Source organism: Citrus clementina, unplaced genomic scaffold (assembly GCF_000493195.1).
Source record: "Citrus clementina cultivar Clemenules unplaced genomic scaffold, Citrus_clementina_v1.0 scaffold_6, whole genome shotgun sequence".
Lineage (NCBI taxonomy): Eukaryota > Viridiplantae > Streptophyta > Magnoliopsida > Sapindales > Rutaceae > Citrus > Citrus x clementina.
The window spans coordinates 11,293,257-11,352,794 of NW_006262139.1; the positions used below are offsets into that span (position 1 = coordinate 11,293,257).

General features: G+C 33.5%; 2 protein-coding genes across 3 annotated transcripts in view; one reads left to right on the forward strand and one right to left on the reverse strand.

Annotated features, from left to right (window-relative positions):
- Nucleotides 1-2,669, reverse strand: part of LOC18037997 (dolichyl-diphosphooligosaccharide--protein glycosyltransferase subunit DAD1) — a 2,908-nt gene extending 239 nt beyond the window's left edge. Inside the window, exons 1-5 of one of the 2 annotated variants that reach the window (XM_024182780.1) lie at nucleotides 2,518-2,669; nucleotides 2,361-2,408; nucleotides 541-628; nucleotides 400-443; nucleotides 1-147 (exon numbers count right to left, since the gene is read on the reverse strand). The exon at nucleotides 1-147 is cut by the window's left edge and continues 239 nt beyond it. In XM_024182780.1, the coding sequence (XP_024038548.1) occupies nucleotides 16-147; nucleotides 400-443; nucleotides 541-628; nucleotides 2,361-2,408; nucleotides 2,518-2,601 (396 nt within the window). In that variant the 5' untranslated portion in view covers nucleotides 2,602-2,669 and the 3' untranslated portion in view covers nucleotides 1-15. The remainder of the gene's footprint in view (nucleotides 148-399; nucleotides 444-540; nucleotides 629-2,360; nucleotides 2,409-2,517) is intronic. The other variant, XM_006428789.2, reaches the window with a different exon arrangement.
- A 20,498-nt stretch (nucleotides 2,670-23,167) lies between these two features.
- Nucleotides 23,168-29,180, forward strand: LOC18037998 (protein ABHD17B). Its single transcript, XM_024182541.1, has 6 exons — nucleotides 23,168-23,176; nucleotides 23,694-23,758; nucleotides 23,882-23,918; nucleotides 24,663-24,899; nucleotides 25,109-25,156; nucleotides 28,429-29,180. Exons 1-6 carry the CDS (start codon nucleotides 23,168-23,170, stop codon nucleotides 28,966-28,968), a joined length of 936 nt encoding a protein of 311 aa, XP_024038309.1. The 3' UTR covers nucleotides 28,969-29,180.
- Nucleotides 29,181-59,538: the final 30,358 nt, after the last annotated feature.

The following is a 59,538-nucleotide window of genomic DNA, read 5'->3' on the forward strand; positions in this document are numbered from 1 at the left end:
CAAGAAAATTGTATTTTAAGTTGACCCAGGGTCAAGGTTTATCCAAGGAAATTCATGATCACCAAATGCAGCACCAAATTGCAGAGAACAAAGTCCGCAAAAGCTCGCTCTGGTGGTAGGTCCTGCAATTTGATGGATAAATATCATCTGGTGCTAAAAGAATGTCATCAAATCAAAGAAACCAATAAATGGAAGTAATTCACTTTATTAACAAAGCACACATTTTCAGCTTTTCCTTGAATTATGTAAGTGGGACAAAAAATGCAAGAATAGAGGTTCAATATTTTGAATTCATCAAACCATATTGGAGTTAGAACGCATGTTCCCCAATTTTAATTTTAATTTTTCAGCAGCAAATGCAAGCGGATTATAAGAAATAATGCACAGAAGAAAATTTACCTTAAATTCCTTGTTGTCCTTGTTCACTTGAATACGTAGACAAACTGCGATCAAGATTCCAAATCAGTCTCACAAATTGAATATCTCTATACAATAACATGAAATTTGTCCTCACAAACTGTTACATCATAGTCTACTTACCAGCAAGTATGGCCGTCCCAACACAAGAAAGTACTTCCGAAAGAAAAGAGTTGAATGGGAAGGATCCAACAATAGCCATGTAAACTACCTGTTAACCTCAGATTGGATATAAGCCCAAAAATGCATCAGAATAAGCACAAACACTAGCAGCCAAGACACAAAGAAGGTAAAATTTCAGCAATTTCATCACAATACACAAGAGGGATTCTATGCAGGAATTTCTTGAATCAATTCCCATGATAAACAGCTTAAAACCCAAATAAGCAACTCCAAAAAAAAAAAGAAACAAAAGAACAAATAACTGTATTTCAAATGCATTTCAACTATGGCAAAATACACAGCAGGAAGAAATTTATGATTATTAAAACCATAATAGTTTACTAAACCGGTGCTAACTGCTGCAGGAAAAGCAAGTTTGGGACAAAACAATCAAAGCAACAACCCACTTGTCCCTTCTCGAGGTTCCCTCTAGACAGAATTTTACATAAATGCCATAATCCATGAAGGAAACACTTGGTGAAAACCTTTTATCACGAAATTTACAGCATGACTAATGATATATTCGCTTGGGAATACTAGATTTAGGATCTTGCATTATCAAACAAACACTGCTGGTCTAAGAGAAGCTTTCCTCTGTAGTTATTATCATCGTTGTAATTATGTACTTTCATATGCCACTCAATTATTAGAGGCTAAGAATACGCTTGTGATTTCTTCTAATTATTATTCCTTGTTTATAACTCAAAGCACAAGTTACTCTAGTGTTCATTAGATACAACATACAATACACAAGAGAATTGTATTCTTATTCATTTAGTAATGAAATACAGATTGTGATACTTAGTTGATGAGGCAGAGAAAAAACAGACTACAGAGAAACTAAATGTCAAACACTTCCCACCCACATAGGTTGACACATGACCAACTACCCAATTATTTTCAAAAATGTGCGCTAAAAAGTTCCAGCATTATCTGCAAGGGGGTTGCATTCATTCATCCAGGAAAAAAAATTAAAAAGAAAATAAAAAGAATAGAACCTTGTCCCAGTTGCTAAAAAGAAAATATTAGACATTAGATTGTGCAAGGATGATTGGAACTAGGCAACTGGACAATCAAGCTATCAAATCATGAATAATGCACTACGATATATGCATCAAATGTTAACATCAACCAAAAAAAAAAAAATAATAATAATACTTTAAAATTTAACAGGAGAAAAATTATATTGGCTCAGATACATATAATGACCTATAAGGTGGTTAAACCCAGACCCTGCCAGCTAATATTCATCATTTTACCTAATACAACTTCTAATACCAGAGAGTTCAGATTTGGGAAGTAAATCAGGGAAATCACACAAAACTAGAAAAGCCTAAACAGCAATCCTACAGAGACAACATTGTACACAATCTTTCATAATTTTAGACCCTGTTCATTAAAATTTAGCAAAATGATTTTTGAAAAACCCTTTTCTAAGCTAAAGACGCGAAATTGAATTTCGTACTATCCAAGGATCGTATATCAAAAACAGGAAAAAGAACATTTTGGCCTGCCGTCCGAAAGAGTTTAAAGAACTACTGGGAAGTTTTTGCATTTCACAAATCACGCTTTTAGGAAGGCACAAAATTTACCCTAGCTTTTACCAGAATTTTAAAGCATAATTAAATTCCTACACACAAATAATAACAAAAAAAAGGATCAAAATGATCCAATGTAAACAAACTGACGATTTCTGAATCACCCCATTCACCAATCCACTGAAACAGCAGATCCCCAGTAACACACAAGTGAAAATGACATTTACAAAAGCAGCAGCTTACCTGAATTAAGGCAGTAAAAACCGCGAAACCCATATACAGATCGATGATCTACACACGCATTAAACAAAAAACAGAATTTTTTGAAAAAAAATCAGTTAATGTAATGAATTTAATTAGATGATAAAAAAGGCAGAGCGAAGGGTTTGTGAGGACCTACCTTAAGAGTTGTGGGAGTGGCAGCATAAGCAGAGCGAAGGGAATGGAAAAGGGCTTGAGCGTCTTTGCCGGTCGATCTCGCCATTTCCTCTCTGTAATCTCTCTCTCTCTCTCTCTCTCTGATACATGTGCCCTCGAAGGCATAAGTTTGGATAAAATACAAACTTTAGCTATTAGGGTTTGGGTTAATTATGGAGATAGTATCAATATTCTTAAAAATTACCATAAACTTTCATTTTTTTTTCTAGATTTAATAAATTTCTGTTTAATAAACTTGAAATTCGAGAAAGAATCAGACATTAACATAGATTAAAAAGAAAAATAGGGAAATTGAACAAATTTTAATGAAAACATCATTCTATGATGCCGTAATTAAAGTTACGGTATCAATACCATAATAAAATATAAATAATGTAAATGAAATATAAGACTTGTAAATTTAACATAAAACTTGTAAATAAACATTAACTGTAAAATAAAATATAAATTTTAGAAATTAAAAATAACAATTGTAAATGGAAGGTAAAACGAGTAAATTAATATAAAATTAGTAAATTGATGTATTATTAGTAAATAAAACATAAACTAGCAAATATAACATAAAACTTGTAAATCACTATGAAGTACAAAATAAAACATAAATTTTAGAATTCAACAGAGGATTTGTAAATAGAAGATAAAACAAGTAAATTAATATAAAGCTAGTAAATTGATGCATTACTAGTAAACAAAACAAAAACTTACAAATATAACTTAAAACTAGTAAATCAACATTAACTGTAAAATAAAACATAGGTTTTGGAAATAAAACAAAAGACTTGTAAAGTAAAGGTAAAACAAATAAATTATTATAAAACTGGTAAATTGATATATTATTGGTGAATAAAATAAAAACTTATAAATATAACATAAAACTAGTAAATCAACATAAAATGCAAAAATAAAACATAAATTTTGGAAATGATATATAAGACTTGTAAATGGAAGGTAAAACAAGTAAATTAATATAAAACTAGTAAATTAGTGTATTAATGATAAACAAAATAAAAACTTGCAAATATAACATAAAACTAGTAAATAAAAATGAAAACTTAAAAATATATCATAAAACAAGTAAATCAACATTATTTACAAAATAAAACATGAATTTTGTAGATTATGCCTAAAACTTGTGGATAAATAGGTAAATTAATATAAGAATTACTGTAAAAAAGCTCACAATTGTAAAATAAAAACTCATTATAATGTCTATCGCCATATATATGTATTTATTTTTTTAATTAAATTGAATAATGATAGTTTTACATTTATGTAATATATGTGATGTTTTATTAAGAATGAAATATATTTTTCAAAATCAAATTTTGAAAATAATATTATTTTAATATCTTTTATAGTTATTGTAAGATGAGGTTATTTTTCATCTTTCTACACTTCCTCAACAACAACTCTAAATGGTCTCTAAGTAAAAAGTTTAAATTACATGAAGTATGCATAAGACTCAAAATTAGATTTAATCTATTGATATATCATATATGTGTCTAGTAATATAAGATTTTTTTTTTAATTTTGTTTTTACTTGATCCATATCAAGATAAACATTACTTACATAATAAATAGACATTATTATAGAAAATAGAAAAAAAAGTGGACAAATGTCTTAAAATAAATATATAATTTATGGTTAAATCAATTCAATAAAATTTATTTCACTTTTTTTAGTATATTTTTTTGTTTAATTAATGAGTAATTTTTTTGTTTAATTAAAAAAAATATTTTTTGTAAACAAATAAAATATTTTTCAATAAAATCTATAGAAACAATGTTAATTTTTTAAATAATTAATAATCTTGTATAAATTTACTAGTTTTATTTTAAATTTACAAGATTTATGTGTAATTTATAATATTTATGTCTATCACAATATCGATGCCGTAATTTTTATTACGGCATTATAAAATTTTCCCGAAAACATATATAAGGACGTTTTGGATTATTTGTTAAAACTACATGAATTAACTAGATAATTAGCTCAATCGCTAAGAATTAGAAGAACATTTACCTTTGGATTTTAATATTATTTGGACTCTCTGTGTTACGCTTATAGTAAGTACATGAGAATGTGAGATGATTCGAAAACCTCGTGCATGCAAAGATTAATCATATTAAAAATAATCTTAACAGCTAGCATAAACAAATAAACCATATTGCAACGAAATTGTACTTTTGCATGAACAAATATATTATTTTAATAAACACAATGGTGTTTTTGTTTTGTTTTTAAAGCCAACCCTGGATGTAGTCCATATATATAAAAACAAACACAGGTACGTACAAGAGTTGTAGGTAAAAGTGGTTCTGGGATTTTGTACCATATAATAATGCATGATGAATAAACAAATTGAAAAAGAAGCAGTGGGGAAAGTGCTTGCAAATTCATCTCCTCGTGTAAGAAACAAACATAAAAAAGAAGAGACAGAAGCAATGTTGCAGGAAAATGAAAACTGGTTTAATAAAGAGAAAGGTATTTATTCATATATTTCTTTGAGTATATCACCAGATACTGTTTCTTGTCTTTTTCTTTATCTCTTTTTTTTTTTAATACAAATATGTTAAATTGTACTATTTAATAGGGTCATAAGTCGTATCGTTTAATAATGTGTTTACACTGACTTTATTAAACCGCATGTCTTAATAGCATGTGTGCATGAAAAAAATGAGGTTGTCTACACTAAAGAAAAACTAATAAATAATCATTCTCAGGAGCATGTGTCCTCATTTTTTTTTATTTTTAACGCTTACATGCTATTAAGCTATGCAGTTTAATAGTTATTTTTTAACTACAAAGCCATGTGGTTTAATAGTGTGTCTGCACCTGGTTGTGGAGATAACACAAACTCCCTTGCCATTTATTTCTGCTCTAATGCAAACTTCATCTTCATTGGTGCAATCTTTTGAACAACTAGAGCTAGCATTCTCCTTGGGAGTAGATGTTCTATCAGCTAGAAAATTCCAAACAAACCTGGAAACATCATTGACATATCCAAGATAAGGTTTGAACGAAGGTTCCCCAACGACAACACCAACATAATGACTTGGGCATACATTAGCAGGTGCTATATAGTTCTTCACCATCTCACAAGACAAACCCGGTTCACAGCTCAATAGGCAACTCATAAGCTCTTCAACTAGAGAGGTATTCACATTAATGGCACCCAGAACAGAGCTATGCATATCGTTGTTATCACTTGCAAGAATGTAAAGGGAACAGGCAATGAGAGAAGCAGCTGCCACTACAGCAGAAGAGTTTATATTTGCTACACCAAAGGATACAAACAGTAGAATTATGAGATTCAATGAAAAAGAAAAATCATAAATGAAAGAAGAAAGGGATATAAGACTTAAATTCCTTTATTAAGAAAAAGAAAAAGGCGAAACTTACCCAAAAAACTTTAATAATGTAGGGACAAAGTCATCACAAAATAACATAAAGAAAAATGTGGTATTTTACTTCTCTCTCTGATTGAGGAAAAAAGATTATAAAATTTTTGGAGGTTTCAATACGTTAGTTACCTGATAATGATATATTTTTAATTGGATTATTATAGTGTCACTACTTCAAGAATTGGGTTATTATCCTTTCACTATTTCAATAGTTGTAAAATATCAAATGACTATAAGAAGTATTATTCTCTATTATTTTACTACTATAACTTTTACATAATGTTTCATTTTATTACTTATTTCATTAAAACTGTTAGTTGATTAGTAAAATATCAATTTTATCTTTTATGATAAAATACACAATAAGAGGTATGAAATAGTAGACAAAAAATCATGTTATGCCCTTAAATTATTAAATAACAGTTTTTAACTATGAATTTATGAATAATCCTGAATTTATTATTAATATAATAGTAGCGAACAAAACACACAATCTATTTAAAAAAAAAAACTTAAAGGTTATCTATCAACACTTCCATGTTTAATTGGTTTTTTTAATAGATTGTGCCTTTTTTTAATAAAAATATTCAGGGGTATTATTTGTCAATTCACTACTTTTATAATTATAATAAATTTAGGGTTATTTTTAAATTCATGGTTAAAACTATTTTTTAATAATTCAAGGGCATAGCAATAATTTTATGTCTATTATTTAATATCTTTATTTGTGTATTTTACTATAAAAGATAAAATTGGTATTTTACTAGTCAACGAATTAGTCAACTAACGGTCCTAATGGAAAAATAGTAAAATGAAAGGTTTTACAAAGTTATAGTAGTAAAATAATAGGTAACAATATTCTGTAGTCATTTGATTTTTGACAATTTTTGAAATAGTAAAATGATAATACACTTTTTGATTTATAGTAGCAAATATGATGTAGGATGATATTTTGGAGTTTATTTATTTTAATAGTCTTTTTTATTAGTCATATTAAATATCAAATTTGAGTTTTTATTTTCTTATTTGGATAGAATTCTCTTTCTACATGTAAAATTATTTAAACAATAAGCTTTACTCTACATGAATAGAGTGTTTATGTAACATGTTTAATCATTCTTTTAAATAAAGTTATAATTTTTTAAGAATTCTTTGAAATCTTGGGTTTCATTTATTTTTACTCTATTTTTTTTGCCATGTTAAATCACTTATGAAAAAATAAATTACCAAAGTTAATTGTATTTTAAACCAAGAGGAAATTAATGTTGTAGTATTGACACTAAAAAGTATACATTTAATAAGATTAAAAATTATTAATTTTTCACTAAAAAGTGTTGATTAATGCACTCATAACTTATAAATTATCTTAATACTCCCCTAATAAATTTTTATGTTAAATTAATTCACAGTATATTAATTTTATGTTAATTTTTATATCTCAGGAATAAAAAAGAAATTGAAACTAGAAGTAGGAAACGAGAAGATAAATTGATTAATTTGTTTAGAATGTATTATTAAGAAGATGTAATTAAAAAAAATAAAAAAGAAGAAGCGAGCCATGATAGTTAGGTGGCCACCGACACTTCGCCACCTTACTATCACTCACTTTTATGTATAAATAAATAATAAAACATTATATAATAATAAGATAAAAGGATCTTGCCAAGTCTGATGCTTATAAAAGGTAAAGAGAGGAAGAATGAGGGGAGGGTAAAGAAGAGGAGAAAGGAGCTGAGACTGAAGCTTAGAAAAAATTCAAAAACAAAATATAGCAGGAAATCATTTTAAATACTTCCATTTTAGTTGTTAACAAGGCTAACAAATTTACTTATTTTCAAAACTTATAAACATTGAATTATGCCACTTGTGCTTGTAGTCCAGTGGTGAACCATTGCCCTTAAAGTACTATGAGGGCAATGGTTCGAGTTTTCACGAACTTAAACTCCCTCAATTAATTATAATTGTGTGGAGATTGTTTATAATATTTTTCTCCCTTGCGAAATGCGAATGGAGTAGAGACATCCCTCTCTGGGAGGGATATTTGGCTGGGCATGTATTTCATAAAATAAAAATGTAATAATGTAAGTCTCAGGTATATATATCTAATTGTAAATATTAGTGCAATAATATGTTGTCATTTATAAATATCTCTGTGTAATACAGTAACCTAATACTTAATCAGTTAAAAAAAATTGAATTATAAACCCATATTTAATTAAATTTTTAAAAAAGGAGATAAAAACACACAAGCCACAACTTTGTCAGAGCAAGTACCATGAATAGCATATGATGAAGAAATTGCTTGTACTTCGTTATAATTTGAAATATAAGTGTGCAACCCAAGAGGGGGGGTGAATTGGAATTTTAAAAATTATCCTAGCAAATCCACACAACAAGCAATCTAATGTCTTAATAAAAATTGAAAGCAATAAGTTCAATAAAAGCACAATAATTAAAGAGTAAGGGAGAAGAGAATCAAACACACAAATTTTTACGTGGTTCGGCAATCCCTGCCTACGTCCACGCCTCCAAGCGATCAAAGCTTGAAGATTTCACTATCCAAGCCTTTCCAAGGCTTCAACCGATTACAATTGACTTCAAGGTGTCAATAAACCTTTACAACAAAGAGATTATCTCTCAATCTCTTCACTCAAGTGTCTCACACACTCAAACTCTTACAATTGAAATGAAGAAATGAAAGTTACAATGAAACTCACTCAATGAGTAGATATTCAAAAAATAAAGAACAAGAAATGATTCAATGTTTGTATTTTGCAAGTTTGAAGGCTCAAGATATCTCGTGTGCTTTTTGTTTTTGCTTGTTGGAGAGCTTGAAAATGAGTTGGATTTGAGTTCTTATAGTTTGAGCTCAAAAACTAGCCGTTATGCACATTTTGATCATAACCGGATTACCGGTTATGGACATCCAGATAGCCGCTTAATGTTACCGTTACAACCACAATTTTGAATTTCTGAACATCCGATATGCCGCTTTGTCAAATTCGGATTGCCGCTTATGCTCAGAAACTTACTGTCCAACAACCGAATTTCCATTTGTCAGGATCCGATTAGCCGCTTGCTACAGTGAAATATTTTCTAATTTTATAGTTTGACCCCAAAACTTTATAAAATTGTGTTATGGCCCAAAACGTTATGAAACATTGCAAATAGGTCCAATTTCAGAATTTCTAAAAAATACTTTGTCAATCCCAAAACTTTTTGAAATTATGATTTCACCCAAACTATGTGAAATTATAGAATGACCTAAAATATTTAAATAGTTTCAAATAGGTCCAAATCCGAAATTTAAAACAATATCAAAGGTTCTAAAATACATTTATTTTAGTCCAAAACACTTTGATTCTATAACATCATTTTCTTATTATAAAAACACAATTCATAAATCATTGTTTAATCAATACATGTGGTTTGTTATCATCAAAATCAATATCTATAGCTATATAAGCTAACATAATTTTCTCTGAGGCAGAGACAGATCTATAATAATTGTAAGTGGTAAAAGAAAATTATCAAGCGCCGCCATAAAATGCCAAAATGGGCAGATAATAATCCAATTTTCATTGTAAGCAAACTGCAGCATAGGTTTTGGCTTGATCTAGCGTGTCAATACATCCCAGCTGTAGTACATTTTACCAATTACCATAAAGTAACTAGGATTCTTTTTTCATGTTTGTCACCTCTCATCGCAATAAGAAAAAGGAGTTACATACATTTTGGTATGATTTTGTCCATCCTCTAAAGCCTTAATGAGTATTGAGAGATTCATCATTCAACAAAACAATTGATAGCATCTTAGAAACCAAGGCAAAGCATATGGGAATATCAATAATAACTTTCTTGAAATTGGAAAATGTAACCAAGTGAGGCTTTTACATTATGCAACATCATCAATTCATGAATCAACTTGTGGGCTTTGATGTTTTGTTGTGTGATAAAATACTAATATTTTTACTCACTTTTATAAATGTAAGATTTTAAGAAATATGATATATCATGTTTAAAGTTTCATCAGGAGAGAAACAATCTGAATCTCTAATTAAGGCTTCTAACAATGATAAAGGAGACAAGGGTGCAGAAACAGTTAAGAGATTTACTTACAAGCAGCCACCCTCGAAAGATTGTGTAATACCTCATCAACTTTATTACAATGTAATTTAAAATTGAGTTTAAGACAATCAGATCACCTAATTAGTACATCATAATTAGATGGTTCTTATATTTTAACTAGGAGTGGGTGCTTGGCTCGAGTTGAATTGAATAAAATTGAATTTCATTTCAGTTTGAGCCTAAAAATAAATCTAATTGAAAATTGAAATCGATCTAGTTTGGATTCAATTCGAGCTAAAACGGAACCGAGCATCATATTCGATTGGGTTACATTTAAAAATATCTGAATCTAACCAAAAAAAAAAAGTCTTGATTCTCTCAAATCTCAACCCTATTTCCTCAATTGTAATCCAAATCGAATTTTGATTTAAAATTATAACTCGAGTTTGAACCAAATTGAACCAACTAATTTTTGAACTTAATTGTATTAAATTCTCATAACTGAATGGGTTACAACTCAAATCGGAACCCTTAAAAATTAAATTGGAACTCGAAACACCCATCGGTAATTTTAACCCTTGAGAATAATATAAAGGAAAATTATCTCTAAACCAACATATTTTATGAAAGTGCATTTAGCTAGACTGGTAATGTCTGATAATTACTTTCACCATATAGCATTTCAAATTTTATTATTTGACCTGTTTTCCTTTAACACAATTGCAAGAGCAAAATTGTATTGTCATAAAGATTCATTAACATATTTTAATTAAGCTAACAGAAAAGCGAGTGCATGACAAAATTTAAAAGATTAAAAGGTGCAAAGTAATTATTAGAATTTCTTGGTGAGTACTTGAACTTTCCAATGAGAAATAGGTGGTTCGGACATAGTTTTCCTAATATAAAAAAAAATCCGAAACTGTTTTTTTTCCACTAAAATAGGGCACAATAATAGTTAAAGGAAAAACAACAGTGAACCTCCTAATATTTGGAAAAAATGACATAAAATCTCTAAACATTTGAAAAAAAAAATACAACCCTTATTTTTGTTGGTAAATGTTGTTTGTTTTAATAGTAAATTTATTTTTAATTTACAATTACTATTATGCCCTTATGATAAATAAATCAATATATTGATTTAAGATATGTCTTGTGCATAATAAAATCAATAACTTCTTATTTAGAGCATAAAATTCAGATATAATTATCTTAATTAAGATGTAATTATCTTTTGCCCAAATTATTCACTCTAAATCACGAATATACCTTCCCAATGATAAATTCTAAAATTGGAAGCCAATTTTACTTCCCAATCACCCAATTTGCCTTTCATCCATATATAAGCCTATTTAATATTTCATTGTGCCCAAATTTCCAAAGAAAATATAATTTTATCTATTATTCATCATTTTTATCATTCTGTCATTGGGAAGGGTATGTTCCTAATTTAGAGTAAATAATTTGGGCAAATGGTAATTATATCTCAATTTTAAATTTTGAATAATAGTTTTGTCAATTTCATTATACACGTTATTGATGACATGTCTTAGGTTAATACATGAGTAACGATAGGCATCTGAAAATTTTTATCCTAGATTTCATCTTAAATGATATGTCATTTATTGATTGGTTGGTAATTCTTTATAAAATTCAAGTGAATTATTTATATTATCTCCACTAACTAATTGATGATTACCATATCATTTGAGATAGTTTTTTGGGATAAAAAATTTAGAATGTGTAGCACTACTATCAATGTATTGATTTATTTATTATAGAAACATAATAGAAATTAAAAATTAAAAATAAATTTACTACTAAAAAAATAGAATTGCTTACAAAAATGGGAGTTATATATATATTTGAAATATTACATAGTTTTATATGATTTTTCCCAAATATTAGGGGCTCATTATCCTTTTTTCCATGGTTAAAACTTAAAAGTAACTTTTTGTTTTTTTGATAAACTAGAGGGGTCTCAAAGTAATAATCCTACCTAACAAGTATCACAGGTTTCATAGACTCTGAAGCGAGTTTGGAGGTATTTTGTAGACGCAAGAGAGTAAGCATAAAACTCATAAAAGATGGCCAAATTAAATAATAGTGAGTTAGCAGATTTGGCAGATTGAGAGGAAATATATATGGAAAATGATGTTTGTCCCGGGTCAAACCCCAAAAATAAGTTAAACGGCATCGTTTTGATTATTTTTTTTAATCTTTTTTGCTACTCCAAAACGGCAACGTTTCTAATGACAATTTTAGAAGAATAAAATCTCTTCCTCTTCGTTTTCGTTTCTTCGTTTCACCTGGGAAAGCAACAGAGAGAAGAGCAAGTTTCTTCGTCTTCGTTTCACATGGTAACATCTTGAAAAAGCAAACTAAACTTCTTCTCAAATTTCCACTTAAATCACAATTTCATCTTGTAGTTTTCTGAAAATCAAAATATAGATAATTCTTCCTACAGTTTCATTCTAACAACTCAAATAAAAAGCCCAGAAACTAGAATCAAACTTTACATAAAGAAAAATGCACAAAAAGTCAAACAAAGCGAGTCTAGTTAAGCTTTACTTCAAAAAAACAAACTGGTAATTAACCCGATTAATACACATTATAAAAATCATGTAAGCAAATGCACCATCGGAGAGACTCAGGGGAGTGATTAATTAACAAAAATAAGAATAATAATACCAACATTTGTACTGTACCGAAGAAATAAATTCAAGCTTCGAAAATTCAAACTTTCAGGGACAATGTTCTTGTTCTGCCGCAACTTCGCAGCTGTTGTTGGTCTTGTTCAGTCCAAACTTAGCTTAGAGTTTCGGCTTTCAATGACAAATATCGCAGCTGCTGTTAATCACTTTCTTCACTAAATGGGTGCGTTCTGCTGTGGATGAAGCCTTCTACTGTGGATCTCGAAAGCTTACACCACGGTCGAGGAAGGAAAGTAACGATTTTTTCAGCTTTCGAAAAGAAGAAACGAATCGCATTCCCAACTGCTGGATTCTTTCAGGGACAATGTTTGCGTTTTGGATTCTTTTAGCGCGTTTTGCAAATGGTAAGTGAAACGAAAATGGTAATTCAAAACTGCAACGTTTTGGAGTAGCAAAAAAGAAAAAAAAAATCAAAACCTCACCGTTTAAGTTATTGTCGGGATTTGACCCGGGGCAAACATCGGCACTCAAAATATATCGACCCAGCCTGTGCAAACTGACACAATTGAAGTCATGCACACTCGCACACACAAACACTAAACCTATGAACTCAACTCACTCAAACTCAACTCTGTTTTCAAGTGAAGGAAGAAAACCAAAGCCATTAAAAGCCACTGCACTTTAGAGGAGATTTCTACTGTTCTTTTCTCTTTCCGCCATCAACACTTCACTGGACAGACAATATCTCTCTTTCTCTCTCTCACAGTCTTTCTCTCTCTCTCTCTCTCTTCTCTCTCCAGTCCCAAGAAACAACTTAAATGAAAGCAAGCTGCAAAACCTCGATGTGTTTCAACGGCTTCTTCTTGTTTGTTCAATGAGTTGTGGTTGTTTTTTTGATTTTTTATTTTGTTGGGGCTGTTGAATGGGGTGTATGTTTTCTGAGTTAGCTGCAAAGTTTGCATTTTTCCCACCATCACCACCAACATACCAGGTCAAGAAAAGTGACAATGGCAAGCTCACTGCGGTTTCAGCTTCTTCTTCTTCTTCAATGCCTATGCCTCTTGCTGCTGATGACAGTTCATTGGATGTTTATGTTGGGGAAAAATCAGGTTTTTAAATTTTTTATAAAACATTTTGAAGATCGCTCTCATATAATATATAAGAATTTGTAATCTAGAAATCGTACCTTGAAAATCCGAGTTGGATTTTCCGCTGAAGTGATTTAGGCTCCTAGATCACGATCCCCCACCACCACTCATGTTAGATTACGATCCGTCACCACCACGCTTGTTAGATCACGAACTGTCACCAATGATCTTCCAGGTTATGACTCAGGTTCGATTTGCACTTGACGTGTGGACGCCTTTATCACTATCAAAGCAACTAGCACGAGAAAATTTTTCTCTCAACAATAGAGAGAAAAATCTTTTTCTCTGATCTGTATAAAATGGCTTCTTTTTTTATCTTTTGAGAAAATAAGCCTTATATATCTCTCTTTAGTGAAAACTCTAGGCTCCAAATAATGCCCAAAATAAAACTCACGTTACTTTTCATTTAATAGGGGACCCACCATGTAAAATAACATAAGGCCCCTTACACATAAGCTAATTAAATGGAGCCTCCCACTAAATGATATATTTAGGCTTTTGACCAAAATAGCTAGTTATCTTGCTTATTAGTCCAGTAGTGGTGCAGTTAATTAAATGAACTAACCCGGGGATCATTTGGGAACATACAATAGTGGCTATAACAATTAGGCCTGTAATTAAACTAGCCTAATTATTTAATTCCAAATCTACTCCAATAAAAGATTGGAACTGACTTCCATAATTGTATGCTCGAATAATAATTCGTCCCAAGCCACATTGATTTCTTTACTGCACAATCCTTTGTACCACATCGTTAATTAAATTGATATCTCAACTATCCAATCAATTTAATAACATCTTATTCCTTGATCCTTACTGGTTTTCTCTAATGATCATTTTCAACATACTAAATATGTTGACATACCCTGGCCAGAGAATTCTATGATCAAGTGCCGAAAATCCATCAAGAGATGTGTTGTACAAATTCTTTATTGTTAATCCATAACTCCAATACTCATAATTGCTCCCACCAAGATAGTGGGTAATCTTGACCACAAGGATGTGTCGTGCCCATTGGTAACTCAAATGGAATAACAATTACAATCACGAAATCATAATTAACTCAAGATTAAGATTACAGTAAAATCAATGCCTATGAGATTTAATAAGTCTGACAGTGATTACAAAGTTAATTAAATCTCATATGTGATCCTGTTCAATGTAGTCGTACTACATCAATAAATTCATACATGATTAAGACAAATCATTCAATGAATTTATTACAGTCTATACCTAAATAAAGTGCCCAACTTTATTTATCAACTGCGAACTGAATTTATTTAATCATAAGATAACTTGTATTTATGTCTTCTGTGAATCCACATTGTGATCACATAAATACATATAATATGATTAAATGGACTTTAATACAAATATTAATGCAATTAAGATATTTAAATAAAATACCTCATTTATTTTATTAATCAGAAAAATTGTTTATTACAATTAAATAAACACATATGCTTTTAAAGAGTATATTTTCCCAACAATCTCCCACTAGCTCTTAAACAGTATTTGGCATCTCACGCATGCCCATGGATTCTAAGTGCAAGTTAAAAGGTTTCCCAGGTATGGCCTTAGTAAAAGGATCTGCCAAGTTTTGCTGTGACGCAATCTGAGTAATCTCCACATCACCTATCTGCACTATAGCCCTTATAAGATGATACTTCCTCTCAATATGTTTTTGTTTCTTGTGGTTCCTTTGTTCCTTAGATTGAGCTACCGCACCACTATTATCGCAAAATAGTTTCAGGGGTGCAGTTACAGCAGGTACCACCTCAAGATCTTGTAGGAACTTAATGAGCCATAAAGCTTCTTTTGCAGCTTCAGATGCAGCCACATATTCATCTTCAGTTGTGGAGTCTGCGATACAAGATTGTTTCACACTCCTCCAATTAATAGCTCCACTTCCCAATGTAAACACATAGCCGGAAGTTGATTTTCTGGAATCCTTATCTAACATAAAGTCAGAATTAGTATAACCCATGGAATGAGTTCATCACCAGAATACACAAGCATATAATTTTTAGTTCTTTTCAGATACTTCATTATATGCTTGACCGCAGTCCAATGTTCAGGTCCAGGATTAGATTGATATCTACTAACCATCCCTACCGCAAAACAGAAGTCTGGCCTAGTGCAAAGCATGGCATACTTAAGACTTCCCACAGCTTTTGCATAGGGAACTCGTCTCATTCTCTATATCTCTTCAGATGTTTTAGGTGATTGATCCTTAGAGAACGTAATTCCATGTCTGAATGGTAATAAACCAGTCTTGGAATTTTCCATGCTAAATCTAGCCAATATCTTATCGATATAGACCGTTTGAGACAAGGCTAAAGTTTTATTCTTCCGGTCTCGTAGTAACTTGATACCAAGAATATAACTTGCCTCCCCCAAGTCTTTCATATCAAATTATTTTGCTAACCAACTCTTTATTGTAGTCAATACTCCTATATCGTTTCCAATTAGGAGAATATCATCTACATAAAGAATTAGGAAGGCTACAGATTTTTCTTGAATTTTCTTGTACACACATGGTTCATCAATGTTCTGAATGAATCCAAACGATTTAATTGCTTGATCGAATCTGATGTTCCATGATCGGGATGCTTGCTTCAATCCATAAATGGATCTCTACAACTTACATACCATGTGTTTTTCGCCTTTTTGTATAAATCCATCTGGTTGCTGCATGTAGATGTTTCCTTCAAGATGCCCATTAAGAAAGGCAGTCTTGACATCCATTTGCCAAATTTCATAATCTAGCACTGCAGCAATAGAGATCAGAATCCTGATGGATTTAAGCATAGCAACCGGAGAAAAAGTTTCCTCATAATCGATTCCCTCTTTCTGAGTAACCCTTTGGCTACTAATTTTGCTTTAAATGTTTCCACCCTTCCATCTACTTCTCTTTTTCTCTTGTAGATCCACTTGCACCCTATAGGGTTTACCCCATTTGGTGCCTCTACAAGTTCCCAGACTTTATTGGAATACATAGATTCCATTTCTTGATTCATGGCCTTTTTCCAAAATTCAACATCTCTATCTATTAGAGCTTCGTTGTAACTAGTGGGATCTTGTACATGTTCATCTGAGATAGCCGTATAGGTTTCTCCTAAAAGCATGTATCTCGCAGGTAACCTAGTTACCCTCCCACTACGACGAGGTTCTAAAAGTGATGGTTGTTAAGGGTTAATCCTGTGTTGATCATCTGGTTGTTGTTGTTCTTCCTGTTCTGTAACAGGCGTTGAAAGCTGAGCATCAACCTGATCACCTGACAGTTCTTCAAGAATTACCTTACTCTTAGGTTTGAAGTTATTCATATAGTCTTCTTCGAGGGAAGTGAAATGTGTGCTCACGATCACTTTCTTATCTTGAGGACTATAAAATAAACCTCCCCTTGTTCCTTTAGGATACCCCACAAACATACAAACCTCAGAACATGAATCCATTTTGTCTGCCTTTGGTTTCAGCACATGTACTGCTGATCCCCAAATACGGACATGTCGTAAACTTGGTTTGCGACCTGACCATAATTCTATTAGGGTTTTAGGCACTGACTTGGATGGAACTAAGTTCAAGAGGTAAACTGCAGTTTGCAGTGCTAGTCCCCAAAAAGAGATTGGTAATGACGAATAACTAAGCATAGATCTCACCATATCCAAAAGAGTTCTATTTCTTCTTTCAGCTACCCCATTTTGTTGTGGTGTTCCCGGGGCAGTCAATTGAGATATAATCCCATTTTCAACCAGATACTCTTTAAAATCTCCTGAGATAAATTCACCACCTCGATCAGATCGAAGTTTCTTTATGTTCTTATCTAATTGCTTTTCTGTCTCAGCCCTATACTCTTTGAATTTCTCAAGAGCTTCAGACTTGTGACGCATCAGATAAACATAACCGTATCTTGAGTAATCATCTGTGAAAGTGATGAAATACTCATAACCTCCTCGAGCTTGTACATTGATTGGTCCACATACATCTGTATGTACCAATTCAAGTGGTACTGTTGCACGTACTCCTTTGGCCGAGAATGGCCTTTTGGTCATTTTTCCTTCTAAACAGGATTCACAGAGTGGCAATGATTCATTTTCTAATGGACTCAAGAGCCCATCTTTGATCATTCTCTGTATCCTATTTTGGTTTATATGACCCAAGTGTAAATGCCAGAGGTAACATTAGTTGGAAGAAATATTTCTTTTCTTAGATAAATGTGTATGCTCATCATTATTGATCACTGTGTCATGGATAGAATGGATCATTGGACTTAAATGATATAAATTATCTTCCAATGTACCAGAACAAATAAGTCTCTTATTATGAAAAATAGAAACAAAGGATCCAAAATTTATAGTGTACCCTTACTTTGACAAACAAGCTACTGAAATTAAATTCCTCTTAATGTCTGGAACATAAAGACAATTATTCAAAACTAAAGTCTCATTATTAAAAGATAATAAAACAGATCCAGTCTTCACTGTTGACACGAACTGTCCTGTCCCTAACTGCAGCTTGACGCTTCCTTCACTTATTTTTTTGGTTTCCTGAAACTAATAAAGTGAATTACAAATATGATTAGTTGCTCCTGAATCCAACACCCAAGTGTCAATAGGATTCTGAACTAAACAGGCCTCAATTACAAAAAGATTTCCCATGCCTAATTTCACAATCTTAGGGCAATCCTTTTTCCAGTGACCTTTCTGTCCACACTTAAAGCATTTGCCTTTCGGCTTGCCATCTTGCTTGGTAGATGGTTTCTTTTTCCCAGCTTTCTTCTTGCCTTTGCCTTTCGGCTTAGGCCCAGAAGATGAACTTTTTTTAGTAATATTTATGCTTCCTAGAGATTTCTCAGCACGATAGATCTCTTCAGCAGAATGGAGTTCGTTCATCAATTCAGTTAAGGTCATGTTTCTTTTGTTCATGTTATAATTGACCTTAAACTCCTTGAATGTTTCTGGTAGAGATTCTAGCACCATGTCAATCTTTGAGTTATCATCGATTTGTGCTCTCTGAATCTCAGCCTCATTCAAATAGTCCATCATTTTAAGGACATGATCACGAACTCTTGTGCCCTTCCCCATTTTACTGTTCATAATTCCTTTCAGCGCTGCTTGTTTCGCTGAGCGAGTACTCTGCCCGAACATCTGTTGGAGACTATCCATTATTTCAGTGGCAGTCTCCAAGTTCTGATGTTTGGTCTGCAGAATATTAGAAATCGAGGCTAAAATGTAGCACTTTGCCATTTCATTGGCCTTTTGCCATTTCTCATAAAGCCTCATTTGATTTCTATGAGCATCATCCGCTGGAACTGGAGAGCATGGCTGGGTTAAGACATATTTATAATTTTTAGCAGTCAGGACAATGAATAGATTTCTTTTCCAATCTATATAGTTCTCTCCAGTGAGTTTGTTTTGACTCAGAATAATAGTAAGTGGGCTCAGGGAAGACATTTTTTGAAAAATAAAACATCCATGCATAAATAATTTGAAATAATATTCACAATAAATGACAAAAATGCATAAAACCATAAATGCATTTTAATTTATTGTAACGATAATCTAGTTCCGCTTTGATAAGCTATCCGGTGGGAAAGTCATGTCTATACTTACTAGACCCAATTACCCATTGGATTATTTACTTTCATGTAGAGACATGATAAATAATTATCGTTATCTTTTTTTTGGGCCTAAATTTGTTAATAGAGCTTCGTTGGGAAGGTTAATAACAAATTTTAGTTGAGTGTATAACCATTGTTTCAATCTACGTATTTTTCATATCAATAGTCACCGTTGGGGTGAACAATTGATTGAAAAATATTTCAATTTTATCTTTGAAGAAGTTCACCAAATAAAATATCTAATATATATACCCTCCGAATGGAGCATCACCGTATCATGAAGTCGAGGTATATATATAATTTTATTATTGAACTAACAATGGAGCCCGTGGGAAAATTATCTTGAATTTTCCCTCTCCCACTCAATATTTTAAAATTGGTTTTTCCTTTTTAAAACATACATATTGTTAATTGCATGCTTCCTATAATATTATCTAGATGATATCAAATATTATTAAGCATACGCAAATTTCAAACAATAGAATGAAATTCATTATTAATGAATGACATGTATCATTATGCATAGAGTGGCACTACCTATTCTATATGACATGTTATCATGGCATGTGATCATCCAAAACATAACATATAGAAAAACAATTAAATAATCTTAATTCATGACTTTTCTAATAATGAAAAATACATTAACCCTAAGCCTAATCTTCATTGGGCTTCTTGTCAATGTCAATCTTCGATAAACTTGTCTTTGTTAATGGACTAGGGGAAATTGGGCTTTTAAATTTATAATTGGTCCAATTTTAATTTTTAAAGGAAATAAATAAATAATTAAAATTTTTTTTTATTAAAATAAAACTTTTGGACCAAAAATAAATTTAATGTATTTAATTTTGTCTATGCATTTTTAATCCATTAAGCCCAATTGAAATTGGGCTTAAAACTATGATTCATTAAATCCAAAACTATTTTTGGATTTAAATGCAAAAAATTAAAATGTATCTGCCCAAACAAAAAATTATGAAACCATAGGGCCCTCTATGATAAAAACCATGAAACCCTAAAATCATATTTTTCTTTCTTTCTTCTTCCCCAGCCGCCATCACTAGGGCAGCCACTGTTCACAATTTCCAGCCATCTCCGACGCCGAACCACCCGCCGCCATGTTGCCGGAAACGCACTAAACTCGCGCATGCAACTTGCTGCTGGCTTCGATAGCATTGCTTCCAGCTGCAGCACATGCAGCGCGCGCTGCTTTGCTGCGTGCAGCTGGCCATTGCTGGCCGCGCGCGCTGCTGCAGCATGCCCTGGTTTGCTGCCGCACGCGTGTTTTTGCGTTGCTGGTTGGTGGCCGCCGCTAAAAAAAAACAAATTCCGGCTTCCGTCGCTTTGATCTCATTTTCCAGTGATGAATTACAAATTTCCTATGCCAATTTTGGCTTACAAAATTTCTATAACAGTAAACTAAATCAAGAGGGAAACATGGTTATAAAAGACCACCCCTCTTGTTACAGATCCAAATAAATATTACAACGGAAAATCTAACCATGAATCAAGACAAACCATAACATGCTTTATTCATATATTAAACAAATAATATATATCTGAATAAAATGTGCCACTCTAATACATAAATTTCAAGATTAATTTCATACGAAATTCTTATATATTAATATGAGATGGCTCTGATACCAATTGTTGGGGAAAAATCAGGTTTTTAAATTTTTTATAAAACATTTTGAAGATCGCTCTCATATAATATATAAGAATTTGTAATCTAGAAATCGTACCTTGAAAATCCGAGTTGGATTTTCTGCTGAAGTGATTTAGGCTCCTAGATCACGATCCCCCACCACCACTCATGTTAGATTACGATCCGTCACCACCACGCTTGTTAGATCACGAACTGTCACCAATGATCTTCCAGGTTATGACTCAAGTTCGATTTGCACTTGACGTGTGGACGCCTTTATCACTATCAAAGCAACTAGCACGAGAAAATTTTTCTCTCAACAATAGAGAGAAAAATCTTTTTCTCTGATCTGTATAAAATGGCTTCTTTTTTTATCTTTTGAGAAAATAAGCCTTATATATCTCTCTTTAGTGAAAACTCTAGGCTCCAAATAATGCCCAAAATAAAACTCACGTTACTTTTCATTTAATAGGGGACCCACCATGTAAAATAACATAAGGCCCCTTACACATAAGCTAATTAAATGGAGCCTCCCACTAAATGATATATTTAGGCTTTTGACCCAAATAGCTAGTTATCTTGCTTATTAGTCCAGTAGTGGTGCAGTTAATTAAATGAGCTAACCCAGGAATCATTTGGGAACATACAATAGTGGCTATAACAATTAGGCCTGTAATTAAACTAGCCTAATTATTTAATTCCAAATCTACTCCACTAAAAGATTGGAACTGACTTCCATAATTGTATGCTCGAATAATAATTCGTCCCAAGCCACATTGATTTCTTTACTGCACAATCCTTTGTACCACATCGTTAATTAAATTGATATCTCAACTGTCCAATCAATTTAATAACATCTTATTCCTTGATCCTTACTGGTTTTCTCTAATGATCATTTTCAACATACTAAATATGTTGACATACCCTGGCCAGAGAATTCTATGATCAAGTGCCGAAAATCCATCAAGAGATGTGTTGTACAAATTCTTTATTATTAATCCATATCTCCAATACTCATAACTGCTTCCACCAAGATAGTGGGTAATCTTGACCACAAGGATGTGTCGTGCCCATTGGTAACTCAAATGGAATAACAATTACAATCATGAAATCATAATTAACTCAAGATTAAGATTACAGTAAAATCAAAGCCTATGAGATTTAATAAGTCTGACAGTTATTACAAAGTTAATTAAATCTCATATGTGATCCTGTTCAATGTAGTCGTACTACATCAATAAATTCATACATGATTAAGACAAATCATTTAATGAATTTATTACAGTCTATACCTAAATAAAGTGCCCAACTTTGTTTATCAACTGCGAACTGAATTTATTTAATCATAAGATAACTTGTATTTATGTCTTCTGTGAATTCACATGGTGATCACATAAATACATATAATATGATTAAATGGACTTTAATACAAATATTAATGCAATTAAAATATTTGAATGAAATATCTCATTTATTTTATTAATCAGAAAAATTATTTATTACAATTAAATAAACACATATGCTTTTAAAGAGCATATTTTCCCAACAGTTTGTTGATTGACACCAAACATGGCAACAAGGTCGTTGCTTTTTACTTAAAAAACCCTTATGCTAGACTCACTCTACTGTACTCTCATGGCAATGCTGTTGACCTTGACCAGCTCTATGACCTATTTGTTCAGCTTAAAGTCAATCTTAGAGTTAGTGTCTGTTTGGTATGGCTTATTTAAGAGCCATAACTGCTTATTTAATCGTATAAGTACTTTTTAAAATTTTTTATAGTGTTTGGTTATTTTTTTAGTAGAGTTTTTTTAGCTTAAATAAGCTAATTTACCTCTACTAACAAAAGCTCAAAATTTGAGCTTTTGAGAGTAGAGGTTAGAGAGTTTTTATAAAAATATATAATATAAAAAATATCATACAGTTTAATGGTTCAAAAGTATTTTTTTTATTGACAACCAAATACCCAATGACTTTTTGTCTAAAAACTCTATTGGTATAAGCTCTACTGCTATAAACTCTACTATTATAAGCTCTATTTAATAAGCTGTACCAAACGGAGCCTTAATATCATGGGGTTAGTGAGTTACTCTTTCTTTTGAAACCATATAATCTTATTTGTGTTGTGGGGATCTTGTTTTAAATGATATGCTTCGTCCAACATTTTTTTTTCTGTTAAAGAATCAATTTTTATTTTGGTTTTAGACCTGTAATTTAATTTTCATATTAATGGTCATTCGTTGTATTTGCTGGGTGATTGTTTTTCTGAGTTTTTGATTTTTTACAACTGATAAAGTGACAGTAAAGTAAATTAGGAAGGCTGGTTTAGTTTTGTTCTTGTTACCAGTCTTTTTACGCCTTTTCTTGTTCTTTGTCTTAACTTTTTCATTTTCCCCTGCATAAAGTAAATGATTTATTTTACTGTTTTATTTGGATGAGATTAGATTTATAACCTATATAAAGGCTTTATTTCTTAGATTTTGTGCCATTTGAGTTCTGTGACGCACAGCTTTCACTTTATATTGTTCTTGTTCACAGAGAACTGCTTTTCTTTGTCATTTCTGGCACTCTGTTTTTTCCATGAGCTAAATTTTGAAGAAACATTATCTTCTTCTTCTTCTTCTTCTTTGTCTTATTTATCTTAATAGTAATTTCCTCGATATGTGAGATTAACAACTATTTCTATAAAGCATTTTCAGATGTAGTTTTCGATTTTCTGCTTCTATTTTGCCATTTTTTTAACGGGGTTACATTTTAATCTGAGCCATCTAAATTTTATGGTGCAGATATGACTATTCTGGCTATGGAGCCTCTACTGGCAAGGTAGGTCGTCATTCCCACAAATTCTCCTTTATTGTGTCACTGCATTATTTCTTCTTCCTTTTGAGCATTATTGCAGGCTTTGTTGCATTGCAGCTTTGGTTTCTGTGGTTTATATGATGCACCTAGGGAACAAGAATCCACCACAGAATCTAAAATCGTTGATGATTCAGTAACTAGTTGCAATGGGAAAGTATTGTATTTTCGGGAGATTTTGTATATGTATAAAATAAATGTATGTTGGGAAATCATTGAAGCACCATTATAAATACACCAATATATGGTTTTTCACACCACATTGGCAGTTTAATTGTAAAATGATTGCTTATTGCTTTGAGACAATTCGTGGCTATGATTTGGATGAATCCGGCATGTGATGCTTAATTTGGTTATAAAGTACATGATTATCTGGGTAGAAACCTATCTTTAAATTGAAGGCCACATTGTTGAATCTCCTGATCAGATTCATGTTTAGCTTTAGTTTATAAATCCTCTTCACTTGAATGAAAATTGTGGATGCCCTGTTCCTTCAATGTCAACACTCTAATGTTTAGCTTTAGTTTATAAATCCACTTCACTTAAGTGACAATAGCAGATGCCCTGTTACTTCAATGTAAACACATAATAGCAGGCTTACAAGTAGAAGTGCTTTTTGTGGTTTTGCTTTTCAATCATATTACTCCTTGCAGCCTTGTCATGTTGATTGCTATAAGTAACTAATTATCTTTTTCCTTTATAATATTACAGCCAAGTGAATCCAATACATATGCTGATATAGAGGCAGTTTACCAATGTCTTCAGACAGAGTATGGAGTAAGCCAGGAAGATTTAATTTTATGTGGACAGTCAGTTGGCAGTGGGCCGACGCTGCATTTGGCATCTAAGTTGCCAAGGCTAAGGGGTGTTGTTCTCCATAGTGGCATTCTTTCTGGCCTTCGTGTACTCTGTCATGTAAAGTTCACATTTTGCTGTGACATATACAAGGTATGAATCTGTCATGGTCAGTGTAGTTTGTAAAATAGATGTCAAGCGTTCTGATTTTATGCAGTCTGCCAAAGGGTATATCATTATCCCGATATGCTAATGTTTGGTTACTAATGAGAGTGTTTAACTGACTAACTTATGTTCGAGCTTTAGGGTTTATGCTATTTCTAGTGCAATGTCTGAGCCATTCATTGTTCTCATTAATGCAGAATATCAACAAAATAAAGAAGGTGAAGTGCCCTGTGCTTGTTATACATGTAAGTTGAAATTTTAAAGCTTTCTAAATCTTGCAATTTTCCAGTGTATTTTCCTTGTCTTGTTATGGTTTTGTTTGGAAATATGCTCATAATATCACTGGTATTCTGAGTTTGTAAATTGACAGTTTGTTGTTTTCTTGAATTAACATAAAATATTTCATTGTCCTTGCTTTACTGAGATTACCTGATTGTCTATGAAATTAGTAATGCCTACATCCTTCCACTGGTTAGAAATTACTTGTTGAACTTAACTTTAGAAGAAAACTGATGTACAACTTTCTGCAGCCGTTTGAGAATTATGAAATTCAAGCTGAAACTTATGTGAATTCATGCTAAACTTGTCCAATTCCATTAAGTATTCAAGGCTTATTGACCTTGGTACTGTTTCCACTTAATTTTTCAGTTGCAAATTGCATTGGCTTCTACATAGCTCAATAAACAATTAAGCAACGGTTTTGGATGATGCCTTCCATATTTCTTAAGTGAGAACAACAGAATTGTCCTATCATCCAGGTTGCTTGCCAATAAACAGAACTGTTTCTTTAAGACACATTTTTCATCAATACAGTGTCTTGAAAGGATTGTTATATTGTCGGAGATGTCACATTGGTTGCTTATTTAAAATGACCATTACCAGTGAAAACAATTTTCTAGATCGCTTCTTCTGGACTCAGATTTATTGGTTTCACATGCAACATTTATGTTGTTGCATTCTATAAAATTGCCAGGAAATTGCCCAAGTCTATGAAAAGCATAGAATATATTCTTTAACTCCTGAATACCAGTATTTTCTGTTCTTTTCCTTTACAACAAACCGATAATCCAAATATATATAGAGGGAAAACTGCTTGTAATTTGGATTATCAATGAAAAATTTTGCTTCTTAATCACTGACATCTTTATACCACAATAGGACCAATAACTACTTCTCTAAATTTTGTGGCAGCCAAGTTTCAAAAGAAAAAAATTTTCAACTGGAGCTCTCTGCCCAATGTGGCATCGTTCTTGTTCCCTTTGTACAAAACCATTATGTTACGTGGGCTGGATTGTAGTCTCATAAACAGTTTATTGTGGAAATGTAAAGTGATAGTTCTTTTGAAGCAAATAGATTGCTGAAGGAAGGTGGTGAGTGAACCATTAATTGTTTGCATAATTTATGATTTAACTACATGATTTTAGATTTAATTAGTTCTTTGCATTTTAGTAAAGTTATTAGATATAAGCTCAACAATAATCCTAAATTTCAGTCCTGATTCATTGTCTCATGATATGTATGCTTTCTTCACCTTTCAGCTATATTGAGAGCCTACGTCTTTTTTGTAGTGTTATACACTTTGCAGGAGTTAAGTCTTTGTGATTATGCTTAAGTGGATTAGCGTTGATGACTGGTCCTCTAAAGACTTGATTTATGCTGTTCTGAATTAAATCGTGGGTGTCAAATCTTTGTTTAGACATCCACTGTTCAAGTCCAATCAGAAAGTTAAGATTGTTGCTACTGTGTTGTTCTGTTGATTGTTCTTGCAGTAATGTGTATACGTTAGGTTTGCTTGTTTACAATCTCCCTGCATTTCTCAAAGATGTGTCTGGGGAAATCTTATTTCTGATGGAAAAGATGATGCATTGTGTTTCTGTTAGGGCAATTATTTGTTTGCTTGACTGAAGGAATTGATCAGGTCTAGGGTTCACATTACACACTACTGTAAAATATAGGGCCCCTGAATACTGATCAAAATTAAATACACTTGTAATGCTGATTGAAAAGGGAAAATGGCCCCCTTATAGCAAAACAAGGAAAATGGCACTTGGGGAGTTAAAAGGATCCCCTTTTTCCTGTAAAGAGGTTCCCGCTTTTTTGTATGTTTGTTGTGACTATAAATAAGTGGTGGAAGAAAAAAGGAAAATGATGCATCAAGGGTAATTTTGAATTTGATGCTGTTTGTTGCAGGCTTCTTTGATATTAGTTTCAGGCTGGAATTATTTGCATCCGAGTGAGTGATGCTCTGTTTTCGTACCTGTTACATTTGAGTTTTTCCAGTGTCTAAATTTGGTCAAATTTAGTGTGCTAGGCTTCTTTGATTTTAGTTTCAGGCTGGAATTAATTGCATAGGAGTGAATGATGCTTTGGTCTTGTACCAATTTCATTGAGTTTTTTCTAGTTTCTAAATTTGGTCAATTTTAGTGTGCTAATAATAGAGGTCAAAGTGACATCAGCAACTATTCTCTGGTAGCCTTAGTATTCATTGCTTAGACCCAAGAATTTGTCATGTACTTAGTTTCTTTTGCCTCCCGTCATCACTTTACCTTACTCTCTTACTAATTATAGCTTTGGATAAAGTGTTAGCTAATATAGAGCTATGAGTCGCCATATCTGGGAAGGCGGGGTGATTATGATATGAAAAGAAAATAATTGGGGAACGAGATATATAAGTATCGCTAAAAGGATTGAATATAACAGAAAATTCCTAATTTCTGTTTTAGCTAATATAGAGCTATAAGTCGCCATATCTGGGAAGGAGGGGTGATTATGATATGAAAAGAAAATAATTGGGGAACGAGATATATAAGTATCTCTAAAAGGATTGAATATAATATAACAGAAAATTCCTAAATTTCTGTTTTACTGAATGTTTAAAAAAGATAATCTATAATTATCTCCTGAACTTGTATTGCATCCTATGTTTGAATATCATAACTTCTAATATATATATTAATACAGTTGAATGAGAGTCTCAATACTTGGGCTCAAATTATGGTAAGCACCTACAATTTCATGGAGCAGCAGCCTTGGGCTTATGTGGCTAGCAAATATTGGGGTAGTGAGATTATGAGTTGCACCAACCCTCTTCTAATTCTAAGCCTAGAAAATGTATTTGTTTTGTGTGCATACACACTCACATGTGCGACCTGTTGCAATACATTAATCTCTCTTTCAAACATGCACTGGCAATGCCATAATTAAGCTTATCGAAAGATATAATAATGTAAAGCCTTCCAGTCTCTCATCTGCAGTTATTTAGTCGTCTTGCATAATACCAACAAATTTTTGAATAACTTCCCTGAAATTCTCATCAGTCTGTATTAGTAAATACCGGAAACATATCCTTTGAGGTTTGCCTTTAGAGCTCGGTATAAATCAATTTGTTCTTCTGCACTATTTTGACATGCATTATGGATAAATTGCTCCATTTTTAACTATCGATGGTTGATTTATCTTTATTAGAACTGGCTTTTTATGACCAATGATTAAATGGGGCTGGTTCTAAATTTGACAGGGAACAGAAGATGTTGTGAACTGGTTGCATGGAAATAAACTCTGGAAAATGGCAAGAGATCCGTATGAGCCTTTGTGGATTAAAGGAGGGCACTGCAACTTGGAGCTATATCCAGATTACATCTGCCACCTTTGCAGGTTTATTCAAGAAATGGAGAACATGAACACTAAAATCCGACTTAATAAGATTCGTCAGGAACTCCATTTACCAATAAGGTCCAACACCAACACAGGGTCTGCTAACAGGTGCTGTAGGATTAAATGCTGCCAACCCAAATGCCAAGAATGTCCAAAACTTGGCTGCACGAAATGTTGCTGGAAACCTAAATGGCCAAAATGTTGGATACCAAGCTGTGTCAACTGTTGCCGGTGGCCTAAATGTCCAAAATGTTTGAGACCCTGCTGCTGCATTCCAAAATGTTTGAGACCCTTCTGCTGCACTAATTGTTTTAACTGGCAATGCTGCTGCACTAAGTGTTTTAACTGGCGATGCTGCTGCATCGAAACAAATAGTGGGTTAAATGGAAAACAGGATGGGTAATGGTGATAATGTAGCTGTATAGACAATAGATTGCCGAACTTGCTAACACCTCTTTATTATTGTGTAATAGTGTACAAAACAAGAGGAAGTAGTTAACTGATAATTTTATTAAAAACAGAACAGTTTAATGTTATCAAGATATTGGTGGATTCTTATAGGTGTTATATGTTTTATGTGAAGTCTGTTGAAGTTAGTTTGCAAATTGAGTTATTCCAGAGGCACATTACATTTTACATATGTTTTGCTATTAGGTTTGAAATATTTCTTAATTTTCTAGTTGCATGTCATAAAAAATGGTAGCATTCACTTTGAATGCTTTTGCGAAACCTGAGTAATGATATCAACTCGTATTCTCGTACAAACTATTGTGGCATTGATGAGTGAGCAACTATATTATTAGCGGGTGCCAGCGAGTTCTATTAGCAAAATCTCTAGAGGGGAAGTAAGATTTACTAGTTTTAAACTTCGTTCGCATATATGAATTGAGAATTTAGTTTTTATTATATATATTATACCTATATAAAAGTTCACAACATTTTCATCGAACCTAATTGGTAATCAGTAAGAAAGTGCAAGAAAATCAGAGTAGATTGAGTTTATAAAAAAAGAAAAAAAAATTGTAATGTTACTTATCTAACCACTAACATCCATCCGAACCACACCTAGACCAAAATAAATTCGAAAAAAAAAGTCAATATGAAGAATTTAAATAAATTTAGTTCGATTGAGGTTAGATGGTGGAGTGAGTACTATTTTTGAACAAATTTATATTAGATTTATAAAGTTGAAATACAAAATTTACATCTTAATTGATGTGTTATACATTAATTATTATTATACAATTATTTTTATTAACAATAATAAAAGTTATTATTTTTATGAACCACATGACGGCCATTATATGGTGACACTTCATTTTGAGTACAAAATTTTTGTCCTAATCCTAACTTCGTAATCCTAGTGTTATTACTTACAGTTTATAGAGGGAAAATTGCTTGTCTATTTTAGGCTCTTTTTTTTAATCTTAAAAGAAACCGCCATAATTTACCTTCCTGAGTAAGTTAACTAATTAATAAATTTGAAGAAGCTGTTACTAACAGTTAGCTGATCTGAACCGTTGGATTAGAAGACAAAAATCCAAAGGCTGTGGAAATAGACCTTGGAGGAGGGGTAAAGAGGGAGTGGACAGGGTTTAAATTAAGAGAATTTATTGTCGGTGAAAAATTTCAGGCTATTGTGGCTTTAATCAGTAAGGAGGAAAAGATTAAGAAAGTATGAAAGCTTAGCTTATAGGAAGCGCTAGCTAGCGGCTAAAGGAGAGCTGTTATTAATTATCATGCTGGAAAATGAGTAGCTCATGGGAAGAAATGACTAAGAAATATGAAGCAGTTCTACGTAATGATGATTTAAGTGTAATGGAGGTGCCATCATTGCCAAACCTAAAGCGTAAGCCAAGTTGGCATGAAGCTGGTGACCATGACCACGACCAAGGCCAAATTAGCACAGATGACACCCAAGGCAAAAGTTGTAGCACTACGTATGGTTTTATATCTTATTTGTAAGTAATGTCGATCGTGATTGCAAATTATTATTATCATTTTTTTTTTGGGGATATGGGTCACGATGATCATGTTGACTATAAGTTTGCCCCCAGGGAGCTGTTGAGTGGCTTTCAAGTTCGAGCATCTATATTTGATTGGTGACTAGATTTCGAAAATTTTGAGAAAATAGGGAAAAAAAATGTTGATTATATGTTTACTTTTGTGGTTTATGCAGTGGAGAAGCTGTTCAGAAGATAAAGGCCAAGGATGCAAGAGCGCGCATCACCAATGAGGTGAGTTTAAGAGGGTAAAAAAATTTATGTCAAAATACAAAGTGCAGTGAAATTATTTCGGTAGTCTGTTGAAAATACCAAACCTTTTGTGATGCAACTGGCGGGGTTAACTAATGGATATATTGTAACGAATTTTAATGCAGATGAGAAAAGAAATTGGAATGGCCTTCAGGAATCTGCCGCCTGGAAAGAAGTGCAAGTACACACGCGTAGGCCAGGGAGCGGTGGCGCATGTTAAAGGGGAGAAACCGAAGTTTGTATCAAGGTGTGTGCCGGAGAGATTTGCGGTAGTGGTTGCCAACCTGACGGCGGAACAAAAAGCTGTTGCATGCTCTTTGGGATTTGGTAAACTTATTGAGTTAAATTGTGGTCGGTTGAAAAAAAAATTATGTGATTGGTTAGTAGACAGGGTTGATATTGCAAGGTCCGACTTTATTAGTTCACGGAAAGGAGTTGGAGGTTAGTCCACAGAGTTTTGGGTATGTAAAGGGGATCTCAGACGGAGGAATGCATGTGGAATTAAATGGGGACATGAAAGAAGTTTCCGGATATTTAGATAGGTTTGATGCAACATCTAATGGTATAAACATTAAGAAATTGGCTGAAATGTTACGCGAGTCAAAGCAAGCAGATGATGAATTCAAAGTCATATTCACACTATTTACACTTCATTCAATGCTCTGTCCGACTGGTGGAGTGCATATATGCCCGTCCTTCCTATTGTCGATCAAGGATGTTAACACAATCAGGTACAGGAATTGGGCAACCTTCTGCTTTGGTAGGCTTATGCAAGGAATAATGAGATACAAGCAAGAGAAACTTGGACATATAGGTGGATGTTTACTGTATCTGCAGGTAAGGTCGAATGAATGAGTTAGCCCTTTTGCTTTACTATTGACTTTTGCAGATATCTATTTAATTTCTTAAGAACTTGTATGAGGTGGCTCAATTATATCCAATGGCATAGTGTAACGATTGATGCATATTCGCGCAGATCTTGTACATCAATTCTGTAGCGTATTGGAAAGTACAAAGAGACTCATCGATGTGTCCTGTTGGTTTATGGAATGCAAAGGAGATCAAAAGATTTATGAAGTGGTTGGAGAAGCAAGAAGGCATTGGGACGGACAAGGTATGGAAATGCTATGGCTTAATTTAGGTTGGTATATATATGGTAGGAGCTTAAAATAGTTGAGGTGATTAGTGCAAAACAAGGAGGAGCCTCTCTTGGCTTAAAAGCGGCCAGGCTTTTCTCTTCTTTCTTTTTTTCTTTTCCTGATCATTTGATTGTCCTAAAAAGCTCTTGAGTTTCTAAAATTTAAAAATACTAGCTTTTGCTTTCTTCCCTTATTTCTTTCTTTACCATTTTTCTCTCTCTTAAAAATCAGAGTTTATCTTTAAAAAAAAAAACAGAGTTTATCATTTAGGTTAAAATAATTTCTCTCATCTCCCATTTGTGAATTTCTTTTAGAAAGCCTCTGCTTAATTTGAGTATGTTTTGCTTTTAGCTTTATAATACATTATTGCATAATCTAAGAATTACATTTTTCTTATCTCTAAAATGTCTTGAGAAAACTGGGCAAACTAGTGTATTGATTTTGAGGAATTACAACTAAATTTTAACGTTATCTATGGAAAACATGACTTAATTGTAAGACTTGTTACTTGCTACGATCATTCACAGTGATTACTATATATTTTATTTCATTTTGTATTTATCTTGTTGGTTAATTTTGAATTATCCTTCATGAATTGACTATCTTCACATTATTATTTTTTTAAAAAATTTTAATTTACCCCCCAATTTTTATTAAGAATACAAGAAAAACGACCAAAAAAAAAAATCATCAACTCACCACCATTTTTCCCCTATCTTTTGAACAAAAATGCAGATAGCTTGATCTTTTCAAACATAAGGGGATGATTTAAAATAGTCAATTCATAAGACAATAATCTAAAATTCATCTTTTTGGTTTTTCATTTTCTTTGATCTAATAATTAATCTAATGGTCAATTAATTTTACTTTATCTTAGGATTATGGAGTATTCTACTTCTATTCTTTAGGTTTAACCTTTAAGTGTAAGCTAGCTAGTATCTAAACTAGCACTATTATCAATAATTAAAGTCTTCAAAATTATTTTAGCAAATTGATGGATTTTGTTTGGGAGTTGATCCTTGAAATGCTAAAATTACACTTCAAAAATTAAAACCAACTTGTTTATCATTAATCCTTTTTATTTTGCTTTATTTCTTGTTACAAATAAGTTGAGTCGTATAACATTTGGTACTAGCTAGAGCTGGACAACAAATCAGGGAACAATCCGAGCGATGAAGTCACATACATAAAATGGCGGAATTTATGATTCCTAAATAAAAGGAATTTTCCAAAAGGAATCTTTTATACAAGATAGATGAAATATCAAGAGTGTGTGGGATAAAAGAAGTCATGCATCCATCAAGCACTAAAATTAGTTATGAAAAATACAGTACTCAACGACGAGAAGACTTTAGTTTCAAAATGGTCTACCTTGAGGACAGGGTATTTTTAAGACAATGATATCCTTTAATCCTAGATAGTTTATTTTCATTTGTATTTAACTATTTATCCTTTTCGCTGTTATATTTATACCTTATCCCGTATTTTACTCTTATTCTTTAGTTGTAACTAGTTACAATTTAAACAAGCACTATCAGCAATAAGTTTCTTCATAACTATTTTAAAAGTTAGGTAAATTGTATTTGGGAGGTGTTGGTTCCTAGAAATGCCAGTAAACCTCGAATCAAACTGCAAAACATGCCTTCCTTTGAGACAAAATCTTTAAGGAAGGAGTATTAGTTGTGCAATAATAATAAAAATCTAGCTTTGTAACATGTAGAGAAGATGAGTAGTAGGTTTCAGACTTTCAGGATATATATCACACTCGTTTTCATCCTAAAATAATTCAAGAGGGCTTGAAATGCGTTTTAGGGAATTTTTTTAATGACGTTTGAGTATTATGACTCACGACATTCTTTTAAGTAAATTAATTGTGAAAATTATTCAAAGCTCCCTTCTAAAGAAATATTAGACTACCATTAAAAGTCTTTATCAAAACTTAGACTGAGAGCACCATCCTGGACCAAAAATAGAATTATGCTAGTAGAATATCTGTACACTGCTAAATGTTCAATGTAAATTCGGAAGAAGAAAAAATTAGCAACATCGTACATTTAGAATGTTCTTAAATTATGACCGAATATAAACTAGATAAAACCACTGAAAGTAACATGTAAGGCGTAAGCCATGTATGGAATTTAAACCAACAAGTATTGATTGAATATATTTGGACGAAATTTATAATTTAATAATTTTTTTTTATGTATAAACCACCGAAAGTGCTATGTAAGCCACGTATGGAACTTGTTTTATTTTATTATTTTTTTCAAGCCTCAACTAGTGAGACAACTTTATTGAAGATAATTAATAATATACGCGTACTCAAGGGACATAGATGAGATAAATTTATTGAAAATAAATAATAATATACTCATGCTCAATGGGACATAGTGAGCTCTATCCCAGAAAAGATAGATATCAAAATATTAAAAAGAAAAAAGGTAGAAAGAACAATTTTAAGAGAAGCAATAATGGGAAAATCTATTAGCATCATCAGAAAAAAACCTAGACATCTCATTAGGTGGATTAAAGTGACGTATGGAATTAACACCATGTATTTAATGAATATATTTTGATGAAATTTAGAGTGAAGTATTTTTTGTTTATGTATTGAGCGTCCTGTAGATTGATAATATCTGGATGGAAAATTGTTGTTGTTGTTGTTGGCATTTTTTTTGTTTGTTTGTTACGGCTGATAATCCTAGGAATACGGTAAATGCAGGTTGCATTGGGAGAGAAAATAAAAGGAGGTGAGAGAGAAAGTGGGGAAAGTAGTAAAGTTGTAATTAGAGAGGCTAAAGAGAAACAGAGCGGCGAAAAGGGCAGAGCATGGTATGCAGATGTCGTCTGGTTGTATTCCCGGATCCATCATATCAATCAAGTTACTGCTGAGATTCTTGAACACATCACGGTGATGAAGTGTCATTAACAAAATTTATGAAACGTGTGTACTCGTAGAGACAATGTATTGATGGATGTATTGTCTTATTGAATGATGCAGCAGGATTTAAGGATGTGTAAGAAAATGAGTGTGTCCTCAACAGGCAAGACTCCAATGAAGGAGGCTGCGGAGATGCTGGTGGGCTTGGCCAACAGTCCACCCATAGAGGAGACAAGGCCATGTACTCATTTTACCGGTTTCAGGGTTGGGCCATTTGTGCTGACGCAACCTGTGTCTGATGTCGAGATGAAGTTGATTGAATACATGATGAATGAAGATCTGGACCAAGGGTAAGGAAAATGAAAAAAAAAAGCAAAAAAAAAGTATGAGTTACTTGGATGCTTTTGTTGATAATTTATTTTGGTTTGTTAATCTGTGGCGGGTGTTTTTATTGTTTAACGTGTTGTTTATAATTTGTTATGTATAGGGAAATTATCGTGCAAACAAAAATGAATTGGTTGAGTAGGATAGAAATGTTGTCGCTCTATCCAAAAAGATGGATACATGGTGCGGTGAGTGAGCGTATCGAGTATATTAATTTTTGTGCATGGTGTCCAAAGGTCCATGATATGTTATTTGAATCAGCTAGTGCTCTCATTGTGCTGAAATTCATGGCTGCATTTGCAGATAATTTCGGTGGTGGCTGAGACTCTTTCGAATAATGAAATGAGCAAAGGGGATAAAATGAACCACAACTGGTTCCTTCCAACCTATTTTGCTGTATGCAGTAGTCGTTTTAATTGATTTGGAAATACTGTGTTATAATTCATTGTTGGCTCATTTCATGTGACCTTATTTGTGCATTGGACTCAGCAAAAGGTTCTGCATGAAAAATGTGATATCGAGAGCCTAGACCGAATGAGGGACTTGTTTAAGCATAACCTGGCATTTTGTGAGAAGGTATATGTTGTGATAAGTGCAGCATCTTGTGACGAGCAAGTTAAAATAATTTTATGTCGACGAAAATATGAGCGTTGATTGATTTTTATGCGCAGATTTTTGTTTCGATAAATCATGGGGCATCTCATTGGTATGTTGTCGTTTTGGATATACCAGGCAGTTCTGTTTTGATATGGGATCCGCTGCCAAGTGACATGAGAAAAAACGCTTTGGTAGGAGATGCGAAAAAAATCGTGAGTAAAATTGATCCTAGATTTGTAATGTATAAATTGTTAAAATTCAAGAGGTTTCTTAACTGATAGTGTTTTGCGTGAAATTATGATGTTGCAGTTGAGGCCGCTTGATGAGCTTTTGATGGTTGATATCAGACCTGCTTCCGGTTTCGGAGGTCTCTATTTTGAGAGTTTTCGTGTGATGCAAGGTACTACAGGGCTTTCGAGACAACCAAATGGATATGATTGTGGCCTTCATGTCATTCGGTTTATGGAGTGCCACGGCAATGTACGAGAGCTAGACTTCAAGGTGAGTGGCCAAACGATGTCGTTAAGTCAGTTGTATTAATTATTGCAAAGGAGGTTATTGTATAATATTTTGCTTACAAAGGAAAGAATTAATTTTGTAAATTTACAGCATGATTTGGATGAAGCTAGGAAAAACCTGGCGATTCAGTTGGTGAATGCCGAGGGCAACATGTTAAAGGTCAATGTGATGCAAAGTGCTTCGCAGTTTTCATTCGCGGAATGAGGCCTAAAAGACTAGAAGTACTAGAAGGTCGAGGTAGGGTTTGCGTGTGTATGAGAAACCTTAGCCTAGTGTACAATGTTTTGTGCCACCTTTTGCAATATTTTTTGTATCATGCATGCATCTGGATCACATTAATCTATCTTTCAAAGCTTTAACTGACTATCGATGCCATAATTAAATCTAATCGAAAGAGATAAAGGGCCTCTTTTTGTTTTTCTTCTCATTGTTTATGCTCACCTGTTACACAAATCAACTAAACATGGTATTCTTAGAATTGTGTGGTTTTGATTTTGTTTCCTGTAATACAACTAAATAGATTGCTGCAGCCTATATTGTTTGCCAATTTGAGCAGCTTTTTTTATTTATCCCCAACAACTTTTGTTTTTTCCCCCCCAAAAGACCCAAAAATGACTTCTTTTTTTTTTTGATATAAAAGGGAGCCAAACAAGGCTAGACCGAAACAAAACGTGGGAAAGCATTCCCGTACATGTCATAAGTTAAACACTTAATAACACCATGAGGAGGGTTGTGGAGGACATGAAAACCAAGAGGTTGCCTCATTGCGAAATTTGCAAGAAAATCCGCTGCAAAGTTTGCTTCACGGTAAATGTGGCTAATGCACACATGCCATTCTCTGTTGATGAGCCTTCGGATACTTTGAATCACATAAGAAAATTTGTTTGGGTTATTGTTCGTGTCTGCAAGAAGACCAGCGATGCACTTGCTGTCAACTTCAACCAACAACGACCGAATTCCCATCTTCCAAGCCAGGTCAAGACCATAGAATAAACCCCAAAGCTCAGCATTTGTAACCGAACTAATTCCAATGTTCGCACAGAATCCAGCAATCCATTTCCCATTTGCATTTCTTATCAAGCCCCCTGTAGCTGCCATGTTCATCTTTTTGCAGGCCCCATCAGTATTCAATTTGAAAACATTTTCAGGAGGTGGTTTCCACCCAAAATATTTAACCATCTTTGAAGCTCCAGGCTTGATCAAAGCCATCATGGTTTTATGGGAATTTTCAGCTCTTGTCATAATATCTAAAGTGATGTTTTGATTGCTCCTCTGTACATTGTTAAACAGAGCTTGGTTCCTCCAAAACCACAACCGCTAGATTGCCGTGACAAAAATTACCGACCAGTCCACTCTATTACAATCATAACAGTTTGGCTTTAGATTAGTAAGAATCCAATCTTCTAAGTTTAAAGAGAAAAAGCTTCCACGTAAGCTACACGGGACTATGTCTAACTAAATACGCTTGGTTGCCACATAATCTCTAAGGGCATGAAGAGAGTCTTCCACGCAAACTTTACATCTCTCACAAATGTTTTCTGCCAAAATATGTCTTCTAGCGAGCTCAGCTTTGGTCTTTAACTTGTTTTGAATAGCCAACCACAGGAAAGTTTTTAAACTTTGTGGCCCTTTCCAGCTCCAAATAAGATCCCATCTTGGTCCACTATGTCTGGAGACTCTGCTTGAGATATTTTGGTAAGCTGATTTCACTGTAAAATTTCCTTTAGTCGAGAAGCCCCAAAATATGTGGTTCGTACCCCACTCGACATAAGGAGGCATAATGGCAGCAATAGCAAGCACTAAGCTGTGAAGAAGATAATTGCTAAAAGCATCCCAGTTCCATTGCCCATGATCGTTCACATAATCCCTGATCGAGTTTTCCAGCATATTACTCGGCATCGGCATCACAACATAATCCTTCAACATGACATTTTGCATAACCCAGCAATCTTTCCAAAAATGAACCTTTGATCCATCAATAACTTGCCAACAAATCCCCTGCAAGACTTTATGCCACACCGTGCCCACAACACGCCACACATAAGATCCGTATCTTGTAGGTAACTCTGTGAGGAGGTTATCGTTCTCAACTCCATATTTAGAGCATAACACTTTAATCTGCAGGCTAGTAGGGGACACAACAATATTCCACCTAATCTTCATCAACAACGCCTCATTGATGTGGCGAAGATTTTTTAATCCAAGCCTGCCTACCATTTTAGGTTGACAGATTCTTTCCCAGCTAGCCATGGCCATGCTATTCCTCTCGCTATTTCCACTCCATATAAATCGGCGAGAAATGCGATTGATTTTTTTCTTGAATGCCTCGCGGAATCATTGTGGTTTGCATAGAGTAAATTGGCAAGGCTTGGATTACCGCTTGAGTAAGGGTCAGCCTTCCAGCAAAAGAGAGGTGCTTCGCATTCCATCCTGATAGCCGTTTATCAACATGATCTAGGACCTCCTGATAGGTTTTATTGGTCACCTGACCATGAAGAAGCGGCATACCCAAATACTTCCCCAAGTCTTTGGAGATTGAGAACCCACTTAGCTCACTAATTTCCTTTGACACCGCAGGTGCCACATTTTTTGAGAAATATAAATGAGTTTTTTCTGTGTTAACTTTCTCTCCAGACATGTTACAGAAATTCTTCAAAGTTTTGATCACCACCTTCGCTTGATCAGAGGAGGCTTCTGCAAGGAGAAGAAGGTCGTCAGCAAAGAAAAGGTGGGTGAGGGGTATACCATTCCGGGACAGTCTTATGGGTTTCCATCGATTCTGCTGCACTTCTCGATTAATGATATGGCTAAGTCTTTCAATACATAGCACAAAAATGTAAGGAGAGATTGGATCCCCCTGACGAATCCCTCTAGAAGTCTTGAAAGATTCGGTCAGCTTGTCATTCCAAAGAATTTGCATGGAGCCGGAAGTGATGCACTCCATTATGATTCGTATAAAATTTGTAGGAAGACCCACAAAATCCAAAGTCTCCTTGATAAACTCCCAACTTAATCTGTCATAAGCTTTTTCCAAGTCTACTTTGATAGCCATAAAGCCTCGTTTGCCCGTCTTTTGTCTCATACTATGAATAACCTCCTGGGTAATAATAATGTTTTCGGTGATATGCCTTCCTAGAACAAAGCTCATTTGATGCGAACCTACAAGATCAGGGAGAAAAGTTTTTAGTCTATTAGCGATAATCTTAGTGATCGTTTTGTACATAATTGTGCAAAGACTAATTGGCCGGAAAGAGTTTAAACTAGTTGGATTATCAATTTTAGGAATAAGAACGATTACTCAAGAAATCTTCAGGCACTGTCCCTCCATTGAAAACATCTTTGATTTGTTTGCAAACTGACTTTCCCACCACCTCCCATTGAGCTTGGTAAAAAATAGCGTGCAGGCCATCCCTCCCCGGTGCCTTTAACGGTTTCATGCTGAAAATAGTGTCACAAATTTCCTCGTCATCCACCGGTTTTTCCATGTCATGGTTCCTCCTAGATCAATGCAAGGAAAATCATTAGGGATATAGTAGCTCTCAATAGAATTATTATCAGCCGTGTATAACTTGGTGAAAAAATTGATGGCATGAGCCTTAAGTTCATCCTCATCCGAAATCCATAGGCCCTTATCATCTTTCATCCAGACAATTTGGTTATGTCTTCTCCTCGTCATTGTCCTCTGGTGGAAAAAAGAAGTATTTCTGTCTCCAAACTGGATCCAATCACATCGAGATTTCTGAAGCCACAAGAGTTCTTCTTGATTAAGAATGTCGTTAAGCTCCTTGCTGAGCTGAGTTTCCAACTTTACCAAATTATCTGAGTGGTGACTCTCTAGAGCTTTTTGGATTCCATTTAATCTACCTAAGATATTTTTTTTCCGCTTAAAAATATTTCCAAACTCATTCTTGTTCCAATGGTCAATTTTTTCAGTAAACTCCTTTACCGAGACATTATAATCCACATCCTTCTTCCACACCTGAGAAACAAAGCCCGAGAACCGCTTGTCAGTGAGCCAAGAAGCAAGGAAATGAAAAGGTTTCAACCCTCTGTTTCCCTTACTCTCATTATTCAAAATGAGGAGAATAGGACGATGGTCATACCCCAATCTTGGTAAATGAAATACTCGCGCCTTGTTAAAAGTGTTGAACCACCTATCATTGCAAATGGCTTTATCCAAGCGCTTATAGAGGGATCCCCTTTTCCAAGTAAATTTTGGTCCCGTATAATGGAGGTCGCAGAGGCCGTGATTGTGGAACCACTCTTGAAAATTTTACAAGGTTGGCTACGGTTATTAGTGCTTCCTTTGCTCTCTGAGATTGAAAGAATAACATTGAAATCAACTGCTAGCAACCAAGGACCCTGAATATTCTCAGCCAAATAATTCAGATCATTCCAAAGAGAGCTTCGGAGAGAAGGGACAGGACTTGCATAAATCGTTGTGACCCAGGTGATTAACCTTATTTTATCCGACACTTGGAGGTGAATATATTGCCTATGGTTAATGAGGATAGTGACATCTAAACCCGCTTTCCATAGAAGCCAAATTCCACCTGAGAAACCAGCCGCCTCCACACGATGGGAATGATCGTACCCACTATGACGAATGAAGTCATCCGCTTGCACTCCACTAATCTGAGGTTCATAAAGAGCCACAAGTTGAGGTTTATAACTTTGAGTAAACATCCTAAAAATTTGTCTAAAGGACTGCGAGGCCGCCCCCTGGCAATTCCAAAACAAGAAAGACAGATTCATTATATAACAAAAATAAAAGAGAAGGATCGACTTACTCCAAAGGCTCAAAGCCTTGCTGATTAGCATTCATATTATCCGCCTCAACAAAAAATTGAGACTCTTCTAAGTTCTCCAAATCATCATCCTCTGATTCCTCCATATACTCACTGTCGGATGATTCCTCCCCCACATTTTCCATGTCTCTATCTCTTATATCAGGAGGCTCCTCAATTGGGTTTGGTTTGGGAGGGATTGACAAGGGGGCCTGAGAGGTTTCATTTTCAAAGTTGTTTTTTAATATAATTACTGAATGATATTTAGGATCCAGTGACGTTGGGATTAAAGTTGGTTCAAGATGATGGGTTCTAGATAACTTAGATTTGTTTCTTGAGATATTTCTATCCATAGCCTCGAGGGGTTGTTGCTTTGATGAGCTGGGATCATTTGTGGGGGGGAGGGGTCTAGTGTGTATTTCACGTAAAGGTATAGGTGCAGTGTGTTCAGGTGTGTCAGTCTTCTCATTTCTGGTCACGAGTTTTCCTTTGCTCCCAGCCAGCTTCGTTTGGGTGGGTCCTTTAGAGTCACGTGATATCATCATGTCCTTGTCTTTGGTCAGATCAACGGTCTTCTTGTGGTTATCCATGGTGGAAGCCGCATTTGAACTCACCCCAGCATCATTTTCTAACCCACTTTCCTGATGTAAAACACTAAATCTGGAGCCTATCCTCTGTTTCCCAAAGCTGTTTTGATTCGGCTCCTTTGCATCTACTCTTCCCTTATTTCCTCTATAATTTCCTCTCCTAGCCACGATAATCCACAGGCCAAATTTTAGATTTTCCAGATTAACTACTGCCGGCGAGACCTCTGAATTTGCATTGGTATTTCCACCTAGAGCCATATCATTCGCCTTTTCCCCTCTAGTTTCCAAACTCAAAATATCTGGACATGAGGAAGAAATGTGTCCATACTTTCCACATCCAAAGCATATTGTTGGGAGAGCTTCATATTCAATCCTTTGGATTCTACCATCCAATAAAAATTGAGAGATTAAAGGACTTCCAAGGGATACTTCAACTGCAATACGGGCAAACTTCCCTCTTGTGGCCAATTTCGTATTATAATCAATTTTGATAACCTTTCCAATGACATGTCCTAACATTCTAATGATTTTTTTATGGTAGTAGTGTAGAGGCATACCTGGAAGCCTTATCCATGCCGTGATTTTGTCAATATTTTCATTCGAGCTGCCGAAATGAGGCGACCATGGCTGAACAGTCCAGTAATGTCCCGCAACCAGCCATGGCCCTTCTGTAAGAACAAAATCAGCATCGCTTTCCTTCCTGAGCTTAACGAGAAAATAGCCATTGTCCAAATCTATAACAGAGTATCCCTCAATATTTGGCCACAAGGTTTCCAGCCGTGAGCAAAGTGCTTTGTATCCAATCATGCGACCAAGGAGTTTCACCACCACAGTGGATTGCCATGGTTTTATTAGTTGCTCATGGACTTTTTGTGAAAAAGAAATCGAAGGTAAATAGCCTTCCCGTTCAATGACCACATCCTCCTTTTCGATTTCAATATCCTTTTCCCTTCCCATGAATTCTTCTCTGCCGATTTCAGCATCAATCATCCCCCTTTGTTGTTCCATAAGCTTATCCTGAAAGGATAGCATAGATGGGTTATCTCCATCCTCCCCTTGTGCTCTGAATTTGGTTTTCTTAGTCGATCTATCATCCTCAAGGGGAGGGGGGCTGTTCTTGTCGAGAGAGCTTTCGGTTGAGAGCATTCTCAACGGCGAACTGTCATTTTGTTAATTGTCAATTGTCATTTTGTTAACCCCAAAAATGACTTCTAAATATACAATCTATATAACACTGAACCAACGTTGGATAAATTAATAAATTTACTAAAACAATAAAACTTTTGTCCTAACTCCGACCAATATGCTAAATTACAAATAATGTTGCAATTTTTCCCCCAACAACTACTATATGAAATAATGAAATTGCTAGTTTTTTCCTCACTAAAATTAATATATATTATTTACTCTCTACTGTTTTCATAATATCAAAAATCTTTCTGTCACAAAAAAAATTAAAAAAAGAAAGAGATAAATAGATCATTTGCTCGATATTCTATCTTAAGAATATAAAATATAATTTATTATAAGAAAAATTGTTTAAAATAGCAACAAATATAAGAAAATATTAATTTTTTTATTCACATAAAAAACCATAGCCATTATTTTTATTTAAATTTTTATTTGAAGGAAATTGGACCCGAGTTTAAGAATCTGCGGACAGAGAAGAAGTGCAAACACATCAGCAAGCAAAAGTCAATGAGCAACGCTTGTCAAGTTTTATTTGGTATTGAGACGCTGTAACTTTTAAGTCACGACTGTTGTGACAAAAAAAGCCGTAATAATGAAACATAAATTGATAGTGTGTAGTAAATATGACTTTTAAATAATAATTTTGATAAAAATAAGAAAGACATTATAGGTTTTTTATTATATATGTGTGGGACCGATCAACTTAACTTCCGTAGGCAGCAAATGTTTATCGAATACTTTAGTGTTTATAACTTTTAAGTTACAATTACCCAATCTCAATACTAAACAAAACCTTATTGCAAGAAGATAAAGTTTATATTGAGGTATGTACCAAAACAATTTGCAAAAATGGCAGCCAACCTGATGGTGGAACAAAGAGCGGTTGTGCGCTCCCTAGGATTTGGTAAACTCTTTGAGCAGAATTGTGGTTTGATGATAAAAGGAACTATGTGATTGGCTAGTAGATAGGGTTGATACCACAAAGTCAACTTTATCTGTTCACGGAAGAGAGTTGGAGCTTAGTGCACAAAATTTTGGGTATATAATGGGAATTTCAGCGGTGGAATGCGTGTGCAATTATTTGAGCAACCTTTTGCTTTGGTAGGCTTATGCTAACAAGATACAAGCAAGAGAAACTAGAATATGTAGGTGAGTGCTTGCTACATTTGCAGGAAGGTCCTAATGAATGAGCTAGCCTTGTCTCTCTAATGTAATCATTTATCCTGATTAGTAAGGAAACTTATTGTATAATATTGTTGTGGGTTGAAATTTGTGGGATGCTATTCAACTATGCCTATGTTTATTTCTTAAGAACTTGTATAATGTGGGTCAATACTACTTAACGGCATAGTAATATAATGATTAATATATACACGTGCAAATCTTATACATCAGTTCTGTAGCGCATTGGAAAATACAAAAAGATCCATCGATGTGTCCTGTTGTTCTTTGGAATGCGAACGCTATTAAGAAGTTTGTGAAATGGTTGGAGGAGAAGGCACTGGACGAAATGAGGATTGTAGATGGCTTAACAAAGGGGCACTTGGGTAGGGTATTAAAAATTCAATGATGTTAGGATCTTACCATTTGCGTTCCAATTTGATTCCCAATGTCATATGTTACTTATTTATTAGATGATGAATTTCATAACTTGTAAAATTACTTAATCACCATCTAATGGATGAATACCACATCAATTGGAACTCAAATTGAGACCTAAATATTCGGATGCCTAACATTGCTCTTAAAAATTTACTTTGTAAGAGTGGCATCTTAATCATTTTAATTGTGTTAAATCTCTAAGTTTCTAAAATACCAGTCTTTGGCTATCTTCCCTTATTACCCAAAAATAAATAAAAATAAGAGTTTATCATTTATTTAAGTGCGATTGCAATTTTCCCCTAGTTGAAATCAGTAATTACCATTAACCTTTTTCTTTTTTGTTTTCATAATATCCAAAAATCCTGTAGCACCAAAAAGTTTAAAGGAAAACAAGGGTAAATGGTTCATTTGCTTGATAATTTATCTTGAAAATATAAAATGTATATTTATTATAAGAAAAATATTTAAAAATAACAAAAATTACAAGAAAAAATTATCTTATTATTAATTTTTTTATTCATATTGATACATATATTTCTTATTTTTAGTACTTAGTTTTTTTTTAATTTTTATTTACATATTTATTTAATTTATAATAAATATGAATAAAAGTGTATTTCAAAATGAGAGTAATACTGTAATTAGATTACTTTGCAATGCGAGTTCTTGGCTATTATAAAAAATAATAAAAGTGTTAGTAGTATACATTGATTTCAGTAGGGGAAAACTGACAACCTCCTTTCACTTAAGTAGTTTTCCTCATTTCTCTTGTTTGTTAGTTAATTTCTTTTTCAAATTAGTAATTCTTTCACTACCCTTGTTTTGCTTTGCTTTGTACTATCTTATTGAATTTGGGGTGCATGTGGCAGCTTGTATTACATTGTATTATATTGGATTAAAATATTGTTCTTACACAAATCTGTGTTAAGCTATAATTTTTTATTGCATTGCACTTTATTGAAAAGGTGAGTAATACAATGAAAAGAGTGTAAAATAATCCAATGGGCGAGTAGGGTTTAGGCTCTATTGTATTACAATACTATTCATATTTTAAATTTAACTATTTTACTTTTATTATTCAATAATTTATAATAAATTTAAATTTTATTAAATGCCAATTTATATTTTTATTAAATAAAATTTAATTTAAATAATAATATAAAATATAAAATATCAATAAACCAAAATATTTAACAAATAAATGATAATACATTATTTACTTTTAGTACATAAAATCATTTTAATTATTTTAATTTAAATGTGTGAAAAGTACTATAATTATTTAATCATCTATTATTTACTAAAATTTAAATTAATAATTATATTCAATAGTAATAAATAAAAGTTAGTTTATAATTAAATTGAAATTTTAATATTATATTATTATTTGATAATAGTGTATTATTAAATTATTTTTATGTTATAAAAATTAATGCATAAAAATAATTATTTAATAATTAATTTAAAAAATTGAATATATAACAATAATTATTAATAAATTTAAATAATGCTAATTTAATTTTAATATTAATATAAAATAATATTACAAAATAGTATTATATATAATACAGTTTATAGTACACCAAATATTATATTGCATAACAACTTATTGTAATACTCTATAATGCAATACAACTAATACAATGTAATGCAATTTAGTGTGCCAAACGCACTCAAGTATTATGTACCAGATTCTAAAGACGTGTTACTTCTTTTATTTTTTTTCTCTTGAGTGAATGTTTTGTTTGGTCTTTCATATTCACAAAGTGTCTATTAATTTTTATTGTTGCTGGAACATGGCTTACTTTGTGATAGAAATCTCTTAAGGAAAGATAATTAGTTGCCTACTTGCCTAAAAATAATTAAGCTCTAGTTTTGTAAGATGTTAAAGAAGGTTGACACCAAGGTCTAGCTCCATTGATTAGTAGGCAGCCTTACTAAGACCTAGCTCTTAGGTTTAAGTGTAATGTAATATGAATGTATATATGTTTAATTAATGAAAAATGTTAGAGAAGAAATGAGATAAAATAGAAAGTTTCAGGTTTTCATCCCAAAATCATTTAAGAGGAGCTTAAAATGCTTTTTGGGAAAATTTTCATCACATGTGAAAGGCTCATGTACCGTATATCACTTGCATGACTTCTGTCTTCTGCTAGAACTAAAGTTCTTAATGACGTACTTATGAATATTGGGCAAATTAATTCTTAACAATCATTCAAAGCTTAACACCATCCCTGGACCATTGTTGTAGCCTATATCGATTTAATAGAATTAAGCTAGTAAAATATCTGAACTGTGAGTACTCAGAAAATTAGCAACAATGTACAAATTTAGAAAACCATAACTTACGTCCGAGTATTAACTATATAATGTCTGGATGGAAGTCTAAATGTACATAAATTGTTGTTGATTTTTTTTTCTTATTACAGTTGATGATCCCTAGGAATATGGTTAATGCAGGTTGCATTGCATGAGGAGAGAATATGAGGTCAAAGAGAATGTGGGGAAAGTGGTAAAGTTGTAACTAGAGAGGGTAAAGAGGATAGGAGGTCATCCATTTGGCTGCTTTTCAATGGTCTACTCCTCAATTACTTAAATATCTGCTTAACATCTCAATAATGTACGTAGTATTCGGTCGCATACAAACTTGAGCATATATTAGACTTTCTACTGCTAATGCATAAGGAATTTTTTGCATTTCCTTTTCCTCAAAATTATTCTTAAGGCACTGATTGAGACTAAACTTGTCTTTCATAGCCACAAGGGTATTACCTAGTCTGCAATCTTACATGCCTTATCTCCTAAGAACTTTTTTGAAATAGCTTTTTTATGATAGTCCTAGAATACCTCGGGAGTGACCTTTGAAATGCAAGTTATGCAACCCAAGAGGGGGGTGAATTGGGATTTTAAAATTTATGTAATACAATTCGCACAATAATTTAATCTATTGCCTTAATCAAATCAAAAACAATAAATTCAATCAAACACAATATTAAAAGAGTAAGGAAAGAGAAAACAAACACAAAGATTTTTACGTGGTTTGACTATCCCTGCCTACGTCCACGCCTCTAAACTCACCCGGCTTAAGGATTTCATTATCCAAGCCTCCCAATGCTTCAATGTTTACAATTGACTTCCAAGGTGTCAATAGACCTTTACAACAAGAGATTATATCTCCAATCTCTTCACCCCAAGTGTTTTTCACACTTGTACACTCACAATTTGATGAGAAATGAAAATTACAACAATGAAACTCTCTTTAAGAGTGGATAAAAAATTATAGCTCAATAATGATTCAATAATTATTTGCGAAATGGAAGCTCAATATATGTTATATAATCTTATTTATGCTTGCATTAGTTCTTAAAATGAAATTGGAGTTGAGTTTTTATAGTTAAAATCTGAAAACTAGCTATTATAGGTAAATTTCAGCGACCAAGCGGTTAGCCGCTTGTAACAGTGATATTACCGTTATTTTTGAATTTGGCTACAGTAACACTATTTACTAACATTATACTTTGGCCTAAAACTTTTTATAATTCTAGTATGGCCCAAAACGTCATAAAACTTTGCAAATATGTCCTTTTCAAAATTTAACATAATACCCATATTTTTCAAAGTTCTCAAAATTTTTCACTTTAGTCCAAAATGTTCATAAATTATAGTATGGCCTAAAAAATTTCACATATTTGCAAAAAGGTCCAACTCCGGAATTCAAAATAATACTTATTAAAATCAAATATTGCAAAACTTTCCATTTAAGTCCAAAATACTCAAAACCACAGAATACTTTATCTTATAAAAATAAAACCTTTTAGTTTATGAAAAGTAATTAATTAAATTAATCTCTTGAGCTTCTCAAATACTAAATCATGCATCAATTAAATCATACCGGCTTTACAAGAATTTGTAGCAATAATTAATTCGTTGAGCTCTAAACTTAGTGCCTGTTTGGTATGGCTTATTTAAGAGTCATAAGTGCTTATTTTATCACATAAGCACTTTTTAAAAATTTTTATGGTGTTTGGTTATTTTTTTAGTAGAGTTTTTTTTAGCTTAAATAAGCTAATTTACCTCTACTAGCAAAAGCCCAAAATTTGAGCTTTTGGGAGTAGAGGTTAGAGAGCTTTTCTAAAAAATATATAATATAAAAAATATCACACATTTTAATGGTTCAAAAGTACTTTTTTTATTGACAACCAAACACCCAATGATTTTTTGTCCAAAAGCTCTATTGGTATAAGCTCTACTGCTATAAGCTCTACTGTTATAAACTCTATTTAATAAGCTGTACCAAACGGAGCCTTATTCTTGATTTCGCCGTTGTCCGTTGAGTGTCTTCAACTTGATTTCATTTGATTCACTTGCATAAATATTATCCTTCAAAAACTAGTGAAAATATAAAATACAATATTTATTAAATCACTTAATACACATGTTTGTTATCATCAAAATTACATTATGTGTAGCCCTTTAGGCTAACAACCTTTGTGTATCTGTATGCCTAATACAAAAGAGTCATCATCAAGACCTTTCATCTCAAAATTCTTAGTTAGAAGTCTTTTGGTGTCATACAATAAGCTTATATCTTGTTAGCAAGCAAAATATCATCAATAAAACTACAAAAATATACTAGCTCCAAACAAAACTTATGGGATTTGCAATCATCATCCAAATTCATTTGAAAATTGAATGAGATGATCACTTGATGAAACTTTAAATACAATTATCGAGATGCTTACTTAAACCTATAGATAGAATTCTTAAGTTTGCAAGCCATAATCTTTGGATATCTTAACATAAAGATTTTTGCCTACACCATATAGATTGTCTTATTAATGGTACCATTGAGAAACGCTATCTTTACATTCATTTGTTATAACTCAAGAGAAAGAGTCTTTCAAAGAAATCTAAGAGAGAGTCTTTTAATCATCAATGTTTTTTTTTTTTTTGTGCATACCTCTTTGCAATAAGACACACCTTGTACATTTCCTCTTTGCTTTTCGAATCCCTCTTGGTCTTAAATATCCATTTGCAATTACTAAGTTTTGCACCTTTTGGTATAGGACAAGATCTCATACGTCATTGTTCTTCATGAACATCATCTCCACATTCACGGCATTAATCCACTTTTAAGAGTTAGACTTTGCATGGCTTGACGGAAGTTGATTGCATCATCTTCCATCACTCCAATTGAAATGACCTGCCCTGCACCCCCATAGAGGGTCTATTTAGTCTCATCAAAACTGAGTTGATAATAATATAATTAATAAGGATTCTGCCGAAAATTCGGCAAAGTCTCTTTTATAAATATATCACTCCCACCTCGCAAATATGTAAAACAAGCGTTTCCAAAATAATTGAAAATTACAACCAACTCCAATAATCAGCATTCTCAACCCAAATACTGAGTTTTACCCAAAATATCTCAAGAGTATCAAAAGTTTATATTATAACTAATATTAACATATATTGGTTTATTTTTAATCTCAAACGAATAATACAACAAAATTATATAATAAAAAAATGAGATGATCAAAATGCCCTAACAAAAATCATCTTTATCTTCTAACACCATCACGTGGCCAAAATTTAAAATATCTATAGTCGTTGGGTCGATTTGATGTACCTGCAACCTTCTGGGGGGGTGGAATATAAAAAAATGGGATGAGTATAAAACTCAGTAAACTTACTGAGTGGATAATAGTTTTTGAAAATAAACTTACTTTAAAATAATTATATCATTTCAATAAATAACTTTACCAAAATACCACAAGAAAACTTAAATAAACTCATTTAATTATAAATCATACACTGACAAAAATATAAGATATAATACCATATAAAATCAAGGAAATTATAAATACATTGTAATCTCAAATATTGGATTCTGAAACTGTCACTAAACAAGTACCCAAAGGAATAATCTTGTCATACCCAGACCTCAATGGACGGGCAATGACGTACTATCAAGATACCATTATGCCCCAGAGCTTCACGGATAGATAGGGAAATGCCATCTTATATCTCATCATATATGTACATGCATAATCTAGTCCCTAAATGATAAAAGTGTCCAAGTACACGACCCAAAACCTCTGTATGTACTCAGACGAGCCCCAAAGGCTTGTGTCTCATCTGTATCTATATCACTGTTATCATTATACCACATGCATATGCCCCCAAAAGGAAGAAGCGGCAAAACACATGGCCCAAAGCTTTAATGAGTGTTTAGATCGGCCCCAAAGGCCTTATCATATATGTATCATTGTAACTGGCGAATGATATTGTCCAATGATTTTGCAAATAACCTTTTATACACATGTACATGAATGTATAATCACACTTTAAATCTCATTTCCTTTTCCATTTACATACTTTAAATCCACTTTATTTTTTTAAAAACTATTGTCATGCATTTTCTCAAATTGATAATAAATTCATTAATCATACGCATTTTTAATAATAAATATCAATACGTAGATAAAAATTCATTTTCAAGAAAATCATTAAATCAGAGCATTAAATACTTATTTATCAAACATGTTGTACTGTATCATAAAATCATAATATATTATGAAAATAGATTTCGTATATTCAACTCATAGTGACGATGTTCAGACTCGGTTATCGTCCACACTCATGAACTGGTTCTCACTCGCGAATCTTCCTAAATCAAGGAAATGACATAATTATTTTTTCAAATCTAAATTAGGATTAAATTTATGCAATAAACTTGAAACGAACATCTATCCATAATTTACAACTCCATGTTAATAAAATTATTAAAATACTCTCGAATCCGTAAATTATTAAAATACTCCTAAATCGGACATCACCGAATTACCTTCATAATCATGCTTACCAACCGATCCTCAATTTCAAAAATTACTAAAATATCTATAGGGTCAAAAATTAGAAAATTGCCCTCAAAATGTGAAATTACCAAATTACCCTCGCTAGTTAACGGCGACCGAGAAGCTCGAGTTAGACACTGTTGGCCGAGCTGAGTTTAATGGTTGTGGTATCACACCGTTCTCAAAGGAACCGTACGTAAAACTCTTCCATCATACGGCTCCATGTCGGAATAAGGACTTCCCTTTTCCTTTGACCAATGAGTACCTGCGGTGAGCTCCCACGCGCAGCGAAGGTGCTAGTATCTAGCTTGACATCCGTGAGCACCTCAACAATTGGCCGGTGGTGAATTGGTGACTTCCGGTGGCTGTGGATGGTCGAAAATGGAAGGTGGTGATGTGAGGAACCAAAACCTAGCCGATGGTGTGACCTAATTCCGACGGAATCCATGGCGGTGGTGATGGGTTTGGTCGCAAATTTTCATGCTACAAACGACGGTGTTCCAATTGGTTTTTGGCAATAGTGATGGCAAGGGAGTAATGGTCGGCTCAAGAGCTTTCATTTGCTACCTTCCATGGCTGGTGAGGTGGCCGGTAATCGGAGATATGGTTGGGTTAGGTTCGTGGGTTTGGGTCAGTTTGACAGCTTCCCCCCTCTCTCACGTGTGAATATGTTGCCCCTTAAAACAAATTTCTAGCTTCTTTTATTTTTTATTTAATCGACTTTCTCTCTCTCTCTCTTTTTTCACATATGTTACACTAATGTCCATCTTATGCTTTTAGAGAAATACAATATAGTTAGCGGGCATTGGTCTTCTTCTTTCTCTAGTGGATCTCCTTAATGGCATAGACTTTTGTGGTGGTAGAGTTTGTTCCTCTAGAACGATTTCTTGTATACGGGTTCTCTAACATTATCTTGATCTTTTGTGTCTCGAACAAAATTAAGGATGAGACTCTGGTCAATGCCAATAACACTTGTGGGAATATCATTAATGTGCATGCATGTCTGGTATGTATTATATAAAATTTATAAGTTATTTTATCTACTATGGTCAATATCACTATGACCAATAGCCGGCTAGTTTTATTTTTTATTTTTTTAAGCTCTTTTTTTTTTAACATTATACTATTAGAAATCCATTGGGACTAACCAATTTAGTGCATGTTTGGGATAGTTTTAAATTGTTAAACATATAAGTGATTATTTAACAATATAGCAATCAAAACGTGTTTCGTAAATTCACTTTAAAAGTGATTTTAAAACAATCTGATACTCAATTAATTAGATCTTACATTGATTTGTAAAAGCAACTTAGAGTAGCTTTTCCAAATATGATTATTTCAAAATCAATTTTTTAAGGTACAATATCGTAATTATCCTTCACAACATTTGTTTATAAAAAATATCCTTACACAATAATTAATTAATATTTAAATCTTATAAATTAAATTTAAAATAAAAAATAATTGCGGCCATATAGTCCCAGCAGCTTGTCATCAGCGAGATTTTTCCGGTGCTAGTGAAAGAGAAAGTTGTCCTTCGATGATAAATCCGCGGGGAAACTTTTCCATCATTGTCGACGACACTGGCACTGTTTCCGCGAATGAAATTTCAACGGCCATTCATTTATTTCTTGTTATTAAGTATTTTTTTTATTACTTAGCATTTAATATTGACTAATGATTTTTTTGGAAAGATAACATAAAGTTGAAAGTTCCTATTAATTAATAGACATTTACTGTTAATGATTTATAGAAAATATAAATAGAAAGCTGAGAATAATTAACATGATTTGTTTATTAAATAATATGCTTTAAAATTAATTTTATTTGGTTTGTATATAACTAAAATATAATTAATGTCTATTTTGGTTATTTCAACATTTTTTTTATTAATTTACCAAACATGCAAGCTAAATCATATGATAAGTAATTATATTATAATATAAACTTACCAAACATGTAACTAAATTATTTATAAATCTGATTGTTTCAAAATTTATCCTAAAATAGATTGTTTTGGAAAGCTAAAGCAATCCTAAATATATCCTAAATTTTATTATTATACAATACAGATTTCTACCTCCATTTTATATTCGGGAGAAACATATCTACCCTCGCTGATATACGCAATTGAAATTTATTGTGAATCTATATTTCTATCTCTACTAATATTCAAGGAAGGGACACATCCATTCTCTAAGAAAAAATCTACCCCACTTAATTATGGGGGAAGATATTATTATTTTTTGGCACTTATTCATTTGAAGTGCGATCCGATAAGATTGCTTAATTTATTGATGAAAACGTTTGAAATGAACACGGCATTGCCTTCGGCCGGCAAGTTTGACCCCACAGTCATCTTTTCTTATTATTATTATTTTTAATTCTGTTATACACATATTGTTACTGATATTACATCAGATATTACAATTATAATTTTTACAATCGTACTAAATAACTGGGACCACCTCCATACATTAACCCACTGAAGCACTTGCCCAAATACTTTAAACCATTTCTAATATTCGAGGGGTGCCTACTCCACTCACATTTCGTAAGGGAGAGATTGTCTCCACTCAATTAGTTGATAATTGAGGAAGAACTGAAACTAACCTCCATAATACTCTTATGGAGACTCGAACCCTTGCACTCAACATTGTAAGTGTAAGGCTTCTCCCATTAGACCAAAAGCCCATTAGTGGCATCTTTTCTTATTTAAAAGCAAGGTAAAGACAACATTATGTTTGACATTCCAACAACTTTAGAGCCATTTGCTACCTTCTCTTTTGCAAATCAGTAAATATTATACAAAGGATAAACAAGATCCCTTTCCTATCTTGGTTGAAAGTGACAACGCGCAGCGCGCGCTTCTATTAAATTATCATGTCAAGAGATTCTAGTTTGAGCTCCTCAAGTGAATGAGAAAGGTTTGATTTTTAAAATGAGGCAAAGCTTAACTATAGATTCATGCAGAATTAAGAGTTGCGCAGTAGGATGTAGACCCATTGCTCCTTTGAGAATGGCCTGTAAGCATATAAATTAAATTTTTTGTTTATGTTTCATTCACTTATCCTTTTTTTCCCCAGCTGAATATCTAGTTCATTTTGAGCCCCTTTTAAAATATTATGATGGTTGGGAAACAAAGAGAGAACCCATGTGAATTTTATTGTTAGGGTATCTGTTGTAACTAAGATGAGACCTTGCAAAATTGTTAGCGTGCGTACGTTGAGTCTGCTTTTACAAAGACAAACAAATGAATTATGAACCTCCCAATTGAATAAAAATCGATCGACTAGACTAAATTGTATGATAAAAATGAAAATTTCCCTTATTAATTGATTGGGAAAATACAGAATAATTATTATTATTGTTTTTTTTTTATAAATGACCTTGACGGTGGAGAAAAAAAATGTAAATGGCATTACATTCTATGGATCAATGTGGTATACTTCTCATCAAATCCGCATTTTGTCAAGTGCATGAGAAAAAAATTAAAACATTGAAAAAGAAATGTGCAATAGCATTTAAGTTAAACAGAATGCACGTATGGGATATATTTAACATCCTTAAACAAAAGACAAACCAATGTTGTAATTGGTCATTAAAATAGCCAATAATTTTCAAAGGTTTGAGTATTTTGATTAAATTACAATCCTAATGTAGCTATTTATAAATGTGAGGAAATAAACTACTGGTCAACTAATGGTCGTTGGGCTTAAATGGAAGATTTGAAGAAGTTTGGGGGCATTGTGCAGATCGACTTCAGCTGGAGGGGTCTAGTTGAAATATTAAAGATGATGTGGCAGAATTCGTTAAGAGTTCGTTATGATTTCCCAGAAATACCAGAGCATATATACGTGTGTTTTAGCCTCTGATATAGCGTTGTAATCTTTCTCATTTCTTGGTCTTTTAGTGAGCTAATTGGTTCTTTGTGATCCTTGTAATCTCCTCTATAGAATCAACTTGTAATTCGATTCAAAGAGATCAATAAAAGAGCAGTTTTTCCTTCTACAAGTTGAGTGCTTGGAACTGTGCTCTGTTCAAGTTCTTTTCTGTTTCTTTCTTGATTAGCTTGCTTTGATTAGTTCTTTCTAGATTCAATAAGGTTATAACAACTGGTATCAGAGCCAGTAGTGGTTCAAGAAAACATGTCTCTTCCAAAACCCGATATTGAAAGGTTCACCATTGGTGGTGACTTTTCACTTTGGAAGATGAAGATGAGGGCTCTCCTTATTCATCAAGGTCTCGAATCAGCGTTGGAAGAAGATGATTTTGGGGATGCATCAAGTTCAGTCTCTGATGAGAAGAGAAGACAGATACAGAACAAGGCTCACAGTACCTTGATCTTGAGTCTTAGTGACTCAATTCTAAGGGAGATTTCTGAAGAGAAGACTGCCCTTGGTATCTGGAACAAGGTGGAGGCCTTGTGTATGAAAAAATCTCTGGCACATCGATTGTTCTTGAAGAAAAGGTTATATACTTTTTCTATGAGAGAAGGGGTCTCGATTCAAGAACACATTGACAGCTTCAACAAGATCATTCTTGATCTTGAAGGAGTTGAAAATGTGAAAATAACAGATGAGGATAAAGCTTTCTTTCTACTAAGCTCACTGCCAAAAATCTATGAAGGATTTGTAGACACCATGCTGTATGGAAGAACTACACTCACTCTAGAGGATGTGAAAGCCTCTTTGAGTTCTAAGGAGATCCAGAAGAACAATGGGCATGAAGTTAGTAATGGTGAAGGCTTATTTGCCAGGACAGAAAAGAAAAATCAGAAGAACAAGAACAAGAGTCAAGCTAAAAAGGATTATGAATCTGTAAAAGAAAAAATGAAGAAAAGAAAGTGCTTCTACTGTAAGAAATAAGGTCACTACATCACAGACTGTGCTGAGAAAAGGAAGGATGAAAAGGAGAGAACATGTGATGCAGCAGTAGCCTCAAATGACTCATCTGATGATGGATACCATAGTGCTGGTTTGCTGGTGGCTTCAAACAGCAATATCAAAGGTCAGTGGGTTCTTGATTCAGGTTGTTCATTTCATTTGTGTCCTGATAAAAGCCTTTTCCATACATATAAATCTGTTGATGGTGGTAGAGTGTTGATGGGTAACAACAATGTATGTAAGATTGTTGGTATGGGGTCTGTCAAAATAGATATGCTTGATGGGTCTGTTCAAACTCTAAGTGATGTAAGGCATGCACCTAGGCTAAAGAGAAATTTGATCTCTTTAGGCATGCTAGATGGTATGGGATATAGCTTTAAATCTGAAAATGGTGGTTTGAAGATTATGAATAGGACTGAGATGGTAATGAAAGGAGTTAAGAAGAATGGCCTTTATGTGTTAGAAGGGTCATCAGTGCCTGGAGCAGCTGCAATGCCTGCTGTTTCTGATGTTAATAGAACTATGTTATGGCACCTTAGACTAGGCCATATGAGTATTAGAGGAATGCAAGAACTGAGTAAGCAAGGGCTGCTGTGTGGTGATAATATATATGAACTAGACTTCTGTGAAAACTGCATCTTTGGCAAGGCACACAGGTCCAAATTCACAAAGGGCATGCATGTATCTAAACAACCATTAGATTATGTACATGCTGATTTATGGGGACCTGCACAAGTACCATCCTTGAGTGGGGGAAGGTATTTTATGTCAGTCATAGATGACTACTCCAGGAAAGTATGGATCCACATACTGAAGACTAAAGACCAAGCCTTAGAGAAGTTCAAGATTTGGAAGACTTTGGTGGAGACTCAATCTGGTTTCAAGGTGAAATGTTTAAGAACAGACAATGGACTTGAATTCTGTAATAAAGAGTTTGAGCAATGCTGCCAGGAATGGGGAGTTAGGAGGCACAAAACAGTAAGATTCACCCCTCAGCAAAATGGTTTAGCTGAGAGGATGAACAGAACACTTATTGACAAAACAAGATGCTTGTTGATAAATTCTAAGCTTCCCAGGAGTCTTTGGGCAGAAGCTGTTTCTACAGCTAGTTACCTGGTAAATAAAAGTCCATCTTCAGCAATTGGCTTCAAAACACCTGAAGAACTCTGGTCTGGAAGACCTGGAAAATATGAACACCTGAGGGTATTTGGATGCCCTGCTTATGTCCATGTCAGACAAGGGAAGCTTGATGCAAGAGCCATAAAAGGGGTTTTTGTTGGTTATCTAGATGGGGTTAAAGGCTACAGGGTCTGGTGTAAAGAGGCTAATAAGTGTCTGATCAGTAGAGATGTCCAGTTCAATGAAGTGGCCATGATCAACAACTCTGACCAAACCACTTCTGCTAATGACATCAATACAAGTGACACACAAGCCACCACAGAAACTGAACAAGGTGAAAAGATTTAGGTGGAGTTATCCAAAGACTATGAAGATGAAATACAACTAGAGGCTGTTGAAGCTGAGTCTCAAGATGCAGAAGTGACAGAAGGTGAAGTACCACAAGTAACTGATTTACAACAATATCAGTTAGCTAGAGATAGAGAAAGAAGACATACCAGACCTCCAGCAAGATATGCATCTGCAGATATGGTTGCATATGCCTTGATGAGTGCAGAAGATGTTGCCATTGAAGAGCCTAACAACTATAGAGAAGTAATGAATAGCAAGAATAGCATAAACTGGATTAAAGCTATGAGGGAGGAAATGGATTCTCTGGTAAGAAATCAGACTTGGATTCTGGTCCCAAATCCAGGAAATAGGAAGATTGTCAGCTGCAAGTGGATATTCAAGAAAAAGGAGGGTATTCCAGGTGTTGAAGATTCAAGATATAAGGCAAGACTGGTGGCAAGAGGGAGGAAATGGATTCTCTGGTAAGAAATCAGACTTGGATTCTGGTCCCAAATCCAGGAAATAAGAAAATTGTCAGCTGCAAGTGGATATTCAAGAAAAATGAGGGTATTCCAGGTGTTGAAGATTCAAGATATAAGGCAAGACTGGTGGCAAGAGGGTTCACACAGAAGGAGGGGATTGATTTCAATGAAATCTTCTCACTAGTGGTAAAACACAGTTCAATCAGAATCTTGCTTGCTATGGTGGCTTTGTTTGATCTAGAGCTTGAACAAATGGATGTAAAGACTGCCTTCCTACATGGCAATCTTGAAGAAAAGATATTGATGTCTCAGCCTAAAGGCTTTGAAGAACAGGGACATGAGGAGTATGTGTGCCTTCTTAAAAGGTATCTATATGGCTTGAAACAATCTCCTAGGCAATGGTATAGGAGATTTGACCAGTTTATGGTCTCCAATGGCTATTCCAGGAGAAAATATGATAGTTGTGTCTATCATGGGATTATAAACTCAGGTGGAAACTCAGGTGGAGCAGTATATCTTCTACTATATGTTGATGATATACTCATTGCTGGTAAAGATCTCAGTGACATTAAAGAGCTCAAGAATTTGCTAAAGGGGGAATTTGAAATGAAAGATCTTGGCAGTGCCAAGAGGATTCTTGGGATAGATATTGTTATAGATAGAACAGCTGGTACCTTGTTTCTAACTCAGTCAATGTATATTAGCAAAGTGCTGGAAAGATTTCAGATGATGGACTCAAAACCAACACTGACACCTCTAGGGGCACAATTCAAACTCTCTGAAGATATGTCTCCAACTTTAGATGTTGAGGAGGTAAAGATGGCTGATTTACTATACTCCCAAGCTGTAGGAAGCCTGATGTATGCAATGGTGTGCACCAGAACAGACATAGCTTATGCAGTAAGTGTGGTGAGTCGATTTATGAGTAACCCTGGTAAACTTCACTGGGATGCTGTAAAATGGGTCATGAGGTACCTGAAGGGAACCTTAGATCATGGTTTGATGTATGGTAAATCTAAGCATGAGGTCTGTGAAGTCAGATGATATATTGACTCTGATTTTGCAGGTGACTTGGACAGAAGAAAATCTATCTCAGGTTATCTGTTTATGTTGGATAGTTGTCTCATAAGTTGGAAAGCTACTCTACAACACATAGTAGCCTTGTCATCTACTGAGGCAGAGTTTGTTGCTGCAACAGAGGCAGTGAAAGAATCAATGTGGTTGAGAGGACTGCTAAATGAACTCTGGTTGAAACAAAAAACGGTGAAAAATTTTTGTGATAATCAGAGCGCCATTCAGCTCATCAAGAACCAAGTTTATCATGAGAGAACAAAGCACATTGATGTGAAGTTGCACT

Coding starts and splice junctions, on each gene's coding strand:
- LOC18037998 (XM_024182541.1), top strand. Junction 23,759..23,881: donor AATAGTAATTTCCTCGATAT/GTGAGATTAACA, acceptor TTTATGGTGCAG/ATATGACTATTCTGGCTATG. Junction 24,900..25,108: donor TTTGCTGTGACATATACAAG/GTATGAATCTGT, acceptor TCATTAATGCAG/AATATCAACAAAATAAAGAA.